Raw genomic sequence first — 71,535 nt, 5'->3', positions numbered from 1 at the left:
CCCTATTAGCTTAAGTCCTTTTCAGATGTTGTTGTGTAGTCGGCAAGTCGCCACCGAGTCTTTGCGACCCCGTGAACTGTCGCCCGCCAGGCTCCTTCTGTCCATGGTATTTCTCAGGCAAGAATGCTGGAGGGGGTGGCCGCGTCCTTCTCCAGGGCCATTTCAGATGGGTTTCGGTCATTTGGAACCAAAAGCCTCCTAGCTAACAGAGGAGAATGACCGCTTAAGGGTGCTTGGTCACGTTGAGCAGGAAGTTTCCTGCCCTGGGTTGCCATTACCTCTGATCGCTCTCAAAGCCAGTGTAACACAGTCGTCTTGGGTTTACGGGGAGATGTGGGGATGGAGAGAGAGAAACGGGGTCTCTGGGTGCCTGAGAAAGAGGGTCAGGCCCAGGGGCGCCCAGCTCCCGGAGAAGCGGGCTGCAGCTTGCTAAACCTGCAATTTGAGATGGGCGCCCCATATTGCCTTAGGTGGGGGCATCCCCACTTGTATGTTAAAAGGAGAAGAATGAGTCCAGAAGAGGAGCGCCCTGGGGGCCACTTCCGCTCCCCGGGAGAAGCGTGTGCACACGGCAGTTGGGGGATGGTTCGCAGGTTCCCGTTCTCTCGCCTCCTCCGCCCTCCCCTGGCAGCGGCGCTGGGGGCGGGGGGCGGAGGAGGTGAGGGGGCGGCGCTCCGTCTGCTCTGCGCCTGCAGCTGCGGTTCCGGCCCTGCGGTGGGTGGGTGTGGGGGCTGGACAACTTTGAGAGTGAGGATGCAGCGATGATTCCAGAGAGGAGGCGGCCCCAGCAGCTGCCTGCCCGCCTGCCCAGCCAAGCAGGACTCCCCGTTTCTCACCTCGTGGGAGTCTAGGTGGGAAAAAAAAAAAAAATCAAAGAACAACAGCACCAACAAAAATTCTCCCAAACCAAACAACAGGAGGGAGAATGTTCTCAGCTTCTTTTCTTGCACATGGGATGCCGAAATGTGGGAAAAGAGCCGAGCTCATCTGTTTTAGCTTCTGCATCACCGCCATTCCCCACCTTCGAGAAACTTCTGGTGCTCAAAATTAAGCAAGCATGGTGAAAGCGCGTCCACCTGGACCGGCCGAGTGAGGGATTTAGAGTTACTGGAAAGTGCGTGGAGATTTAGGAGGATCAACCCATCCAGTCGTTCTCAATCCAGACTGCAGGTTGAAATTATGGGGGTAGGGGCTTAAAAAATGACTGACGCCTGGGCTCCAGGCCCAACACATCTGGGTGTGTGATTTAATGTAGAGAAGAAAACCAACACAGACAAAAAAATCCTACTGAGCAAATGAAAACTTAAAGCCTGCAAGCATTCTATAAACCTGGATTTAAGTCCTGAGTTCATAGACTCTGGCTGTGGGCAAACTTCCTAACCTCCCTGATCTTTCATTCCCTGTAACACCAAGATGCTTGCTGCTTGAAAGGAAAGATATGACAAACCTAGACAATGTATTAAAAAGCAGAGACGTCACTTTGCCGACAAACGTCCGTAGAGTCAAAGATTTGATTTTTCCATTAGTCATGTATGAATGTGAGAGTTGGACCATAAAGAAGGCTGAGCACCAAAGGATTGATGCTTTCAAACTGTAGTGCTGGAGAAGACTTTTACAGAGTCCCTTGGACAGCAAGGAGATCCAACCAGTCAATCCTAAAGGAAACTAACTGAATATTCATTGGAAGGACTGATGCTGAAGCTGAAGCTCCAATACTTTGGCCACCTGATTGTGACGAGCCGACTCACTGGAAAAGGACCCTGAGTTGCTAAGAAAGATTGAAGGCAAAAGGAGAAGGTGGTGGCAGAGGATGAGATGTTTATATAGCATCACCGGCTCAACCGACATGAATTTGAGCAAACTCTGGGAGATAGGGACAGGGAAGCCTGGTATGCTGCAGTCCATGGGGTCACAAAGGGTCGGACACCAGTTAGCGACTAAACGGCAGCAACACAGGAGGGAGTGGGGCAGCAGCCTCCTTTCCAGACACTTCTATTGCTCTTAACTCTCCAGCCACCCTGGACTTCATTTCCCCCAAGGATGACATCTCTCAGGTCTCCATGGCTGTACCCTCTGAAGGGCTCACTAACGCCCAGCTCAAGTATCAGGTAGTCTGTTTTGTGTTTTGTTTTTGGCTGTGCTCCGTGGTTTGTGGGATCTTCAACCAGGGACTGAACCGGGCCCTCGGCAGTGAAAGCACAGAGTCCTAACTACTGGACCATCAGGGAATTCCAAACTCTGAAAGTCTTTGTGTCCTCAGACAGTTCTCTCTGCCTCCTCTTGCTTGGGGCAGAGACCACCTAATATTCATCCCTTTAGTATCAGATTCCATTGTTTGGCAAGACTTCTTCAGGCTGGTGTGTGCATTTCTGCTGGGAGGTACACAGTCTTAGGTTGCCTCTTTTTGTCAATTTGGAGGTCACTAACACTTGTTGCCTTAACTATTAATTTATTCAGAGTTGCTAAGTGGTAACGTTCTGATTCGATCTATTCTTTCTTCCTGTGTTAGGTGGACTCGTCGCTAAATCAATTGTTCGGTTATCTTGAGGTTCTATTTGAAGAAGGAAGGCAAAACAAATGCTTGTTTCTTTCCCCTTGTTTGCCAGATTTCAAAACAGAATGAGCTGGTTCATTCATATCCTGTAAGGTGAGGTGTTTTTTTTTTTAAGTATGATTACGTGTTTATGGATTTAAATGTATTTATTTCAACCCATTTCGTTATCCTTGTTGTTTTAGTCACTAAATTGTATCTGACGTTTTTACGACCCCATGGACTGTAGTCCACCAGGCTTCTCTGTCCATGGGATTCTCCAAGCAAGAATACTGCAGTGGCTTGTCATTTCTTTCTCCAGGGGATCTTCCCAGCCCAGGGAGCAAACCCATGTCTCCTGCATTGGCAGGTGTGTTGCAGGAAGGGGGACACCTTCCAGGGCCTGAAACTGGGCTCTTGTCTAACATTCGGAAATGAATTGTCCGAGGAGACACATGTAGTGACAAAGCAAGAGATTTTATTGGGAAAGGGCACCCGGGTGGAGAGCAGTAGGGTAAGGGAACCCAGGAGAACAGCTTTGCCGCGTGGCTCGCAGTCTCGGGTTTTATGGTGATGGGATTAGTTTCCAGGTGGTCTTTGGCCACTCATTCTAATTCAGAGTCTTTCCTGGTGGCGCACGCATAGTTCAGCCAAGATGGATGCTAGCGAGAGGGATTCTGGGAAGTGGACAGACACGCGGTGTCTCCGTTTGACCTTTCCCGAACTCTTCCAGTTGGTGGTGGTAGGTGGCTTATTAGTTCCGTGTTCCTTAGCAGAACCTCCTGTCGTAAAACAACTCATGCAGATAGTTACTATGGTGCCTGGCCAGGGTGGGCGGTTTCAATCAGTGTGCTTCCCCTGACAGGTGGATTCTTTACCACAGAGCCACCTGGAAAGCCCCTCAGTTATCCTTATTGATAGTCAAATTACCCCCTCTTTGGCCTGCAGGAGACTCTTGAACTTGACACCTGGATTTGAGAGGACCCTAGTAGTCTTCGCTCACCTCACACATTTCCTGCTCCAGATCTTAACTTGGCCATTTCTCCAAGAAGCCTCTTGGCACTAGAGTTACACAGCTTCCTTTCTTCCTTCCTTTTCCCCCAACGCAAACTTTAGCAAACGAATCAAGGCATACTGCATCTTCTTCACATCACAATTACTTCTTGGCTGTTATTCCACATAACGTGCTGTTGAGTTTTGAAAACAAAAGTCCCAAAGATTATTTCTACTCTATCCCCTGCTACGTCTCTCCCCTGAGGTCATGAGTACTAGGTTGACTTCAGTGTAAATCCAGGGAAGAGGAAGGGGGAGACCGGAGGAGAAAACGCGGAGTATGTAAAAGCACGTGGCACCTTAGGTAATCAGATAAATGATTGACGTCACCCTTCCTATTCGTTCTTCCTTGTATCTTTAAAAATATACCTTTCAATCCAATAATTCTTAGCAGCATTAACATAACAGATTCTTGTTGCAGAGGGGAAAATGCACGGAGTCAAATAGGCAGCTAGATTTTAATGCACATTGCTGAGAAATTCCTTCTCTGGTCTCATACAATTCGATTGCTTGCCGAGAATGCTGGCTGTCCGGGGGTTTGCAGAAAACAGCAGTTTGTCCATCTCCTGTTTTTCAGAGCCTCCCAGTCCTCTCTTTCATACTGTAACGATTGTAGCGATAAAGCGAAAGGAGTTCTAGAAGCGCCTGTGTTCTCCATACCCCGCCCCACCACACCCAGCCCCCTCCTTCCCAGGCTTGTCAGCTTCTGACAAGTGCTAGCAAGAATCTATAAAGTTCGAAAGGGTAAATTCATGCCACTAAATGCCAGGGAGCCTTGAGTAATCTTTCTTCACATAATACAGAACTTAGATTTACTTTTCAAATGCCATAAAGTCTTTTTTCTAACTTTAGAAATGGGTACTGAGAAAGATGGCTCTGCTAAAAGAAAACAGGAACTCAAATGCTGAAATGTTAAGTGTGTTTGGGTTTCAGCCTTAGTGCTGGAGGGCAATTGGGAGGACTAGGGACTGTGGCAAATGGGAATCCCAACACTTCCTTTTTTAAAGGGACAGCTACTACTGAATTCCAGCAGCTTGTTGCCAGGGGTACTGTGGGTACAGTGTTGCCATGCATATGTGCTAAGTTGCTTCAGTCATGTCCAACTCTTTGCGACTCCATGGACCGTAGCTCACTGGGTTTCTCTGTCCATGGATTTTTCAGGCAAGAATACTGGAGTGGGTTGCCATGGCCTCCTGCCGGGGATCTTCCTGACCCAGAAATCGAACTCAAGTCTCTAATCTCTCCTGCATCGACGGGTGGATTCTTTATCCATAGGGCCACCTGGGAAGCCCAGTGTTGCCATAGCTTAGGAATTTCCAAGAGAAAATGGAATGTGGAATTTGATGTTAAAATTTTTTTTTGAGTTTTATATAGTGGCTTGATTTTTTAATAAAGCATTTTTTTTACCACCCCAACAAAAACACGTTCCTGGGCTAAATTCTGGTTCCTGGCCACCAATTTGCAACCCTCTTTCTGTAAGTTTCCTGAGCAATCTCTCTAGACTTTGAGCAATAGCCTCTGTACTTTTCTCTCCTCAAGACATTCTGATGAGGAAATTCTCTCTGCTGCTGTCCCTGGGATCTCTGTCATTTTATAATCTCTGTGCATGTGTGTATATCATTTTTAGCATATTAATAAGCAGTTATATAAGGTACTATGCTAAGCCCTTACCATACATTATTAAATTTAATCTTGGACTTCCCTGGTGGCACAGTAGATAAGAACCCACCCGCCAATGCAGGGGACCTGGGTTTGATTCCTGGTCCAGGAAGATCTCACATGCAGCGGAGCAACTAAGCCTGTGCACCATGACTACTGAGCTCGCTCTAGGGCCCTGGAGCTGCAACTACTGAAGGCCTGGTGCCTAGAGCCCATGCTCTGCAACGAGAGGAGCCACCGCAATGAGAAGCCTGATCACCTCAATGAAGAGTAGCCCCTGCTCACTGCAACTGGAGAAAACCCATGCAAAGTAATAAAGGCCCACACAGCCAAAATTAAATTAAATTAAATTAAAGTTTTGCTGAGGGCAGACAAACCAGAATATGTGCGTTGCTCAGTCACTCTGTCCAACTCTTTGTAACCCCGTGGACTGTAGCCCACCAGGCTCCTCTGTCCATGGAATTTTTGAGGCAAGAATACTGGGGTGGGTTGCCATTTCCTCCAGGGGATCTTCCTCACCCAGAGATTGAACTCCAGTCTTCTGAGTCTTCTGCATTGGCAGGTGAATTCTTTACCACTAAGACTCATGGGAAGCCCAACCCAGATTGGGATTGCTTAAAAAAAAAAAAAAATCTTTACAAAACTAGGAGGTAGGTACATATGAGTTGTTTATTGCTCCATAACCAATAACCCCATTGCCCTATGATTATAAGAGATATTGCTGTTTTTCAGTCACTCAGTCATGTCCGACTCTGCCACCCCCATGGACTGCAGCACTCCAGGCTCCTCTGTCTTCCACTATCTCCCAGCGTTTGCTCAAACTCATGTCCATTGAGTCAGTGATGCCATCCAACCATCTCATCCTCTGTTGTCCCCTTCTCCTCCTGCCTTCAATCTTTCCCAGCATCAGGGTCTTAGAGGAACTATTTGGGCTTTTTATTTTTTGGGGGCTTTTTTTAAAAACAAATTTTCTATAAATCTAAAATAACCTCAAAATTAAAAGTTTAAAATATTGCTGATGCCTGGACCCTATCCAAATAGGGTTCTCACTCTTTTTTTTAACTTTGATAGCATTTATATACTATCCATGTAAATAAACAGTGTTAATATCTTTCATTTTATTTGTTTATTTAGGACACGCCAAGTGGCATATGAGATATTAGTTTCCCGACTAGGGATTGAATCGGCACCCCGTGCATTGGAAGCATGGAGTCTTAACCCCCAGACTGCCAAGGAAGTCCCAATGGGTTCTGATTTGATGGTATAAATTAGAGCCTGGACATAAGATTTTAAAAAGAATCTTTCTATTCTTGTGCTCCTAATCTGCAGTCAAGATTGCAATTCACAGTCTAGGTACTGACTCATTATTAAAATTATTTCATGAATTATTCTTATAATTCCTTTAAAAAAAGATACAGGAAAGGGTGTATGTCATGCCATCTCATGTGTTTTGGTTTCTAGTGTGAAGTCCTTTGATAAAGATAGCAAACTTTGATGAAACAGAGTTATAGGACTGAGCAGTGAATAGAAATTAAGCTACCTAATATGTGGAAACAATACTTCTGACTCTTAAGAAAAAGAATACCCAATAGATATAAAATAAAATAAAAATAAAAAAGATAATTTAAAGGATATTTGGAATCAAAGGAAATAAAAAAGGAAGTGTCCTGTCATTTTCCCCCATCCTGCTTTGTATAATCTATACAATGATGCACTGTGAATACTTACCAAAGGGCACACAACTACTTGCATAGCAGTAAAGCACGTAGTTGTTAAACATGCTTGTAATGTTGTCATCATTTTGTATCCCAATTTCGGAAGTGGTTACAAGTATCTAGACACATGTAATAAAATTTCATAGTATTACACACACAACACCTGTAAAAACTGGGGAACATGAATGAAGTTTGAAGTTTAGTGAATAGCATTATACCAGTGTTAATTTCCTGGTTTTGATAATGGACTCTATTTATTTATAGAAGACGTTATTATTAGGGAAAGGCGGGTGAAGAGTGGATGAGAAATCTCTGTACTATGTTTTCAACCTCTTGTAACTCTAAAATTATGTCAAGGTGAAGGCTTTATTAAATACGGGGGAAATTTTGAAGAGCTGCTGTGGACATGGAAGATTTGAAATAAAACGAAGAACAAATAGCCACTGTTCAGTGGCTTCCTTTGCCTTCAGATTAAGTTCAAAGCCCTTAGGATGGCGTTCAAGGCTCTTCTTGACCTGGTTCTGACTACTGTGTCTAGATCCTCTAGGGTTTGGGACACACAATCAGAGTGTGTCATCAGGAGATGCCCTAGAAACCTCAGGTGGTGAAAAGATGGTTCAGTCCCTCCAAGCAACAGGAGAGTTGGGCTAGGCCAGGGCCTGGGTCTTGCAGACAACCCGTTATACCCAAAGCTCCTTTTTTTTTAAAAGTATTTGGCCATGCCAGGTCTTAGTTGCGGCACACAGGATTTTTGATCTTTGTTGCGGCCAGCGGGAATCTTTCGTTGTGCCATGCAAACCCTTAGTTGTGGCATGTGGAATCCAATTCCCTGACCACGGATGCTACCCAGGTCCCCTGCATTGGGAGCGTGGAGTCTTAGCCACTGGACTACCAGGGAAGTCCCTAAAGCTTCCTTTTAATACAAATATTTCATAATCTCACTTTACTCTCCTGAAAGAAAATTCATGGACAATGTAACCTCTTTCCAGGCATAATTTACAAAAATGAATACCATGACCCAACTGTATTTTTAAAAGGAAAAACATGAAAAATGTCATTTATAATAAAATAATATGCATTTCTACAAGTAAATGTGTAGGCACAAATACTCTGCGAGACTTAAAGGAGTGGGCAGATGCTGAAAATGCAAACTGATAAGGCTGTGCTGTGTCGCCATACAGACACCACAGTTGGAAATGTGAATTTCCCAGCTGGTAGATGGCTCCTGGTAAGATTCCAAACTAAACAAAGCATGGTCTTCCTAGGATTTACTGGGTAGCTAACTTCTTGGACTGTTCAGTGTACAACAAAATAGTCCAAAAGACACTTTGGGATCATACATAAACCAGAGAAGTAGGTTCAGAGCTTATAGATGTTTCTGTTTGCTTGTTCATTTGTTTTACCATCTTTGTGAATGTTCAGTGGAAGATTCAAAAGTCACAGGCGGGGCATGGGACCGTTCTTCATTTGGCAGCACTGTCCCATGCATTGCAGGAGCGGCATCGTGCCTGGCGCCTGCCCACTTTATGCCAACAGCTCCTCAATAATTGCGGGACAGGAACTTCCCTGGTGGTCCAGTGGCTAACACTCCATGCTTCCACTGCAGACGGCATGAGTTTGATCCCTGCCAACAAAGCTGTTGTACAGTCAAAGCTATGGTTTTTCCAGTAGTCATGTACAGATGTGAGGGTTGGACCATAAAGAAGGCTGAACACCAAAGAAGTGAGGCTTTCGAATTGTGGTGCTGGAGAAGGCTCTTGGACAGTAAGGAGATCAACCAGTCAATCCTAAAGGAAATCAACTAACCCTGAATATTCATTGGAAGGACTGATGCTGAAGCTGAAGCTCCACTACTCTGGCCACCTGATGCGAAGAACTAACTTATTGGAAAAGACCCTGATGCTGTGCAGCCAAAGGAAAAAAAAAAATGGAAACAAAAAGAGCGCCTAAAATTTCCCAAATGTTTCCCTAGTGAGATGGGGGTGGAGTGGGGCGGGGGTAACTTCCTGCTGAGAACGAGCATTATGGAGCAGTGCTATCCATATGGGAGCCGCCAGCCACATGTGGTTAATGTAGGGGTTGGAAATGGCAACCCACTCCAGTATTCTTGCCTGGAGAATCCCCATCGACAGAGGAGACTGGGGGGCTACAGTTCATGGGACTGCAACAGAGTCGGACACTACTGAACGACTAAGCACAAAATGTGTGGGGCCCCCAAATTGACAAGTTAGTGGTGAAAATATTCATAGGGTTTCCTGATTTGATATGAAAAAAGAACAAAAAATATCTCATTCAGTTCAGTTGCTCTGTCATATCCAACTCTGTGACCCCATGGACTGCAGCACGCCAGGCCTCCCTGTCCATCACCAATTCGCGGATTTTACTCAAACTCAAGTCCGTTGAGTCGGTGATGCCATCCAACCATCTCATCTTCTGTCATCCCCTTTTCTTCCTGCCTTCAATCTTTCCCAGCATCAGGGTCTTTTCCAGTGAGTCCGCTCTTCCTTTCTGGTGGCCAAAGTATTGGAGTTTCAGCTTCAGCATCAGTCCTTTGAATGAATATTCAGGACTGATTTCCTTTAGGATGGACTGGTTGTATTTCCTTGCAGTCCAAGGGACTCTCAAGAGTCTTCTCCAACACAACAGTTTAAAAGCATCAATTCTTCGGCACTCAGCTTTCTTTATGGTCCAACTCTCACATCCATACATGACTACTGGAAAAACCATAGCTTTGACTAGACCGACCTTTGTTGGCAAAGTAATGTCTCTGCTTTGTAATATGCTGTCTAGATTGGTCATAGCTTTTCTTCCAAGGAGCAAACGTCTTTTAATTTCATGGCTGCAGTCACCATCTGCAGTGATATTAGAGCCCAAGAAAATAAAGTCTGTCACTGTTTCCATTGTTTCCCCATCTATTTGCCATGAAGTGATGGGACTGGATGCCATGATCTTAGTTTTCTTTAATGTTGAGTTTTAAGCCAGCTTTTTCTCTCTCTTCTTTCACTTTCATCAAGAGGCTTTTAAGTTCCTCTTAGTTTTCTGTGGTGTCATTGGCATATCTGAGGTTATTGCTATTTCTCCCGGCAATCTTGATTCCAATTTGTGCTTCTTCCAGCCTGTCATTTCGCACGATGTACTCTGCATATAAGTTAAATAAGCAGGGTGACAATATACAGCCTTGACGTACTCCTTTCCCAATTTGGAACCAGTCTGTTGTTCCATGTCTGGTTCTAACTGTTGCTTCTTGACCTGCATATAGTTTCTCAGGAGGCAGGAAAGGTGGTCTAGTATTCCCATGTCTTTCAGAATTTTCCACAGTTTGTTGTGATCCACACAGTCAAAAGCTTTGGCATAATCAATAAAGCAGAAGTAGGTGTTTTTCTGGAACTCTCTTGCTTTTTCGATGATCCAACAGATGTTCGCAATTTGATCTCTGGTTCCTCTGCCTTTTCTAAATCCAGCTTGAACATCTGGAAGTTCTTGGTTCACATATTGTTGAAGCCTTGCTTGGAGAATTTTGAGCATTACTTTGCTAGTGTGTGAGATGAGTGCAATTGTCCGGTAGTTTCAACATTCTTTGGCATTGCCTTTCTTTGGGATTGGAATGAAAACTGACCTTTTCCAATCCTGGGGCCACTGCTGTGTTTTCCAAATTTGCTGGCATATCAAGTGCAACACTTTAACAGCATCATCTTTTAGGACTTGAAATAGCTCAACTGGACTTACATCACGTTCACTAGCTTTGTTCGTAGTGATGCTTCCTAAGGCCCACTTGACTTTGGACTCTGGGATGTCTGGGTCTAGGGGAGTGATCACATCATTGTGGTTATCTGGGTCATGAAGATCTTTTTTGTATAGTTCTTCTTTGTATTCTTGCCACCTCTTTTTAATATCTTCTGCTTCTGTTAGGTCCATACCATTTCTGTCTTTATTGTGGCCATTTTTGCATGAAATGTTCCCTTGGTATCTCTCATTTTCTTGAAGAGATCTCTAGTCTTTCCCAGTCTATTGTTTTCCTCTATTTCTTTGCATTGATTACTGAGGAAGGCTTTCTTATCTCTTCTTGCTATTCTTTGGAACTCTGTATTCAGATGGGTATATCTTTCCTTTTCTCCTTTGCTTTTCTCTTCTCTTTTCTCAGATATTTGTAAGGCCTCCTTAAACAATCATTTTGCCTTTTTGCATTTCTTTTTCTTGGGGATGGTCTTGATCCCTGCCTCCTGTACAATGTCAGGAACCTTTGTCCATAGTTCTTCATGCACTTTGTCTATCAGATCTAATCCCTTCAATCTATTTGTCACTTCCACTGTATAATCATAAGGGATTTGATTTAGGTCATATCTGAATGGCCTACTGGTTTTCACTGCCTTCTTCAATTTAAGTCTGAATTTCACAATTAGTAGTTCATGATCTGAGCCACAGTCAGCTCCTAGTCTTGTTTTTGCTGACTGTATAGAGCTTCTCCAATTTGGCTGCAAAGAATATAATCAATCTGATTTCGGTATTGACCATCTGGTGATGTCCATGTGTAGAGTCTTCTCTTGTGTTGTTGGACGAGGATGTTTGCTATGACAGTGCATTCTCTCGGCAAAACTCTGTTAGCCTTTGCCCTGCTTCATTCTGTACTCCAAGGCCAAATTTGCCTGTTATTACAGGTGGTTCTTGACTTCCTACTTTTGCATTCCAGGTATTTTAAAATATCTCATTAAAAGCTAAGAAAACCTGGAGTATATGTTGATATGATACAGTTTTTTATATACTGGGTTAGATAAAATATAAATACTAATTTCACCTCTTTTTTTTTGTTGTTACTTTTTAAAAATATGGGTGGGGGGACTTCCCTGACAATCCAGTGGCTAAGACTTCTTGCTCCCAAATGCAAAGGGCCCAGGTTCAATCCTGGTCAAGGAACTAGATCCCACATGCTGCAACTAAGAGTTTTCATTCCACAACTAAGATCCATCGAAGCCAAATAAATAAATTATTTTTTTTAAAAAAAAGGAAGGAAGGAAGAATTGATGGGAGACTGGGGTTTCCAGAGTCTCCCCCTCCCCTCTCCCACCTCCCAGCCCGCCAGTTCCTCCAGGGAACTGATTCAGCAGAGGAAATAAGGCTTGTTTCAGAGCCTCCTTGGGAATAATTTGTAGCTCTGGAAGGGCATCGCAGAGTAATGTCCTACCACCATTGATGGGGATGGTGATGATGACAAAAATATCCTTGGTGTGTTTGGCCAAGAGGCCTGCGGGGAGCCACAGCGACCGGACCTACTTCCTGTGGAGACCTCCTCCCTCTCCCCAGACAGGCTGACCCGAGGAGGGCGGGGTGCCCGCAGTTCCTTGGCGTGGCCGTGCTGCCAAGTTCATGTTATCGGAGCCAAACAAGGAGCTGGGGTGGTAAACGGCGCCTGCGTATGAAGAAGGGTCTGAAAGTCAGGCGGGGGTTGGGGGGTGGGATGGAGAAGGCAATGGCACCCCACTCCGGTACTCTTGCCTGGAAAATCCCGTGGATGGAGGAGCCTGGTGGGCTGCAGTCCATGGGGTCGCTAAGAGTCGGACACGACTGAGCGACTTCACTTTCACTTTTCACTTTCATGCATTGGAGAAGGAAATGGCAACCCTCTCCAGTGTTCTTGCCTGGAGAATCCCAGGGTCGGCGGAGCCTGGTGGGCTGCCGTCTGTGGGGTCGCACAGAGTCAGACACGACTGAGGTGACTTAGCAGTAGCAGCAGGGAGGTGGAAATGCGGTGTGCAGGTCAAAGGGCATTCACGGGCACCCCAAGAGCGGATGGGTTGCCATGAAGGGGCATCCAAGGAGGGGTCAGATATGCATTTTCTTGGAGTGGTGTATAATTTAGCATAGAAAAAAAAATTAAACTCAAGAGACTAAAGGAGTGCATATGAAGTATTAAATAGAAATAAAGAGCCAAGAAATTCAATAAATGGATATTACACATTCGAGAAACAAAGAACAGATAAGGAGACATATTTTTAGCAATAACTGGGGAATCATTTTTCTTATCTGAAAAAAAAAACAAACCCATAATTTCTATGAGCCAAACTCAATAGTTGAGGCGTCTATGAAACATTTATTACTGAATTATTTTAATTTCAAGATTAATAAAATAAATCCTAGGGACCTCCCTGGTGGTCCGATGTCTCTGGCTTCACGCTCCCCGATGCAGGGGAACCGAGTTCGATCCCTGATCTGGTAACTAGATTCCACATGCGGCAATTAAAGATCCTTCATGCCACAACAAAGACCCGGTGCAGTCAAATAAATAAATTAAGTTAAAAATAAATAAATAAATCCTACAAGTGCCAATAATAAGAAAAAAGGAATACAAGAAAACAAAGCAACAACAGTGCAAAATATTAAGAGTTCACATACTGACTTATTCAAGTGGAGGCTGGCTGCAGTATGGAAAGCAGACAGAAGGGGGCGAGAGAGAGACGCCCGAGGCCCTGTCTGGGAAGTAAACTGGCAAGCCCAGGGGACCCCTGGACAAATGCCTGCTCTAGATGCTTCCATAGATATAAAGACAATACAAGATATGGCTGTGGCGGTGTAGAGCATTACAGCTATGTCCCGCCGGCCAGGAGACACAAGTTTACTGTTCCTGCGTGGCTGTAAGGAGGTGACTGAGTTTTAGCAGCAGCTCCTTGTGAAATGAAAGCTGCTCAGTTGTGTCCGACTCTTTGCAACCCCATGGACTATACAGTCCATGGAATTCTTCAGGCCAGAATACTGGAGTGGGTAGCCGTTCCCTTCTCTAGGGGATCTTCCCAACCCAGGGACTGAACCCAGCTCTCCCGCATTGCAGGCGGATTCTTTACCTTCTGAGCCACCAGGGCAGCTCCTTATTACAGCATGAATAAATAAGAGCCCAACTGCAAGACACACCCTCTCTCAGCATGTACTTTAACCCCCAAGGCCAGTTAGCTGAATGTCCTACTGGGCCACAGGCTTTAGCCACCCAAATACCACATCTAGAGCTTTTCCCTGTGTGTTTGTAAGATCAACACTATTCACTCATGTCAATTCATCTTTCTGAGCTTCAGTTTCTTCATCTGTAAAACAGGATCCTTTTTATCTCCATCAGAGTGTGGTGAAGAAGATTAACTGAGATAATGCAAGCAACATGCTTAGCACAGGGTGCCCAGTGGATGTTCATGATCACTGTTGTTGTTCATGATCACTGTTGTTGTTCAGTCACCAAGTGTCCAACTCTTTGTGACCCCATGGACTGCAGCACACCAGGCTCCCCTGTCTTTTGCTATCTCCCGGAGTTTGCTCAGATGCATGTTCATTGAGTCGGTGATGCTATGTAACCATCTCTCCTCTGCTGCCCCCTTCTCCTCCTGCCCTCAATCTTTCCCAGCATCAGGGTCTTTTCCAGTGAGTCAGCTCTTTGCATCATGTGGCCAAAGTAGTGGAGCTTCAGCTTCAGCATCAGTCCTTCCAATGAATATCCAGGGTTGATTTCCTTTAGGATTGACTGGTTTGATCTCCTTGCAGTCCAAGAGACTCTCAAGAGTCTTCTCCATCACCAAAGTTTGAAAGCATCAGTTCTTCAGCACTCAGCCTTCTTTATGGGCCAACTCTCACATTTGTACATGACTACAGAAAAACCATAGCTTTGACTATATACTAAAAGAATAAAGATTTTTGTTGAGCATTATAAGATGCATTCAATAGCCTTTAGATAAACCACACCACAACTCATCTACAGTCAGTCAAACCCAACAGCAATTCATTCTTTCACAAACCATATGTCAGGACAAAACTTCCTTCAACTTACAGTAAGATCCTACTCGAGTCTTGTGGGCAGAGTTTGGGGAATTACATCTGTATTTCCTTGTAATGTCATTATTAAGCTATTATAGTGGCTCTGATGGTAAAGAATCTGCCTGGGATTTTCACAAATGCTGGTCGGGGTCCTTGGCTAAGAGAAGACTCTGCCTTGGGCCCGCCGATGTAATAAACTGTACTCTACTTAAAAAAAAAAAAAAAAGAATCTGCCTGAAGTGCAGGAGACCTGGGTTCCATCCCTGGGTTGGGAAGATCCCCTGGATAAGGGAATGGCAACCCACTCCAGTATTCTTGTCTGGAGAATTCCATGGACAGAGGAGCCTGGCGGCCTACAGTCCATGCGGTTGCAAAGAGTCGGACACAACTGAGCAACTAACACTTTTCACATTCCACCACAAAGCTGACCGTCCCACAAGGCTGTGAATTCCCTGAGGACAATGTCTATATCTTAGTCATCTTTGCATTGACCGTAAGCCTAAACACTTACTACCAGGGTTGGAGGGGTGAGCTGTGCCCCTGTCCACAGTGCTGAAGTTGCACAGACTGGGGATTCCTTGTGATGCTTCCTCTCCAGCCCATTCACACTGTCCTCTATAGAGATGCCCTCTGGAGTTGCTCTGACGTCAGCCCTTATCTGATCGCCCAGATACATTAGCTGAATACAGCAGGTAGTAAAAGGGGTCCTATCACATGAACTCACTGTTGAAAAACACACCCTGTACACGCATGCATTCATTTTTGTAGAACATATATTGTGGTGGTGGTGTTCAGTTGCTCAGGCGTGACCTGGTGGACTGCAGCATGTCAGGCTTCCCTGTCCTTCACTATCTCCCCTAGTTTTCTCAAATTCATGTCCATCGAGTCAGTGATGCAGTCCAACTATCTCATCCTGTGCCATCCCCTTCTCCTCCTGCCTTTAATCTTTCCTGGCATTAGGGTTTTTTCCAGTGAGTCAGTTCTTCATATTAGGTGGCCAAAGGATTGGAGCTTCAGCTTCAGCATCAGTCCTTCCAATGAATATTCAGGACTGATTTCCTTTAGGATTGACTGGTTTGATCTCCTTGCTATCCAAGGGACCGTCAAGTGACTTCTCAGTATGTAGAAGGATATATACCAAACTGTTAATGGTCTTTATCACCTTACAGTGGGATTGGTCACTGCAAGGGGATTGCTCTTTTTTTAACTTATACTCTTTTGTATTTTTGTTTGTTTTAAAAATAACCCATACATTATTTCTGTCAAATACATCTGAAAATAATGTTTAACCAAAAAACACGGTTAGGTGCTTGCTTCAGAATGTATACTAAAATTAGAACTATACAGAGAAGAGTAACATGGCTCCTGCATGAGTTATCATGAAAATTCATGAAGCATTCCATGTTTTTCAGACTTACAGTTATGGAAAACGAAATTATGGTTATCAAAGGGAAACATGGAGAGGGATAAATTAGGAGCATGGGATGAACAGACACACGCTACCACATATAAGATAGATAGCTAACAAGGACCTACTCAATATTCTGTGATAACCTGTATGAGAAAGAATCTGAAAAATAACGTGCATGATAAGTCACTTCAGTAGTGTTCGACTCTTGGCGACACCACAGACTGTAGCCCCCAGTCTCCTCTGTCCGTGGAATTCTCCAGGCAAGGATACTGGAGTGAATTGCCATGCCCTCCTCCAGGAGATCTTCCTGACCCAGGGATCAAACTCTCGTTTCCCGCGTCTCCTGCATTGGCAGGCAGATTCTTCACCAGGGAGCCACCAGGGAAGCCCCCTAGCTGATGTGTTCAGCCAGGCATCTGCAAGCTAAATAGATGGTTGCTTCATGGCACTGAGTTTGGGGGGTACTTTGTGTTGCTGTCATAGCAACTGGAGGAGCTGGTAAGTGAAGGAGTCAGAGTCTGACCTTGGGAGTCCCAAGCTTTCTTCTCTTTCCCTCCCTGCTTCTCCCGCTCTCACTATCTGGTGACCCGCCAGTGTTATCAGCAGCCAGCAGCCTCCTCTTTCCCAGCCTGGGGACCTCTGACTAATCTCAAGAGCAGTCCACTTTATTTGGAAAATAAAAATTAGAATTCAAAGACAATTGTTCACCAAATGTGTAAAAGCCTCTCTCGGTAACAGCTGTGGTTCTTTCCACAAAGGAGAGCCCCCAGCCTCCAGCCCATGCAAGAAAACCGCAGAGCCAAACATAAAGTAATGAGTCCGTCTGTTCATTCCTGCTGCCCAGGCTTTTGCTCAGATCACAAAAGCTCTTCCTCCTTCTCTTCTTCTTTTTTTAAATAAAATCTCCAAGGATCTGAGGGCCAGGCATCGTTTTTTCTGTGCCTACCTGCTTCCCTCCAAAACAGGGAGGCTCAGGCTTTCCACATCATTTAGCATTAAAAATAAAATTGTACTTAATTCCTTCTGGGTAGGTCTAGCAGCATATCTATGAGCCTTCAGGCTGGAGAGCCAAGTTTGGCTGAATATAGTTCTGTGTTTTCTTCCTTCTGGGCATGGGGATCAATTAAGGCTCACTACAAGGGGACAAATGAAAAAACTCAAAAGCAAAAACCCAAAAATCTCAACCTAAGTGGTTAAAAAATAAATAATCATTAAAATAATAATATTATATAATAATAGTGAGCTTCCCTGGTGGCTCTGATGGTAAAGAAGCTGCTTGCAATGCAGGAGACGTGGGTTCAATCCCTGGGTCCGAAAGATCCTGCCCTGGAGAAAGGAATGGCAACTCACTCCAGTATTCTTGCCTGGAGAATCCCATGGACAGGGGAGCCTTGAGGGCTACAGTCCATGGGTGGCAAAGAGTCAGACACGACTAAGCAGCTTTGACTACTACTACTAAGAAAAAGAAGAAGAAATTCATTCCCTTTGTAATGGGGAATTTCAGGCATGGTTTGACTTTGGATGAAGCTGGATCCAGAGACTCAGGTAATAATATCATCCAGACCCAGAATCTCTGCCATCCTTGGCTTTGCCTTCTCTGTGGCCACTTCAGTTTCTGGCTTGTCTTGGGGTTCCCTGGCAACTTCACATTCCCCATATCACTGAAATGCAGAGGGAGACAGTTTCTCTGTCCAAGAGCTGGAAAAGAAGTCAAGGAAGGTTGGAGCCTTGTTTTCTCCAGATGGCCCTTCTGAGGTCATGGGCTCTGCCATGAACCAATCACCACGACCTTGGGATGGACCTGTTGGCTCCCCTTGGGCCAAAGGCTGCGAATTTGACCACATAGGAGATTGATGAGAAGGGGACCAGAGGGACTGTTAGCACAGGGAAGAGGAGAGGATTTGGATGGCCAGGACATAAACGGCCGCTGCAGTGGAGCTGGGATGTGCTGAGAAAGCAACGTGAAACATCCACAGCACTATCAGCACTCTCAGGGAATTCACAGGAGGTAATACAGAAACGGTCATTATATACCTTTGAAAAGATGCTGAAAACAACGAGGTCCTACTCTATAGCACAGGGAACTATATCCAATCTCCTGAGATAAACCATATGGAAAAGAATATATATATGTTGCGTGTGTGCCAAGTCACTTTAGTCATGTCTGACTCTTTGCGACCCTGTGGACTAGCCCACCAGGCTCCTCTGTCCATGGGGATTCTCCAGGCAAGAAACTATAGTGGGTTGCCATTCCCTCCTCCAGGGGATTTCCCCGACCCAGGGATCAAACCTATATCTCTTATGTCTCCTGCACTTGGAGGTGGGTCCTTTACCAGTAACACCACCTGGGAAGCCCACGTATATATCAAAAAAGAATGTATGTATCTGTATAACTGAGTCATTTTGCTGTATAGCAGAAATTAGCACAACATTGTAAGTCAACTATACTTCAATCAAAGAAAAGAAAGAAAGGACTTTCCTGGTGGCTCAGTGAATAAGAGTCCACCTGCCAATTCAGGGGACGTGGATTCGAACCCTGGTCAAGGAAGACTCCACATGCCTCGGAACAACTAAGCCCATGTGCCACAACTACTGAGTTCTTTCTCTGGAGCCCTTCAGCTGCAACCAGTGAAGCCTGAGCACCCTAGAGCCCATGCTCCACAACAAGAGAAGCCACCGAAATGAGAAGCCTGTGCGCTGCAACTAGAGAGTAGCGCCCGCTCGCCGCAACTAGAGAAAGCCCTCTTGCACCAAGGAAAACCCAGAACAGCCATAAATAAATAAACAACTTTTTTTTTCAAAGTCCTGTTCCATCCTCTTGCCCACACTTGGAAACAGATACTGTTATTATCTCGTTTTCCAGATGAGAAAATAGGAGAACTGAGTGGTCAAGTAAGGAACCCTAGGTCACACAGTTAATAAAAGGCAGATCTGGCCCTTCAAACCCATCTCTCTCGCAGGTTAAGGCTTTTTTTTCTCATTTAAACATTACACTAAAGGAGTGTTTTAGGTAAGTCAGGTATGGATGGGGTTACAGCTGCTGTCCTATTCAAGAAAACCTCAGAGCAGGAATGTCTTCAAGGTCTCACCACTGCCAGCATTTAGAGCTTGCCATAGGTGTGTGGTGGGCTTCCCAGGTGATGTTAGTGGTAAAGAACTCCCTGCCAATGCAGGAGACATAAGAGACATGGGTTTGCTCCCTGAGTCGGGAAGATCCCCTGGAGGAGGGCATAGCAACCCACTCCAGTATTCTTGCCTGGAGAATCCCATGGACAGAGGAGCCTGGTGGGGTACAGTCCATAGGATCACAAAGAGTCGGACATGGCTGAAGCGACCTAGCCCGCACGCACAGCTGTATGGGGACTGCTGGTCTGGGCCCACGTCTGTGGCTTCACCTGGGTCACACAGTCCCAGCTGAGAAGACAGAGGCAGGATGAGAATGGAGGCCCAAACTGTGTGGAGCCCCTGGCTTCCTCCCCTCAAAGAGCTCAGGGAGGCCAAGAACTGGAGGTATGAGCAAGTCAGCACAGAGGAGAACGGAAATGGTGACTCAGCCCCGGGTCACGATTCCCGGCTCCTCAGCCTGAGGGATGAGTCATCACCTTGACGCCTTCAATTTTCACACTTCTAACTAGCCTCACTTAGGACGCTGACGAAGGAAAGCTCCCTGCCACCTGGGCTGTGCCCCCAGATGACCTTGAGTTCAAATTCGGTCTTTGCTACTTACCAGTCAAGGGACCTTGAAAGGACTTCCCTGGTGGTCCAGTGGTTAAGAATCTACCTGCCAACACAGGGGACACGGTTTCAATCCCTGGTCGGGGAACTAAGGTTCCACATTGTTGTTCAGTCACCAAGTCATGTCAGATTCTTTGAGACCCCGTGGACTGCAGCACGCCAGCTTTCCCTGTCCATCACCAGCTCCTGGAGTTTGCCCAAGTTCATGTCCACAGACATTGGGGCATTTATGCCTGAGTGCCACAACTGCTGAAGCCCAAAGGCCCTAGAGCCCCTGCTTCACAACAAGAGAAGCCTGCACACCACAACTAGGGAAAGCCTGTGCTTAGAAATGAAGACCCAGTGCAGTCAAAACAAAACAAAATTCAGGCTCTGCTATTTGTCAGTTAAGTGTCGCTCACTCAGTTGTGTCCGACTCTTTGCCACCCTATGGACTGTGTCCTGCCAGGCTCCTCTGTCCATGGGATTATTCCAGCAAGAATACTGGAGTTGGTTGCGATTTCCTCCTCCAGGGGAGCTTCCCGACCCAGGGATCAAACCCAGGTCTATTTACCAGCCAAGGAACTTTGACAAATCACTGAGCGCACATTTTCCCATCTGTAAACTGGACATGATAATGTCTGTCTCGCTAGGCTCCTTTACCTGATTGGTATTTATTGAGCACCTACTATGTGCCAGGCATGGGGGATATGATAATAAACAAAACAGACAGACTTCCTGCCCTGGTGAAGCTTACCTCCTACTGGGAAAAAAATAACAAATTATGTATGTGTAATGTAATATCAGTTGGTTATGAATACAATGAAGAAAAATCAAATGGATGAGGCAAGAGAGGGGCAAAAGGGTTGAAGAAGACAGTTTCAGCACGGGGCCTCCACATAGTAGGGCCTCAGTGAAGAAATATGAATTCCCCCTCTTGTAGCTTCAGGAAGGAAGGACCACAGGGTTTTCAGCACGGAAGGGGCTTCCCCTCCCTGGAGGCGATGCCAGGTGACAGTTCCCAAGCAGGGTCCCAGGATTGGGCTGAGGACTCCCAGCCCTCACTCAGTGTATGCCTGTATGTGCATGTGTGCGTATGTGTGCATGCCTGTAATGTATGTGTATGTGTGTGTGTGTGTGCATGCCTATAATGTATTTTGTAAAAATATTTATTTATTTGGCTGTGCGGAGTCTTAGTTTCGGCATGCGGGACTTTCAGTTGCGACATGGGGGATCCAGTTCCCTGACGAGGGATCGAACTCCAGACCCCTGCACTAAGCACAGAGTCTTAGCCACTGGACCATAAGAGAAGCCCCTAATGTGTTTTTTCAATTGAGGTGAAGTTCATACAACAGAAAATTAACGTTAACCATTTAAAAGTGAACAATTCAGTGGCTTTTAATACATTCACAGTGTTGTACAGCCATCATCTCTATTTAGTTCCAAGACATTTTTCAGCACCCCAAAGAAACTTTGTACCCACTAAGCATTCACCCTCCATTCCTCCTCCTCCCAAACTCTTAAAAACCATTAGATTTACCACTTCAGGACATTTCACGTAAATGGAAGCTTACCATATGTGACCTTTCGTGTCTGGTTTCTTTCACTTGTGATGTTTCTGAGGTCCATCCACATTGTGGCATGCACCAGAACTTCATTGCTTTTTATGGCAGAATATGGCTCAGATGGTAAAGAATCTGCGTGCAGTGAGGGAGACCTGGATTCGATTCCTGGGTTGGAATGATCCCCTGGAGGAGGAAATGGCAACCCACTCCAGTGTTCTTGCCTGGAGAGTCCCACGGACAGAGGAGCCTGGTGGGCTACAGCCATGGGGTCACGAAGAGTCAGACAGGACTGAGCAACTAAGTACAGCACAGCACATTACTTCATCATAGGGACAGACCACATGTTTATCCCTTTATCAGTTTAAGTGCATCCTTACGTTTTATACTCTAGACACATGTGTGCCCCATCCCAGCCCTGAGAGCTGATTCCAGGAAGCTCTAAGAGGTAGGGAAGTGAGACGTGGAAGGGAGAAGAATGAATACAGGGTGCATTCATGGGCAGGGTACCATGTTGGACTATGGGCACTCTTTCCCTGGGTCTCCCCTGAGAGACTGTATGGGGTGGGCAACCCAGCCTGTTTGCCACAACTACTGAGCCTGTGCACCACCGAGGCTGTGCTCTGCAAAAGAGGAAGCCACCGCAATGAGAAGCCTGTGCACCGCAGTGAAGAGCAGCCCCTGGTCGCTGCAGCAAGAGAAAGTGTTTGTGCAGCAACTAAGACCCAGAGCAGTCCAAAAATAAAATAAACACATAAATCTTAAAAAAAAGTGGGTGCCTCCTACTGCCATCTGTGGCAGAATTCTATTAGCTTTCTTCATAGCACTTAACAGTTTGTGATTATTGTATTTATTGCTTCACTGATCTATCATCTGTCTCAACCACTAGACTCTCAGTTGCATGAGGACAGGGGTTCATCTTTCTTGTTCACTACTGCACTCCTAGTTCCTACTTCATGGCTTGGCTCAGAATAGGAGCTTAATAAATATTAAGTACCCCTGAAGCATGGCTGAGTAATTAAATAAATGAACCCACCATACAAAACATACTGATGTCATATTTCTATAGTCCCAACGTATACAAATTACACTGTTTCCAAATATTAATTAACAAAGCCTTAGGAATTTCCCTGACGGGTTGGCCGAGGGTGCTTCCAAGTGGATGATCCAAGACGCAAATAGAGCGAAATGATTTCTTCTGGGTCACTGATGACTCAATGTCTGGGAATAGAAACATACTCCAAAACCTTTGCTCTAATTAGTCAAGGTAATTATTAGGCACGATAATTAGGCCCAAGTGTCACCAGCCAGGCTGTTTTGTAACCTCTTGAATGTAAGACCTGCAGTCGTTTTGCTCTAACGAGAAGATCCGTTGTGGTTTGCCACCCCCAAACTAGTTTTGCTTTTTCTGGGTGATCAAAATGTTTCTCTCAAAATACAATCTTTTCAATAACACATGCTTTGACTCAGTCACTGTCACGTTCTGGGATCGTCCCTCAAATTATTTCCCTCTGATAGAGTTTTTCTTTCTCTGGGTTTCTTTTTACTTTTGGTGTTGGGGTTTGAGATTTTTTTTAATGAATTTTTCAATATTTTTAATTTATTTATGGCTGTGCTGGATCTTCGTTGCTGAGGGCTTTCTCTAGTTGCGGGGTGAAAGCTCATTTCGGTGGCTGCTCTTGTTGCAGAGCACGGGCCCTAGAGTGAGTGCTCAGTAGTTGTGGCTCTTGGGCTTAGTTGCCCCAAGACAGATGGAATCTTCCCAGACTAGGGATCAAACCTGCCTCCCCTTGCAATGGAAGGCAGATTCTTAAACGCTGGACCACAGGGGAATCCTAAAAATTTTTTTAAAGAATTGAAATATCGTTTATTTGTCATGTTTCAGGGGTACAGCAAAGTGATTCAATTAAACACACATATTTTTTCAGATTATTCTTCATTATAAGTTATTACAAGATATTGAATGTAGTGCCATTTGGGGGGGGCTATTTTTAGAGGTCAATTCTGATCTCCTTACAAACTCTTCTGGCTCATTTATTGATTGAATCAGTATTTATGGCGCCTCCTACCAGGAGCTTCCCAGGTGGCGCTAGTGGTAAAGGAACGGCCTGCTAATGTAGGAGACAAGAGACGCAGGTGCCATCCCTGGCTGGGGAAGATCCCCTGGAGGAGGGCATAACAACTCACTCCAGTATTCTAGCCTGGAGAATCCCATGGACAGAGGAGTCTGGTGGGCTGCAGTTTATGGGGTCGCAAAGAGTCGGACACGACCGAAGCGACTTAGTACTACCAGAAGTGACTTAGTACTACCAGAAGCAGGGCTCTGTGACCACACCTCAGAAAGGAAACACAGTTCTCACCCCAAAAGAAAAGCCTTCGTATTTCTGTCAGTGTGAGGAGGGATTGCAGCATTTAACTTATTACTTTATCTTCCTCTTGACCTGTTCTCATAGCCAGCGTTTCCTGAGGTCTTATTCTCTGTGAAGTACAGCCTTGGCTGCTGCTGCTGCTAAGTCACCTCAGTCGTGTCTGACTCTGTGCGACCCCATAGACGGCAGCCCACCAGGCTCCGCCGTCCCTGGGATTCTCCAGGCAAGAACACTGGAGTGGGTTGCCATTTCCTTGTCCAGTGCATGAAAGTGAAAAGTGAAAGTGAAGTCGCTCAGTCGTGTCCAACTCTTAGCGACCCCACGGACTGCAGCCTATACCAGGCTCCTCCATCCATGGGATTTTCCAGGCAAGAGTACTGGAGTGGGGTGCCATTGCCTTCTCCGACAGCCTTGGCATTGCTCAGTTAAACCTCAAAACAGACTTCTGAGGAAAGTACTATTGGTAGTACTATTTTTTATCATCCCCATTTTACAGATGAGGAAATTGAGGCACAGGGCTTCGGTAACTGGTCCCACATCGCCGGTGGGTAAATGATGGTTGCCAGATCCGAACCCAGGGAATTGATATCAGAACCTGTGCTCTTAACCCACCACCAGACTTCATGTACTAGAATTTTCGATTGTCCAGAAAAACTTTCAAGTTCTCTGACATTGCATGTTCTGCATATTGACTTAATAAACATTTGCTAGTGACTCTCTGTTGGCAAGGTCTGACGGAGGCGATGAGCAGGGTGTTGAGATGAACCGGAGCAAATTCTTGCCCTAGAAGCAGGGTAGTCTTGGGGAAGGATCAGGATTTTGGAGCAAGATCCTGGACTCAAATCCTGGCTTGGTCAGTAATTAAGGTTGCCAGCTTTAGCAAATAAAAATATAGGTCACCCAGTTAAATTTCAGATACACAATGAATAATTTTTTTAGTGTTACTGTGTTACATGCCAGGTTTTGTTGTATTTTATTTGGCAACCTTATGGGTGATTGCTGTGTGACAATGGGTACATGACTCAACCTCTCTGATCTCAGATTGCCTGTTTTCGAAATGAAAATACTGATCCCCATTTCACACAATGGCTTGAGGAGTAAAAGCACATGTTTATATAAAGTACGCGGAATGCTTCAGCTTCTCATAACTCATCCATTTTTACAGACAGCCCACTCAAAACTGCTCCATGCAGTAGCTGGGATCAAAGGACTTTTAAAATCGGCTCAGGCCAAGGCCTATTGAAGACCCTTTGAGGTTCCCATGGCTCCTAGACTAAAGCCCACAGGCATCTGGATGTTTCTAAAGTCCTTCAGGCTATAGATGGTGTTCAGGGCAAAGACCCTTCTCAGGAACCCACCCTAGAGACTAACCCCATCCATATTGTTTTTCTCGAAACCCATCTTCTCTTCCCAAAGTCTAGTGCCCAGGACAGTAAGCTCTCGATGTGAAGGAGGAGGGAAAATGCATGGGATTTAGGTTATGAGATGTTGCAGTAATCCAGTGCAATCCCACCAGATATATTTTGAATCCAAATGCCTTTCTCCAGCCTCTTCCCTCCTCTCCATAATGGCTCCCCTAGTCCAAGTACCACCACCTCTTCCCTGCATAATCTAAATAAACTTCTTTTTAAATCTTAATTTAATTAAAAAAGGTTTTTTTTGCTTCACCACACAGCATGTGGGATCTTAGTTCCCAGACCAGGGATCGAACCCAAGCCCCCTGCAATGGAAGCACTCAGTCTTAACTGCTGGACTGCCAGGGAAGTCTTTCCTCTTTTTCATTTTTAATTAATTTTTTTGGCTTAAAAATTTTTACATTTTATTTTGGAGTACAGTTGATTGACAGTGTTGTGTTAGATTCAAGTGTTTCAATAAACTTCTTACTGGTCTCCCTACTTCCACACTAAAAAGTCACAAGAGCAAAATTTTTCTTACAAAAAGTGTTTTTTAAATAGGCAAAAGTAGAGGAAAAAAAATGAACACAATTTCAACAACAATCAGCTCATCAGCTCATGACCAATCCGGTTTTATCCGCTCCCCAAACCTCTGGGAGTTTTAATTTCTCCTCCCCGGGATTTTTTTTTTTTTAATTTCAGCCTCAAGGACAGGAAAATGTGAGTTTTCATCAGTTCCCCTGCAAAATGTTTTGCTTATTATGGCATCAGCTTTATTCGAAAATTTCTTCAGGGATTTGCTTTTGAATCCAAAGTTTTGATACTCAACACCAAAGTTTAGAGATCTTTTTTTTTTTTTTAAAGTCTCTCTTCTGCAAATCTTGCAAATCAAAATACTTGGCTTTCAAGATTATTGTCTCCACCATGAATTTCAAAAGCCTGCTTAGGAACTCATAAAAGCCAAGAATTTGGCTCTTTGGAGCTTTCTTTTTTAAAAAATTGGTTTGGGTCAAGCTTCTCCTCCAAGGAATGTATCCAGGATGATTCAGGACTCAGCCTCAATACTTGGTTTTGTGGGAAGTCACAGGATTGCTTTTAAAAAGGGAACAAACATAGCATTGCTGTCTGTGCAGAAAATGTTACCCAGGGCTATTTTTATTGTCGTTAGAATAATGATTTCAGTGAATTTAAATGATTTCTCAGAATACTCACAGATGTGAGGCTCATTACCCTGTTTTTCCAAATAGTTAAGCTCTTCAAGTACCATGTCTCCTACTAAAAACTTTCACAAGACCCTAACTTCCACGCTTGGGGTGGTCATTTTCTTTTTAATACGTCAATATCCTGGGTGTTTCTACAAGACAAGCTTGCTTCTCAGGACTGTGCACCAGTGCCCCCTTGCAAACCAGTGTTCCGGATATCGTCTAGCATCCCTTGTCTTTTGAAAATTCTGCTTAGCTTTGTGTCATCTGATTTCCTTGGTCATAAGCATTGGCATTAATGTTGAAGTTAGTCATATGTTTACACACACACAAAAAAGTCAGAATTTTCTTTTTACGCAAATCTACTGAAGTCTCCCAATATTTTTCAAGCCAAAAATCGCCCAGAATCAGATCTTATCCCGAAAGGATAATTCAGGCCCGGACATGATACAGACAAACCAAAGGGGAAGGAAGGAGGGTTAGTGGTGAAAACCACTTACTGAGAATAGAATCGCGGGTGTTTATCCTGAGCTCAGCCAACAGCTTCCCTGGTGACCCGATGTGCCAACGCTAGGTTCAGTTACCAAGTGGGCAGTTTTCCTAAAGACAAAATCAGAATACACTGGGTCCTTAAAGCCAGAGGCAAGAACACTTGTGTTTTCTTAAAGTGGCCCAAATTTTCACCATTGGGTATGCCTTGATCGTTTTTTTCTTAAAAGTTTTTTTAAAACTTTTTATTTTGTATTGGGGTATAGCCGGTTAACGATGTTGTGTAGTTTCAGGTGAACAGTGAAGGGATTCAGCTGTATATATATACATGTATCCATTCTCCCTTCCCATCCAGGCTGCCACATAACACTGAGCAGTCTCACGTGCTATACAGCAGGTCTTTGTTGATTATCCATTTTAAACTCAGCAGTGTATACATGTCCATTCCCAAACTCCCCAACTTTTAATTTTGCAGCTCTTAGATTTACAGCAAAGTTGCAAAGATAGTATAGATTCCCCATCTGCCCCCCACCCACTTCCCCCTATGATTTTCCTGCATTATAAACATCTCACAATGTCCCCACATAAATGTTACAATGAATAAACCAACAGTGACGCATTTTTCACTAACCACTGTACTGTGTTCAGGTTTCCTTAGTTTTTACCAAATGCACTTTTCCTGGCCCAGAATCCCATCCAGGATACCACATGATCCCATGGACTCACCATGACTCCGTAGACACCTCTTGGTTGTGACAGTTTCTCAGACTTTCTTTTTTTTTTTTTTCCAATTGAGTTGTAATTCACATACTACAATATCCATTCTTTCAAAGTGTACACTTCAGTTTTAATATTCAAAAATTGGGCAGTCATCCCTACTAATTCCTGAATGTTTTCTTCACCTCTGGAAGAAACCACATACTCAGGGGACTTCCCTGATGGCCCAGTGGTTAAGACTCCGAATTTCCACCACAGGGGTTGCAGGTTGGATCCCTGGTCACGGAACTAAGATTCTACAAGCTGCACTGCATGGCCAAAACAAACAAACAAACATAACAGTAATGAGTAAATGAGGCTGTATTTGTGGGAAAAATTGTAAAGAAAAAAAGGTGCTATATTTAAAAAAGAAACCACACACCCACGTAGCACTCGCTCCCCACAACCACAACCCCCAGCTCCCAGCAACTGCTGATCTACTTTCTGTCTTTACGGTTTTGCCTATTCCGGAAATTTTGTATAAATAGAATCATACAACAGGTGGCCTTTTGTGTCTATCTTCTTTCACTAAGCACAGTGTCTCCAAGGTTTATCCATGTGGTAGCAGGCATCAGCCCTTTGTTCCTTTTTCATGACTGAATATTATTCCACTGAGTGGCTATAGCTTATTTTGTTTATCGATTTATCAGTGACGGACATACTCACTTACGGCTACTGACTTCCCTTAATCATTTTAAGGAGTACTGCTTAGGTATTTTGTAGAATGTCCATGTGTTTCTCATGAAGAGGAAAATCATGAAGGAAAAGTACCTACTCATGGCCCATATTGAAGATATATGCTACCAGTAGGATTTTTCACTCATTTTTTAAAACAGTTTTAAATTTTTTGGTTGCCCAGCTCAGCATGTGGGGTGGTAGTTTCCTGATCAGGGATCAAACCCATGTTCCCTGCAGTGGAATCTCAGAGTCTTAACCACTGGACTGCCAGGGAAGTCCCTATGATTTTTCAATCTTGATGTGAACTTGCTCATCTGATGATGGCGACTGTCAGATTTCCACACTGTCAAGTGCTCTAATTTTAATAGACTGTTGCATTGATTTCCTCTTCACTCTGGCTGTGGGGTTGTAATTCTAACATTAATTTTTGCTGCATAGATCTATTCAAAGAAAGGCTAGTTTTAATTTATTTGATTTAAATTCATGCTTTAAAGATAGCTGTTTTATTTTTTTCAGATTGAAGACATTGAATTACATTAAAACATTACACTGAAAACATATAGATCACATTGAAGTGATTTGCAGAGATTTTCAAGCAAATATTTAATATCCAGTGTTGCAGGGGATGTAGAGAAGTAGACATTTCATAGGCTGTCCAGAGTAAGAGCAGAAATGGGGAAGAAATTTGGCATTTCATACCCGAAGAATTAAAATGTGCCTCCTGAATACATCAGTTCTATGTTTAGAAATTTACATGAAGAAAGTAAATATGTATGCAAAGATTTGACCAGTATAACCAAAAACCCTCAACTTAACTCAGTATGGTATTATTTGGAGGAACCAAAAATTGAAAACAACCTAAGTGCCCCAGATAGGAAAGTGAAAGTCACTCTTTGTGACCCCATGGACTATCTAGTCCAGGGAATTCTCTAGATCAGAATACTGGAGTTGGTAGCCTTTCCCTTCCTCAGGAGATCTTTCCAACCCAGGGATAAAACCCAGGTCTGCTGCATTGCAGGTGGATTCTTTACCAGCTGAGCCACCAGGGAAGCCCAAGAACACTGGAGTGGGTAGCCTATCTCTTCTCCAGCGGACCTTCCCGACCCAGGAATCGAACCGGGGTCTCCTGAATTGCAGGCAGATTCTGGAAATTAGCTTTAAAATCAATGATGTAATGCCACAATCCAACACCAACCAAACATTTAAAAGGATATAGGGACTTCTCTGGTGGTCCAGTGGTTAAAACTCTAAGCTTCCACTGCAAGCGACGCAGGTTCAATCCCTGGTCAGGAAACTAAGATCCCACGCACTGAATAGTGTAGCTAAAATAAATAAATACGTATGTACTTAAAATTTTTAAAAAGGATATAACAGTGTGAGAAGTTAATCACAATTTATGTTGAGTGGATGAAAATAGGAAAATTTTAATTTTTTAAAACCAATGTATATATGTCTATGCATAGAAAAAATAATGGAAGGATATATATGAAGATATTACATTCATTTTTCAAGTTGTGGGCCAAGAGTATGATTTCTTTCCATTTATTTTTATTTTTATATCTCCCTACAATGAATATGTTTTATTTTTTGATAAGAAAATTAGTTTAATTTTAAAAGTTATTTTTTATTTACTCCATTAAATGATGTAATTTCTGTGTATTTAGTCATTAAAGCATGGCTTCCCTCGTAGCTCAGTGGTAAAGAATCTGCCTGCAAAGCAGGAGACACAGGAGACGTGGGTTCAATCCCTGGGTCGGGAAGATCCCCTGGAGAAGGAAATAGCTACCTGCTCCAGTATTTTTTTTTTTTTTAATCCATACAAATAAGTTACACCTACATGTCCCACAATTAGAGGTAAAATTATATAAGAAATGTCTGTGTCTAGAAAGAACACATATTTTTAACTGCATACACAGCATTCTAAAAGTCACTCAAGAACAGTGAGACTTAATGTACCATTCCGTTTCTACAAGCATAAAGCTTATATGCTATGAATTTTAGGTAAATATATATTCAAAACTATGACAGAAATTTCTGAACATCTCACGTTATATGGTATAAAAAACAAAAATCTGATCACAGACACACAACCACCTAATAATACTGCCCCCCCATACAGACTAAGTATAAACATATAATGGTCATGCAACACTTCTATTCATAATACATATTTTTCACCATTAGTTTAACATTAATATATTGATTCCTTGTGTGTGCACGCGTGCACAGTTTCAGAACACCTGGGAACTTGTTAAAGAAGAGCCTTCCTGTTAGACAAGTGTGGAATGTGTCCTTGCTCTGTTCTAATATTTAAAACTCAAAATTTAGATGGAAAGAGAAAATATACACGTCTATGTCTTTAAAAATATGAGTGACGATTTCTACACTCTAACAAATAATGTCTAGTGAAAAAAACCTCAAGAACAGAATAATATACATGTTTCAATGCTATATTATCATATGTGAAACAGAACACCATTCCAGGTTCGATGCATGAGACAAATGCTCAGGGCTGGGGCAATGGAATGACCCAGAGGGATGGGATGGGGAGGGAGGTGGGAGGGGGGTTCAGGATGGGGAACACATGCAAACTCATGGCCGATTCATGTCAATGCATGGCAAAAACCACCACAATATTGTAATTAGCCCCAACTAAAATAAAAAAAAAAAATCATTTATAAAAAAAAAAGAACACAATAATAAACAAAAAACCATCAACATTCAAGCCTAATTCATGAAGATGCTCACTCTACTATATCTAAGATCAAACAATGACCATAAATTTAACGTTTCAATGAAAAGGTATTTCAAAATTATTGACAGAAATTAAAAATATTCTATGAAATAGCATGTATTTTCAGTATAGAAAGTAAAGTAACAAATCAATCCCTAGCAACCAAATATATCCCAAATACAAGTACTTTAGCAATTCAGTTTGTCAAAATAGTGTTTTCACTATTGTGTATCAGTTTGGTACTCACAAAATACATGAAAGTGAAAGTGAAGTCGCTTAGTCGTGTCCGACTCTTTGCGACCCCAAGGACTGTAGCCCACCAGACTTCTCTGACCATGGGATTTTCCAGGCAAGAATATTGGAGTGGGTTGCCATTTCCTTCTCCATGCTCCAGTATTTTTGCCTGAGAAATCCTATGGACAGAAGGAGCCTGGCGGGCTAAAATCTATAGGGTCGCAAAAAGGCAGACAAGACTGAGCAACTAAGCGCGAGAGAGCCATTCAAGGGAACTTTAGAAAGACATCTGATACATAATCGTATCATCACACCAGACCAATCCCAGGCTACTGCTTATTTTCTGTATCAGCCAGGGTCCCTGCACCAGAGAGGTGACCTCTCAAATTGGATAATTTGAGGCGAGAGCAGCACAGGGGATCATGTACTCTGGGGCCAAGGCCAGCTAAGCTCTCTCTCCTGTGCTGGAAAAGGCGAGCAGAGGGAGTGGTTACCAAAAGTCAGACTGGGTAGCCCTAGGGAGAAAGCTTGGGTCCAGGCAGGTCAGCCTGCTGCAATCCCGCAGGTTAGGAGCTGGGAGACTAAGAACCGGGGCACATGTCCCGCTCTCTGCTCTCTTGGGTTCACATTGGCTAACCTGTTGGAGATGCGCAGCACCCATCAGTGTGCGCACAAGCGCTCAACTTGTCGAACTTCCAGGGGCTGGGAGCTGAGAGAAGCGGCAGAGTGGACCAGGAGGGGTGGCCAGAGGACAGCCACATGAGCTTGGATGAGTTGTTTAACCTCTACCGAATGATACGAAAATATCTGGTCTTCGTCCCTGCTTCCAAGCACAGGGCTTCTAAAACCCTTGGAATTTCCTGAGTGACGGGGCGGAGGGGGCGGTCTTCTGCTATTCACAAGAAAGTGTTAGTTGCTCTGCTGCTGCTGCTACTGTATAGCCCTCCAGGCTCCTCTGTCCATGGGATTTCCCAGGCAAGAATACTGGAGTGGGTTGTCATCCCCTCCTCCAGGGGATCTTCTCCACCCAGGGATTGAACCTGCTTCTCCTCTATTGCAGGCGGATTCTTTACCGTCTGAGCCAGGGAATTCACAAGAAGCCCCTTTCAGTCACACCTGAGTTTATGTTGATGAGCAGCATAAAGCGTTGCTTCAGTGTGGGGCCCCCTGGACAGCCTGGGTATGGGGCTGGTCACCAGAAGATCACGTACAGGAGGGTTAGCACTCAGCTTCAACCACCGACCGCTAAAAAGGGGTGGGGGGAGGGGACTGAAGACTTCAGCTCTATCAAAAGTCTTGAATGGTACCCTTTTTCTCTCCCTCCGCTGAAAGAAACCAGCTGTCAGGTTGCGAGCCACCTCACGGAGGGAGGGCGGGCGGGGGGGGGGTAGTTAATTAACATAATTATCACCCAAACTGCTTCCTTTCCCAAAGGGGATTACATTGGGATACTCTTTGTAATTCCTCCCTTCATATCCCTCCCCACCCTCCCCCACATTCCCAGCAAACTTTGATCTGTTTTCTATGACTATAGATTAGCTTGCATTTTTTTTTTTTATAACTTTATGTCAAGGAAATGAATCATAAAACACGTACTCTTTGTGTCTGGTTTCTTTCACTCAGCACAATTACTCTGAGATTCATCTGCGTCATATTGTGCAACAATAGTCCACCCTTATCGCCGTCAACCACTGGGTCCATGGTATGAATATACCCCAGTCCGTTTATCTTTCACCTGTTGATGGACATTCAGGTTGCCTCCAATTTTTGTCTGTTACAAATAGAGTTGGTATGAACATTCGTGTATAAATGTGCACACAGGCTTTCTTTTCTGATAAATATCAGGGAGTACAGTGGCTGAGTACTTAATCCTAAGTGTATGCTGAGTTTTAGAGGAAACTCTTGAATTGTTTTTTAAAGGGACTGCACCAGTTTACATTCTCATGCATGCCAAGTTGCTTCAGTAGTGTCAGACTCTTTGCAACCCCATGGACTGTAGCCCCCTGGCTCCTCTGTCCATGGGATTTCCCAGGCAAGAATACTGGATTGGGTTGCCATGCCCTCCTCAGTTTACAGCCCTGTGAGCACTCTAACAGGATGGTTAACAACCAGCGCACGCAAATACACTCAATGCCAAAGGTCCTTATCATTGTGATAATGCAGCCCCCAGCCCCCTTTACAAATGCCCCCTGGGATGGGGCAGTGCTGTCACCATTGAGACCCACTGGACCAGAGGCTCTTTGGTTCCAGGGGAAGGCAAGGATCTGCCACCATTTAGCAGCCAGGAAAGGAAAATCTTGAACCCCCATACTTCTGAACTGAACTCATGGGAGCTGAGGTCCAAGATGATAACAAGAAGGAGAGGTAATTGCCAGCAGCACATCTTGGCTTGGTCTCACCTTCTGTGGTTCTTCAGTACCTGAAAAGACTGAGATGCTCTTTGTTTAAAGAACTAAGGTTGACATGCAGTGGAGAAGCCCAGGTGGTGATTAAAGCTTAAAGTCAGCTGACCCGTTTGTTTTCTATTCTTAATTTTTGTCTTTGGCCCTGGAGCCTCTAAGAACTTCCCTGGGGTAAAAATAAATGGTGTTTGGTAATCCTGAGCTGAAAGGTGGTATTTAAGTCAAAAGTACACCAGAACTCAGCTAATTTTCACTAATCGCCTACACCAGCCACGGATCAGCCAGAAGGGAAAAACATTAGATGATGCAACCACAAACACGCATTGCTCCCACCTCAAACACTATTTTCATTTCTGAAACCTTCACCCCCGGCCCCCCTACCACACTGGAGAGGGCCTCAGAATCCCCTGAAGGCTCGTTAAGACATAGATTGGCCTGGTCCCACCCCTTGCAGGTCTGATTTCTTATGTCTGAAGAGGTGCCTGAGAGTTTTCATTTCTGACAAGTTCTCAGGTAGTGCTGCTGCTGCTGCTGCAGGGGTCACGCTCAGAGACCCACCTCCCGACTGAAACCCTTTTTTGTGAATGGGAAGTCCAGCCATGGCAGTGATTTTCAACCAAAGTGATTTTTTTCTACCCCAGGAGACAAAATCCAGAGAGATTTTTGGTTGTCATAACTAACTGGGGTGCGGCAGTGGGGTGGTGCTTGACATCTAGTGTGTAGAAGCCAAGCTCAATATCCTACAACACATAGCACAGCCCCAAACTATTAGAAATCAATTACAAATAATGATTTGACCCCCAATGTTAATAGTGCCACGGCTGAGAAACCCTGAACTGTATAGGAGAATGCTCAAATAAATTAGAAAATACCCACAAGGGATAAATATTATGCAGCCATTAAGAATCCTACTAAGCTCCCATGCACCACAACTACGGACTGTACTCGTGTGCTTGGTCACTCAGTTGTGTCCGACTCTTTGCAACCCCATGGACTCCTCTGTCAAGAATACTGGAGTGAGTTGCCTTGCCCTCCTCCAGGGGATCTTACCAACCCAGGGATCGAACTTACTTAGAACTGCTAAAAAAAAAGTCATTTGAGGACACCTCCAGCAGTCCAGTGGTTAAGAGTCCACACTTCCACTGCAGGGGGCGTGGGTCCAAACCCTAGTCAGGGAACTAAGATCCCATGTGCCATGTGGTGGTCATACAGGCGCCCCCCCCCACCCCGCCCAAATAATTTAACACGAGACACTCAATAGAATTGAAAACAAATGTTCACACAAAAACTTGTACACAAATATTCATAGCAGCAGCATTATTCATAATAACCAAAAAGTGGAAACAATCCAAATGTCCACCAATGAATGAAAGGATAAACAAAATGTGGTCTCTCCAAACAAGGGAATATTATTCAGCCATAAAAATCTGAAGTAGTGATATATGTTATAACATGGATGAACCTTGGAAACATTGTGTGCTAAGTCGATTCAGTTGTGTCTGACTCTTTGTGACCCTATGCACTGCAGCCCACCAGGCTCCTCTGTTCATGGGATTCTTCAGGCAAGAATACTGGAGTGGGTTGCCGTGCCCTCCTCCAGGGCATCTTTCCGACCCAGGGATCAAACCCCAGTCTCTTGTGTCTCCTGCATTGGCAGGCGGGTTCTTTACCACTAGCACCACCTGGGGAGCCACTGGAAACTTTAAGGTAAAGAAAGAAACCAGACACAAAATGTCACATGTTGTATGATGATCCTTTTTCTATGAAATGTTCAGAATAGGCAAATCCAGAGACAGAAAATAGATTGGTAGTTGCCAGGGGCTCTGGAGGGAGGGAGTGAATTGGAAGTGAGTGCTCATGAGCACGGGGTTTCTTATAAGGGTCATGAAAATGTTCTGGAATTAGATGGTGGTGATGGTTGTACAATATAGTTAATATCCTAGAACCCCTGAACTGTACACATTGGTGGATTTAATGGTCCGTGAATTAGATCTCAATAAAAAATTAATTTTCAGAAGGTGCCCTTTTTCCTAGTGTGCCTATAGGCTGGAAATGTATGGGCTGGCCGAGGTCTGCAAAACAAAGCTTTGTAGGGTTTCATCTTGGTGACCTAGAGTTGGGGTGGGGGGCAGGTGGTTCCCGGAAAAGACCAGAAGTTTCTACACAGGATACACACTCGAGTGGCAGACCCCACTGGCACCTACCTCTATCTCCTTGACTTTCACTTTGCCAGTGACACCACCTCTCTGCTAGGACCCGTGATTCTCTGGTGAGCCCTTGTTCTTGTGGAAGTGGGCTTGACGCAGTGGATGACATGACTGCTACCCACTCAACCTCAACCAACATCGGGGACCCCAGCTTCCTCACTCCCGGAGGCCCCCAAGGGACTCACAGCAGTAACCGATTCATTAATGCACCCCAAATTGGCTCCTCCCTATCTCTGCCTTCCTTTCCTGTTCTGGGTTCATCTCCTGGATCAACAGCTTGCTCTCTCATCCTCATGTCAGTTTCTGCTTCTGGGAGAACCCAACGGAGTAATTCTCTTCTCTTTTATTTAAAAAATTATTTTTGGATGACAATATTTTCCTCATCAGAAAAAAAATAAGTATTTTAAAATTAATGTTTAATAAGTAAAGCATATTTTAAAATCAGCAGCAGCACCACCTGGGAGCTTGTTAGAAATGCAGACTTGGACTTCCCTTGTGGTACAGTGGATAAGAATCCGCCTGCCAGCGTAGAGGACACAGGTTCATTCCCTGGTCCAGGAAGACCCCACTTGCCACAGAACAATTAAGCCTGGCGCCACAACTACTGAAGTCCTTGCACCCTGGAGTCTGTGTTCCACCAGAAGAGAAGCCACTGCAACGAGAAGCTCATCTACAGAAATTAAGAGTAGCCCCTGCTTGCTACAACTTGAGAAGGCCCGAGTGCAGCAACAAAGAGCCAGCACAACCAAAAATAAAAATACATTAAAAAAAGAGAAAAGAAAGAAATGATGCAGATTCTCAGTGACCCACCCTCCCTGTCCCCTAGCCCAGCTCCCCAGAACAGGACTCTGGATTTGAATGCGACTGCCAGGTGATGTGTGTGGAGTGGTGGATTGCATAAGTGGACGTTTCAGGATGCAAACTGTGGTCAGACAGTGCGCCTGATGTGTAAACATCTTGTCTCAGCGAGAAGCTGGTTCTCTGGTGAGACCCACATTGGCAAAGAGACCTAAGCCTTTGTTTCTGTTTTTGAGAACAGTGTCACAGTTTTTGGGACAATCAAGGAATCATTTAGCAGTCAGAAGCAAGAGAGACCTGATCTGAGAAACACAGTCTATTAGGAGGTACTTTATAAGGTATCACCATTGTGCTGAAGTGTGCCTCCAATGCAGGCCTGGGTACTGCCTGCAAAGTTGTGGCTAGTTGGGAAGGCCACAGGCTGACTTTCTGAAAATGCGTTTAATTGCCTGTGATTCTCCTCTCGGATAGCAGTCAGAATGAGGGATCACATTCTTAACCTGACTACTTACTATCTCATAACCAGCAGCAACTTGCAGCTACACATCTAGGCTGAGGACTAGCCATGTTAGGGGATGCATACTGATTGAAACCGCCCACCCTGGCCAGGCACCATAGTAACAATTTGCATGAGTTGTTTTACAACAGGAGGTCCTAGTAAGGAACCCGGAACTAATAAGCCACCACCAACCGGAAGAGTTCAGGGAAGGTCATAAGGAGATCACCTCCCAGAATCCTTCCCTCTGGCATCCATCTTGGCTGAACAAGGCGTGCACCACCAGGAAGGACTCTGAGTCAGAATGATTGGCTAAAGACAACCCGGAAACTAATCCCATCACCATAAAACCTGAGACTGTGAGCCACGTGGCAGAGGAGTCCTCCTGGGTTCCCTGACCCTCCTGCTCTCCGCCCAGGGCACCCTTTCCCAGTAAAGTCTCTTGCTTTGTCAGCACATGTGTCTCCTCGGACAGTTCATTTCTGAGTGTTTGAAAAGAGCCCAGTTTCAGGCCCTGGAAGGGGTCCCCTTTCCTGCAACAGCCATAGAAGACACATGCTCCTGTAATGGGGAAAAGTGGCATAAAAAGTGGCTAAAAGGAAAGCAAAGCAAAAATATCCTCAAAGATCATTTATTTAGCACTGTGCAAATTACCATGAGCTTAACATACTCTAGTGAGTTATGGATTCTGTTTAGCTGTTAGTACAGAGACCTGACTACAGTTGCTTATACCAACTACAGTGTTGTTGTTTTTTTTTTTACTTAGATAAAAAGTCTAGTGGTAGCCCAGGGACGTCCACAAATTAATCAGTGACTTCCTCCTTTCTGCTCTACCATCCTTGGCATATAGCTTCCTTCCTTAAGATTACCTCATGGTCAAAGATGGCTGCTGCTACTCTTGCAATCTTGTTTGTGTTCCAGATAGAAGGAAGGAGGAAGTGGCAAGAGGGCAAGCTAAGTCAGTTCTCTCTAAATAGCTTTCCTGGAAGCCCCACCCAATGACTTCCTCTTATTTCATCATCCTCTTAGTTGCAAGGGATGCTGGGAAATGTAGTTCTTAAGATGGGCACATTGACTTCCCAAAGCTGCCAACCTTTCCTTTCCTCAAGGTCAAGTGGACACCTTCTGTTTCCCACTGGTATGATCATTTGGATGCTATCTTTTTTCCATGGGCCTGGAGGACATGCTAGTCCTTGCTAAATTCACCCCAAAAGGCTTCAGTGATGGCCAATAAAGCCTGTTCTTCTTGAACATGGTATGTCTCTAATAAAAAAAGTTCTCCTCCAAAATAAAATGGCCTTATTGTTGTGCCTCAAAAGAAGCCATTTGAGCCATTATCCCAATAAAATGTTGTGTGTTCATATCTAAGGGAAAAAAAAAGTCACCTTGCCCACTTGAATAAAATTTAGGCTCTGTTAGCAAATAATAACTGTGAAATGGTAATTGGGAAGAGAGCTAGCAGACTGTGTTATGTATGCATTATCCCATTCTATATTCAGTTTTGAGAGATCCTTAGTAAAACCATCAGTTCCCCCATGAGGTCTGACAATGGTCCTAAACTTTATTCTGTGTTAAAAGACAGAAAATCATTGCTTTTATTTAAATATGCTTGCTGATTTGTATGCTGTTAAATGTTAAATAAAAGATACCTCATTTTATCTTGCTATTAGTATTCTCTTTTTGTGCTTAGAATATTATTTGACTTTTCATATGTCTTTTGACTCATGTCCTAGAGTCTAACTTTGACCTTTCTGGCAGTAATTAATCCATGAGACCACTTTTGCTGCTCACTGTGATGAATGCAGGCATTATATAGTGTAAGAAGCTATTAGTATCCTTCATTCTCTTGACATTTCTGATTGTTCTGCAGTCAAAACAGGTGAGGAAAGAGATGGACTGCTGTTGCAGTTTTAATTCAACGATGTTAACAATCTTGGAATGTAGAAAGCCTTATGCAAAACACGGAAGCTTTATTCTATTTTTAATTTTTTTGGCCATGCAGTGAGGCTTTGGGATCTTAGTTTCCCAACCAGGCATTGAACCGAAGTCCTTATCGGTGAAAGCATGGAGTCCTAACCACTGGACTGCCAGGGAATTCCCAAAACTCAGAAGATTTAAAAGATTTGCCTATTTAAAAATATTTGCAACACATGAAAAGTAGAAGAGCACAGACAAAATTAAAAAAAAAAGCCACTAACAAACTGGGAAACTGGGCTAACAAAGTACAACTACAAAGGGACACCCTTTTTGCATTTATTTGATGAGCAAAGTGAAACTTTTTTTTTTTTTTTACTATAGATAGTACTCGGAGAAGGCAATGGCACCCCACTCCAGTACTCTTGCCTGGAAAATCCCATGGATGGAGGAGCCTGGTAGGCTGTAGTCCGTGGGGTCGCTAAGAGTCGGACACGACTGAGCGGCTTCACTTTCACTTTTCCCTTTCATGCACTGGAGAAGGAAATGGCAACCCACTCCAGTATTCTTGCCTGGAGAATCCCAGGGATGGCGGAGCCTGGTGGGCTGCCGTCTATGGGGTCGCACAGAGTCGGACACGACTGAAGCGACTTAGCAGTAGCAGCATAGATAGTACTATCTCTAATACTATAGATAGAAACACAGCACACATATACTATGGAAGGCAGTGCCAACTACTCTGCTTTTTTAAAGGGCATTTTGAAGTTTCTTATAAAGTTTTTAATTCATACACCTTTGACCCCAAAATGTTATTTCTGAAGATACATATTTACACAGACATACGTATACACACATGGAAGGATGTTTGCTGCAGCACTGTTTACAATAGCTAAAGACTGGGCACAATCTCAATCTCCAACATTGGGAAACCTGTTAAAAATTGTAATTGTAATAACAAAACCAGTGAATACAGAAAAATACACTGCTTTCACCAAGTGATCCTATTTTAGGAAATTTATACAAAGAAAGTGATTGAATGAGTGTGCTGAGTAAATGTTACTGTTTGAAAACACCAAAAAACTTACATGTCCTTTGCAGAGAACTGTTACATGTATTACCATGTGATGCCATGCAAATGTCAATAAGAGGCATGAGGTGACTGTATGGAGAGAAGAGGTCCAAGATACAAAATGGGAAACAAAAGATTGGTTTCGCAAGTTGCAAAATACGAACTTTTATATCAAAAAGTTTCTATATCCATACTTCAAGGTCTGGATGTTAAAAATGAAAGTATACATTAATCCACATTTTCTTGAGTCATCCAGTTCTAAATACTTTTTTTTGTCCTTGCCATGTGCCTCGGGTGGATCTTAGTTCCCCAAGGAAGGATGGAACCCAGGGCCCTGGCAGTGAAAGCGCCAAGTCTTAACTACTGAGCCACCAGGGAGTTCCTTGTAGGTATTAATTCATTAAATGTATGTGAAGTTACCGGATCTTAGTTGAAAGATGTCACATTCTTTGTGGCTCATACAGCCTCTTAATACCAAGGATTGAGGCTAATCCAGGAGCATTCTCCCAGGCCCCTTGAGTACTAGTTTTTGTTGAGTAATTTCATGTGTTGGGATCATGGACTCAGTACTTTCTTCACTTACTATCCTTTAATCCTGAGACTTTCTTACCTAACCCTTTTTTCTTAACCCTACAACTTTCTGAGATCATTGCCATTTATCATGCTCAGAGAGACTTAATTCTCCCAAGGATACTCAGCTAGGAAGTGCCTGTACAATTATTTAGAAAGCCAAATGAGTTGGCACCATCTCACCATCATCAGACAAAGTGGTTCAAGTTAAACCAGATCATTCCTGGTTCCTGGAGCCCTTTCCACCTCTGTGCCTCTGAAGCTAAGGGTCCCCCCCACTCTGAGGGGCCTCTCTCTTCCGAGACTTGTCTGTGCTACATGGCTTAGCTAAAAATGCTCCACCCCCCAACTCCAGGAAGCCCTCCCTGATTCTCATCACTGGCAAACAGTATTTGGCACATGCTGTTTTTCACAGTGGCCTTTTCTGAGCCTCGCCCCACAGCTTTTGTAGATTGACTAGAAGCGCCCACCAAGTAGTGTGAGCATGCTCAGTGGGGTCTGACTCTTCAACTCCATGGAATGTGTAGCCTGCCAGACTCCTCTGTCCATGTGATTATCTAGGTAAGAATACTGGAAAAGTTAGCCACACAGTTGTGTCCAACTCTGTGGGATCCCATGGACTGTAGCCCGCTAGGCTCCTCTGTCCAAGGAATTCTTCAGGCAAAAGTACTGGAGTGGGTTGCCATTTACTTCCCCAGGGTACCCATTTCCCTCTCCAGGGTACTTCCCGACACAGGGATCGACCGTCACCTCCTGCATTGCAGGCAGATTCTTGCCCAACCGTGCTACTCAGAAGTACAAGAATATTGGAATGGATTGCCATTTCCTACTCCAAGGGATCTTCCCTACCCAGGGATCTTACCAAGTCTCCTGCATCAGAAGGCAGATTCTTTACCACTGAGCCACCTGGGAAGCCTGTACCCCACCAGGTGTTGATGCATAATTATGTTGCTTAGGTTTTTAAAAAGACAGTTTAGACCGAAAAGAATCATTGGCCAGTAGCCTGGTCTCCAGGGTTAGAGAGATACACCTAAGATCTTGGTAGGTCCCAGAAAAATCTCAATTATCCCAGAAAACACTACAGTGCTTTCAGATGATGATAATGACAATGATGATTTGCTGTAGATATAGCCGAAGATTCTTCCTATTGCATTAAACATTTTAATACTATAGAATCAAATTCTATAGTAAATTGTTTTTGTAGTGCTTGTACAAAACAGACCCTAGGCTGTGTGCCTCTAATACTGAGCGGACAAAGTGCCCTAGCTGCTGCTCCCTCCCCTTCTGGTTGACCTAAAGAAACCTGGGATTCCTCTATAATCCTCACTTTTGCAGGGAGTGTCCTTTCCGCTCTGACCTCCATCCCTCCCTCTTTCTGAACTCTACTTATCTTTTAAGATTCAATCAGGAACAAGACTGCCAAGATCCCTGCCCGCTAAGAACTTACTTTTCGGTGAAAAGAGACACATACATAAGTCATTTCAGATACTGATACAAGCTATGAAAAAACAAAACCAGGCAATAGGAGAGTGAAGAGGATGGTACTTTAACGAGTCTGGTCTGTCCAGAGCTTTCTGCTTCCAGGCCATTTGCGAGGAGCCTTGAGGAATGACGACCAGGAGGAAGAGATCCCAGAGAGACAGGGAACTTGGAGGGCAAAGACAGTTTCCGAGGAAACGGAAAGAAGGTCAGTGTGGCTGGGCGGCCCAAGCCAAGAGGAGAGGAGGCGGGGCCCGATCCTGCAGGGACTTGTAGCCCACAGTGAGGAGGTCAGATTTTATTCCCAAGGTGATGGCTTTACAGCCAAATTGGCTTTGTAGAAGGTCGCTCTGGCAGCTCGTGGGACTTCTCCAAGCCCCAGTGGCTCATGCTCCTGCGCCGCCAGCGTGTGACGGCCAGCTTTGCCTCTGTGCCGTCATCGCCCCTTGATAGCGTTGCTTCTCCCCTAAATCCTGAGCCACCCGTGGATCCCCCCACGGGGACTCCGCCCCCCCACCCCGCCCCGGTGACCGCAGCGCGCAGCCTCGCAGGTGGGGCGCGCAGCCTGGCTCGGCGGAGGGTGCCTGGGGCGATGGCGCACGGCTGAACCAGAAGCCTGAGCAGAACTTTACCCCTGGAAGCGGGGCCTCCCACTCGGCGCACCCACACGGATTCCGGCCGGGGGCGGCGGGGGTCTGGCGCGTGACGCAGGCGGCCGCACGTGGCCCAGGAGTGTGCCGCTCGGGACAGGTGTGGGGGCCGCCAGCTCGGCACCCAGGCTCCCGCCTGGGCTTCTTCTCGGCTTCGCGGCCGCTGCGGTCTGGTCTTGGGACAGTGTTCCCGGGGGTGGGGGTTGGGGGCTGGCGCCTTCGGGGGGGGGCGCCCCTTGGTTGGGGGCGGCCCGGAGGGTCCCCCAGGCGCTACGCAGAGCGAGCCGCAGGCCTCCTGGATGCCCGGCAGGCTGGTGGGAGGGCCCGCGGGCCTCGCGACTCTGGAAGTTTCTTTTTTTGGACGCGGAGACTCAGCTTGTCTATCTAAGAAATGGGTGTTTGAAATAAACAGCTGGCAAAGCACTTTGCAAATCTGGCCTCGAGCTGGGCGTCTAATTCACTTTCATTTCCCTCCTCCGTCTGGAAGCCCAAGGAGCTGGAGTAGCGGGCCACTACCCCATCAAACCCCTTCGGACCCGCGGCGCGATCACTAGACTTGATTTTGCGTCCCCTGGGGCCTGGAAGCGCCGGAAAAGCCCCCGCGGGGTGCGGTCGCAGAGCCGGGTCACGTGACTCCTGCTAGCTGGCTCTGGGCAGCAGGCCTGTGCGCATGCGCACTTGTCCCCTCTTTTTTTTTGGGTAGGCTCGGACGCAACCACTGTCAGCTCCTCCCCCTCCTTCATCCTTGCTGACATTCACTCCCTTTCCCCCGCCCTTTGGTTACGTCAGGCGGACAGGCCGACTAGCCAATCACGGCGCTGCATTCATAGGCTGGCACGCGGAACCCGTCGGATCGGACCAATGGGAGCCCTTGGAGCGGGCACGCCCTAACCCAGCAGGGGAGCCGGGGGCCGAGTGGGCGGTGCTTCCCCCAGTCAGCGTGTGGGCGGGGGAGGGCGGAGACCAGCAGCCGCAGAGGCGTCGACGACGACGGCGGCGGCGACGACGACGTTCCTCAGTCTTCGGGGTGGGCTCGGCGGCGCAAGCCGGGCTGCGCGCAGGGTTAGGCGGTTTGCGGCGGCAGCGGCCCTAGGAAGGCCGTGGTGCCATGGCGGGGCGGTAGACGTGCTCGGGCCGGCGAGGCAAGGGGAAGCGGCGTTGATCCGGTCCGCGGCGACCTTCGGCAGGGCCTGGGGGTGGGGAAGCCCGGGGCGGGGGTCGTCCCGGGCAGCGCGGGGCCGCGGGGCGGGGCTCGTAGGCCGTCGGGGTGTAGGAGGCCTGGGCCGCCGCGAGGAGCCGCCGGTCGCTGGGCCCCGCCGCCAGGCCGCTCGACGACGACGCTCCCGCGGGGGCCTCGCCTGAGGAGGACGCGGCCGCGGCGGCGGCGAGGCCGCGGGAGGCCGCGGAGGATGGAGGAGCGGAAGGAGGAGGGCGAGGCCGAGATCCAGGAGCACGGGCCCGAGCACTGGTTCTCCAAGTGGGAGCGGCAGTGCCTGGCCGAGGCCGAGCAGGACGAGCAGCTGCCCCCGGAGCTGCAGGAGGAGGCGGCGGCCGCCGCGCAGCCAGAGCACAAGCAACAGAAGCTGTGGCACCTCTTCCAGAACTCGGCCACCGCTGTGGCCCAGCTCTACAAAGGTGAGGGCAGCCGCCGCCGCCATCTTGCGCCCCCGCGGGGCTGGCCGGCCGTCGGCGGGGGGACAGCCCCCGGGTCGGCGGCTCCGGCCGTCGCGCCGCGTCCCCGCCGCCCCCTCCCCGCAAGATGGCGCCGCGGGAGGCGGGCCCTCGGGAGGGGCTCGGGGGGGGGCGGCCGGGGCCCGGCTCGGGGCGGAGTTGGGGGGCGTCCTGGCTTGGGGGCCGTTCCCTCGGCGGGGCTTGGGGAAGGGGGCCCCCCGTCCGCTTCTGAGGCCCGTTCGCCGGCGCCCTCCCCACCTCGGGACCGGGGAGGGCGAGGGAGGAGCCCCCGGTCACAAAATGGCGAAGGGAGGAGGCCCTGGGGCCCTTTTGTGCCGCAGCCGGCCTCGGGGCGGGGACTGCGAGGGGCCGCCTCCCTCCGCCGCGCCTCGGCCCCGTGCTGCGCCCCCCTCGCCCCCCGCCCCGAGCTCCGGCGGCTCCCCGGGCGGCCCCGCCGCCGACCCCCCCTTTCTCGTCGGGCCCACCACCCCGCGCGGGATCCCGAAACTTGAACAAAATGGCGAAACCTAATATGGCCGTTCTCGAGTGATTGACGCCCAAGTTTCATCGCTTGTAATCTTTCTCTTTCTCTTTGTGTGTTTGTGTTTCTTTTTTTTTTTCTCCGTCTTCTTTTCGTCGTTTTTCAGACCGGGTGTGTCAGCAGCCAGGACTTTCTCTGTGGGTTCCCTTCCAAAACGCAGCCACCGCCGTCACGAACCTCTACAAAGGTAAAGAACCTGCGGCCTTGCCGCTGGCTGGGGGGGGGCGGGAGGAGGGCAGCCAGCGTCCGGATTTCAGTTGGGTGTTCTGAGTGCAAGGGCCGACTCGACCTCGATCGCTGGAGTGTTTCCTGCTCCCGGAATCCAGCCACTTAAGTCTCAGTAGCTTGCAACTGGAGGATTCCGCTCGTGTGATGTCATCTCCAGATAACGGGGTCTCATCTGGGGTCATTTGGCCCCCTCGCCCCTCGGCAGCATTTGGCGGTGTCTAGGATACTCTAGGGGGCTTCCGCGATGGCTCAGTGGTCAGATGCAGGAGACATAGGAGACTCGGCTTCAATTCCTGGGTCAGAAAGATCTGGAGAAGGAAATGGCAAGCCACTCCAGTATTCTTGCCTGGAAAATCCTCATGCACAGAAGACCCTGGCGCGAGCCATAGAGCCGCAGAGAGTCGGACACGACTGAGCACGTCTGCAAGGGGCACGTTAATGTCATCACTGGCAGGAGGCTTGCTGCGCATGAGACCGCCTACCAATCCCTACCCCAGGTCCCAAATGGCAGTAGTGCCCAAGTTGGGAGGCCCAGCACTCCAGCCGTCCAGACATGCTGTTTGGGCAGCCGGGGAAGAAGAGTTTGTCTCAAGGACAGAGGTGGGAGGGAAACTTGTTTTTGGAAAAGGCTCTCGTGGAAAGCAGTTTCCTGCAGGCACTACATTTAAGTGCATTGGAAATTAGCTAGTTGGAATAATCTGTGCTCACACGAACATGCTGCTGTTCCCTAGCAACTGCATCAAATACTTGCTTTCAGAGCTACCTTCTATTTGATATCTCATTGTAGGTAGGAAATCGGATCAGTTTGAGTTGATTTGTGTTTTTTGGTAGTGCCTTTATGCAGTTAATCCCCCCCCCCCGCCCCATACGTGCGTGAATATTTTTGCCCATTGCACACTCAGTAACGGGTTTAGATTTTGTGTATTATTCGATTTTTGAAGATTTGGAAATTTGGGTTTGTTTTTTGGCAAGGTTTCTGTGGAAAAAGAAATTGAATTTGAGTGTTAGTAAAAATGCAATTAAATGCTTTTAAACGGCTAGAAACTGATAATTGCAGTAAGCTTTGTGCATTTCAGAATTATCAAAATGGGTTGAAACAGGCTGTGGAGCCGACTTGATTCTCAGATTTTCATTCTTGTGTAAGAAGGAGCAAATTAAGATAATATTCTTAGGGGAAAAAAATCCTTTATTTTGGATTTCCGGGGTAGATCTTGCAGTTTTTTGGGATGGTAATTTGAGAATGTAAGATTAAACTGGTGAATGAAATGTTAATTTCAGGGAATGAGGAGATAACAGTCCAGGCTTACTGAGAAAAGGGAAACAATTATAAATGGTGTCCCAGTGGTCAACTTTGATTTTATATAGCTGATATGCTTAAATTTTGACTCTTAGGATCCATTACTATTTGAGGGTTTTGAACATTCTCTGGAGTTGCTCTAGGTTTCACCCAGACAGGAAATTTTGAAATAATACTTGGAGCTCATTTCTTGGAAAATTCCAGTTTCTGGGAGTATAGTTTACATACAGTAAAGATCATTCTTTGAAGATGTGTAAGTTGAATTTGACAAACACTTTGTTAGTGAACAATATATCTATCCCCTCACTCTTCCTCCTGGCAAGTACTGATTTGATTGTTGTATGTATGGTTTTTGTGTTTCTTTAATTTAGCAAATAGAACCCTATATCGTGGAGCCTTCTGTGACTGGCTTTTTCCATTTTCCATAATGTTTCTGAGATACTCCATTGAGTTCCCATTGCTGGTATTAACAGACAGTTCAGTGCTTCCCCCCCCCCTTTCTGATTAGTGTTCTGTTGGGTGGAGGTGTCACAGTGTATCCACTCAGTTTTAGCAGTTATTTTTTTAGTTTAAGTCCTTTTTATGTGCCAGGTTCTTTGACGAGGCCATACACAAATTTGAATGTTCTATGATTTTAATGCTGTTGGTGTGCTCCTGGAATTTATCTCCTTAGGACTATAGCTGGCAGTTTTCTTTAGTGTTAATTCTTTATATAAAAAATATGGACTTAGAAGCTGAACTCTGAAATAATCCCTAATTTACTTGATTTGCAAATGCTTCTTACAGTGTACTAGTTTGTTTCTTTGTTCAGGAAACTTGATGAAAGACACTGAATTTCTTTTTAAACACACATGGAATTCTTGCATTATTGCAAATGCTAGATTGTCAGTCCAGCCTTAGTTTTATTTTTTACCCTATTTCTGTAAAATGAAATATATCCCCTTTTACCTGAGGAGTGGTTAATTGTGGTTTGTGGAATTTGGTTGTGTAGCAGCATTATTGTTTGTTTAGTTGATTCAAGGAAAGTGTGGATGAGCTCTGCAGATCGTCACATTCTTCCTCCTTTTCAGGGTGTGGTCTTCAGAGAACAAGAATGCAGCTGTATTAATAATTGAGCACTTTAAATAGAATCAATAAAATTAGCAAGGTAGTGTCACAGTACATGCAGCTGTAAGTAGTGGTAAATTTAGTCACAGTTCTGATTCAATATCTAAATGTAATTTCCGGGGGGGGGGGTGGAGACAGTCACAGTTCTGATTCAATATCTAAATGTAATTACCAGGAGGAGGGGAGTGGGTGGGTGGGGAGACGGTTTTGAGGGATCCCTGTAAATGGACAGTGCTCTTGTACTTTGTATGATTAAGCGCTTATCTTACAAGCTAAAAATGGCTCATTTTGCCTCACCCAGCCTGGGGAGAGGTTGGCACTTTTACTAGCTTCTTGATAACAGCTACAGTGAGTGCTTAGGAAGGTCAGAATGAGGTAAAAGTCTAGCAGAGGGCCTCTTTTGATTGCCTGTGGGGTTTTGAAACATCTAACATTCAGTTGGTTTGGTTACATGTGGCTGGAGACTTCGAGGAGAGTGAGTTGGGGCGTCCTCAGTGTGGACAGAACTCAATGTGATGGAGTATATGCTTCCTTCCACTTCACATACTAAGTTGGATCAGACATGGGCATCCTTGGAAGGATGAAAAGGGAAGAACATTATGATGACTGGTGGTTATTTTTACTTTGACTTGGTAAATTTAAAGGAAGTGCTGTTTGTTAAATATTCAGTGGGGTTGTGTCCCTGGCTTAGTACATTTTTTTGATATCTACAACTAAAAGGGAGTGAAGTTACTAAGGTAGTTTTTAACTTAGTCCAGGCTGATGCTTACCTGAGAACTGCTTGGTCAAGCCTGTTGTGCTTCTTGAGCCCACCTCCTGTTTCCGTGGCTGACTGGTTTGTATCTCTCCTGACTCATTAATGGGCAGGTGCTTCTCCTGTCAGTAGAGGCTGATGCTGGTGGCCGTCTCCTCGAGGACAGAGCTGTCTCGTGGAGCCTGGTGGTGGGCACTGGGCTCTGCTGGCTCTGCAGCAGCTGCCTGGGAGCCAGTGCTCGCCTGCACCGCCTCTCACCTTTCCCTGTTTGTTACTGCTCTCAGCTCAGCTTTATCACGTCTTTTCTGACTTGTTTTATGTTAAGCTCTTCCACATTTTAAAACTGTGTCTGAAACTTGAGTTGCATACTGACTTCTACCATATGTGTTGAGATTTTATGGTATTGTTTATATTAAATGTTTGTGGTTTTCTCCTCAAAGTGTGCATCTAGCAGTACTTGCAGAAGGCCAGGAGCATCATTATCATGGAGTCTTCTCCATGATGGTTCTAGTTCAGATTTTAGACTGTTCTTTCTACTTAGTTGTATGACCCTGGAGACAGATAATGGAACAAAAACTATTTCACTGTAATGTGCCTTAATTTTCTCAACTGTAAATAGGTTTAAGTACCCACACCTTGGCAACCAAGCTCTTAGTATGGCATGTAGTGAGTCTTCAAGCGAGGACTGTGTTGGTGGTCACAGACTATGTGTTGGTCCTGTTTTTCACGTGATGTTTCTGGCTGTGGGCTGTGCTTAACATGAAGGGAAGAAATTTCCTTCTGTTGGAATAACTTTTGTGGTGTGTCTTCATCTTTCCCTAAAAGGGCTAAATGTAAATAGAATTGGCAGGGGAGAAAAACGGTAGGATGCCCTTTAAAGTCCTTATTTTTGAGACATTTTGATGCCAGATCCTCTATAATATGTTGTTCTCACTTCAGTGTGACCCTCTTGGGTCTGCGTGTGAACTAAAGTGAACAGAACATACTGAAAATTTGTGAACAAGGGGTGTTTAAATAGGTCAGAGAAAGTATAATCTACCTGCAGGCAGATACTGAAGTTTGAGCTTATGTTTTGACTTTGGAGTAGGTTTGTAACTCTCCTGCTACAAAAAACTATTGAGTTTTTAGACTGTTGGGGATTCTCTGGTGGCTCAGAGGGTAAAGAGTGCCTGCAGTGCGGGAGACCTGGGTTTGATCCCTGGGTCAGGAAGATCCCCTGGAGAAGGAAATGGCAACCCACTCCAATATTCTTGCCTGGAAAATCCCATTGATGGAGGAGCCTCCCGGGCTACAGTCCATGGGATTGCAAAGAATCTGACAGGACTGAGTGACTTCACTTTACTTTCAAAGTGTTCAAAACATCTTAGTATGGGTTATGATTGAATACCCAGAATCTTGTTAAGCAGCAGCCTCAGTCATTACTATTATTGTTTATCTGTGACGTTTTACAGAAGACAAGTAGGTTTCTTACGTGTAACTTCTCTGTAAAAGAAGGTTTTGGCTGCAGAGACCAGAAGATAAAAGTCAGCCTGGACACGGATTGGCTGCTCTCTAGCTTGAAGCCTGAGGGTGGGATTGACTGGACCCAGCGGCTCAAGCCTCCCTCCTCCGTAGCGCTCTACTCCCATGTGTGAGCCTGCCCCTCTGGGCTTTGTCATCAGGCTAGTTTCAGTATGTCAGCCCCTGGCGAGGGAAATGGCACCCCACTCCAGTATCCTGGCCTGAAAAATCACACGGACAAAGGAGCCTGGTGGGCTACAGTCCAAAGGGTTGCAAAGAGTTGGACACGGCTAAGCACAAGCACCTCCTGGTATGTTAGCAGCTCACACCTCACATCTTAGGGTCACTCATGGAAGCTTAGAGCCCAGAAGCTTCTTTCCCAGGAGCTGCCCGTAAATGAATTCTGTCTCTTGGCCAGAATTGGGTCACATGGTTTCTCAGAACCAGTAGAATAGCCATAGTTTTGGGGTTGTACAGATTTGTTTGAGATTAAACCAAATGTTTCATCACTTGAGCAAATGTGGAGGAAGCTTTCCCCAGAGCTAGCCAGAGACTTGGAATACCTTTAGGAGAAGGAGGACACAGGCTGGATGGCAGGAGTGGGGCCACTCTCACCCTCCTCCCTGAGTCCTGTCGTTCTTGCTAGGTGAGGATTTCAGTCAGTATATTAGTTACCTAGAAGTTGGTATTTATTTTGGATACTAGGTTACAGAATGGATAGAAATTATTTCCTTAAAACAATTGAAAAAGTTTTATTTTGACATGACTCACAGTTTATTTCTAATGAAACATGTAATATATATTATTTTCTTAGAGCAGAGTAGTTGGTTAGTGCAGGTTTAATTCTAAGTTCAAATGTTTTGTAGTTGTTAGTATTCTTTGGAAATGTGCTTTGGTCTGTCTGATTTCTGGTTTGTAGCTCCTCTAAGGAAATGGAAGATGGTTTCTCTGTTGTTGAGGTAGAAATCTATTGTATAAAGAACTTTTGCTGTCTAACTTTGGGCAAGGCCCTTTGAGCCTCAGTTCCAATTCCTTGTTTATGAAATGGGGATATCTGCTTTAGTTAACTCATGAAATCTGATTATGTCTGTTTCATGCAACAAAGTTTTGCATTTGGTCTCCATCTCAGAAATCATTGATCCTTTGCCTGTTACCCTTGCCAGTGGTGGAAAAATGAGACTAATAAAAATTCTTTGAGTTCAATGTCTGCTACTTTGTTCAGTCGGTAAGTCGTGTCCGACTCTTTTCGACCCCATAGACAGTAGCATGCCAGGCTTCCCTGTCTTCCACTATCACTTTAGCTATTCAGCTATTTAATATAAAAGCTTTTCTTAAATATGAACCAAAGATATCTACTGTTTCCTGTAGGAATCAGTTTGTTTCTTGAATAAGGAAATGAATGTGTTGTGATTAAAGGTTAGATTGACATTTTGATGCCCTTGGGCTTTTCCTAACCTTCACACTTATGGCTGTTTCCTACAGTGGCTTTGGCATCAGTAAAATAGTGTTGGACACAAGACTCCCACAGCTTTCTGTGCTCTGCACTTCTAGAATTTGGTGGTCTAGTTGACAAAGTTCAGATGTATTCAAAGCAGTCTTTGGCTGAGAGCTTTTAGAGGCCATCTTTGAGTGTTTATTATTCTACTAGACTCTAAAGTAACCTGTGATTAAAAATCTAGTCTAGTTATTCCTAAGATTCTCCAATAAGCATTTTATCTTTTCTGCTTAGTTCAGAATGTGATAGAGTTTTATTTTCAACCAAGTAACTCTTCACAACATTTGTTCAGTCGCTTAGTCGTGTCTGACTGTTCCATCCCATGGACACTCCAGGCTCATCTCTCCTCCCACTATTTCCTGGGGTTTGTGCAGATTCATGTTCATTGAGTCAGTGATGCCATTCAACCATCTCATCTTCTGCCCTCTTCTTACCTTTTGCTTTCAATCTTGCCTAGCATCAGGGTCTTTTCCAGTGAGTCGGCTCTTCGCATTAGGTGACCAAAGTATTGGAGCGTCAACATCAGTCCTTCCAATCAATATTCAAGGTTGATTTCCTTTAGTATTGACTAATTTGATCTTGCAGTCCATGGGACTCTCAAGTGTCTTCTCCAGAACCACAGTTTGAATTCTTTAGCGCTCAGCCTTCTTTATGGTGTTAAAGAACTATAGTGTCAACATGATATTTTTGGTTTAAGGAAATGACTGAGATTGGATTAATTTGTGTGGCAGTGTTTGGTTTTGGCTTTCAGGATATGCTGTAATGGTATAAGACCAAATTATGCCCAGACAGTGCAAAAGCATGTACCTGAAGACATTAATGTTGAGTCTGCTTTTCTCCTCCTGTCCCTCTTAGTCTGTAAGAGTCTGTTTACAAAATGCTTAGTGTGTTCTTGGTTGGTTCTGTTGTTGAGACTTGTGCAGAACTTTTGGAGATGAAATGATTGGTCAGTATTTTAAGAGGTTCACAGCTTGTTACATAACTGCTTTCAAAACTATGAATATTGAGTTTTTCAACTTTGTTCAGCTCTGATTAAAGCATCAGCCCTTTGCAGATCTGACTTTTGGGATTTGCTCATGTCCTCAATCAAAACAAATCACAGCTCTTTATTCCCAGGATTGTCAGGTTTTGTTTTCTTTTTTTTTAAACCACCTCGCGTGATTCCTTCCTTTGGCTCTTGAGTTTTGTATCAAGTTCAGCCTTTCTTATTTGCTGTTTTGTCAGGTGTACATTTACATGCCTGGTTCATCTTACTTTGTGCTATCCATGCTTGCTTCACTTGTTTCTTGTACCCCTTTCATGCTTTCAACTTTTTCCCTCTGTACTTCCAATTCTGGGCTACCCCTGTTTGGTTCTTGAAAAATAAGATTTCTTGGGTCATTTTTTGTGGAAACAGAAACTTCTCTGGTTAAGAGCTTGATTACAACAACACTTTTAGGTAGGGCAGGTTTGTAGAAACCTGGTTTCTTGTAGATGCATCACACTGGACAGCTACCCTCACTTTTGTGGTCGCATGGGGTGGGATTAGTTTACTCAATAACTTAATTTCTCTTGAAAGTGCTTCCAGTTCTTTCAGAATCACTTAGGGTCTACATGCAGCCTTACAAGGTCATCTTAGAGATGATCCACCCTTTATCTAAGGTTAGCTTCATCTAAGTCTTTAAGAGATGGGAAGGCACTTATCCTCTTAAATGCTATTCACTTTTAAAATGGGGTTCATGCTTTGTTTTGTTTATGATAAAATGAGAAATCAGAAGATACTGATTCACACTGTAACTTGGGCATACCAGTAGTGAGACACTGGAGAAATCATTCAAAAGTAGCTTTTATATCTGTAAAATTAGAAAGTTGTGATGGAATCTATTACTACTCCCATGACCATTTGTTCCATTTTTCTTTTTAGCAACAAGAACTGATCATCTGCTAAGGAATAGGCCTTATTATAAAGTTCTGTTTGTGCTACCCTGTTGCTTTTTTTTTTAATATTATTTGGCTCTGCAGGGTCTTAGTTTGGCTTATTATTTGGCTGTGGGCTCTATCTAGTTCTCCAACCAGGGATTGAACCCCAGGCCCCTTGCATTGGGAACCCAGAGGATTAACCCCCTGGACCACCAGGGAAGTCCCCATCTTTTTTAATAAAGCAAATTCATGCAGCTTGGGAACCTCTGTAATGTCTGGATTGTTGCCTTTCTGAGACACAGCTCTTTATTCACTGGTCTGCTTATCCTTTCAGCATCTACTTTAGATGTAGCAGATAAAATTAAAATCAAAGCCAGGAAAAGTAATAGAGGAATGATTCTGTGTGTTAAATGAGAATTTGTACTTGGGGAAAGGAACCATCGTCTCTAATGTCATTCAAGATATATTAGTGATTTTCCTGCTAACATAACAGCTCAACTAAAAATAAATTGCAGTAACATAAATTCCCAGGTATTTTTCTTTCAACTGTAAAGCCACTAAGGGGCAGGCATTGTGGTTTTTCTTTTTTTTTGGCCTAGGGACAGGCCTCATCTTACTGAAGTTTTGGGTTTAGTGTGTACAGGGGGCAGTATCTACAGGGAGGTGAGGAGACCAGTCTGAGAGGTTTTAGGACAGGGTCTTTGGGGTATGGTTAGAAGTTACAGAAAACTGTTGGGAACTGGAAGCATAATGAAAACATTCCTGGGAAAATGAGTGTGGCTTTTTGTTTCCACAGTGCTATTTGGTTTTGGTGACTAGTCAGTCAGTATTAGTTTTCCCTTAAATTTTTAAAATATCTGCCACGGCTTTTGTGTGTTGAGTCATGTCCGGCTCTTTGTGACCCCTGTCCTCTGTCAACGTGGGATTTCCTCTGGCTCTATCCATGGGAGTTCCCAGGCAAGAATGCTGGAGCGGGTTGCCATTTCCTCCTCCAGGGGATCTTCTCACTCAGGGATTGAACCCCCGTCTTTTGCATCTCCTGCATTGGCAGGTGGATTCTTGACCACTGTGCCCCCTGGAAGCCCTGCTCTTGCTTTTAGTGTTTCCAGTTCTTGGTGCTGAACCGATCAGTAGGAGCACATATCTCAAGTGACACAGTACTTGCAAGGAGAGCACAACCTGAGTGGTTTGTGGCAGTGTTCATTCATTGGTTGAAGGATGCGAATGCTCCTGGATAGAACTGCTGAGAATCCGTTTTTCTGAGAGATGAGCGTATAGCTTGGTGGTTGGGACCCACGGACTCGACCAAACGTCTCAGCTCTGGAACTCTGCGGCCACCTGGTGCCTGTTTCCCTAGCTGCAGTGAGGGGACAGGAGTGCAGGGTATTCATGTGGGGACAGCAGTGCAGGGTATTCGTGCACCTTTCCTGTCAGATGAAGCTGCACAAAGCACCAATAAACATGTTGTGATTTACCCCTTGTTAGCATTATTAAATAAGCTAGGTTGCTTAGATTAAGTAAGCTTTTCAAGGAAACATTATTAAAATGGTAATAATTTGGCTAACAATAAGTAGTCTCTCTTTTTATCTGATTTTTTTTTTTTTTTTTTTTTTTAAGAACAAGACAGAAGTTCCAGGATTGTGTGATGTGTTTACTGAATTTAGGGCTTTGTGATTAGGTGTTTATATAACATTTTAAACATGAGTGAAGTTCAGTGGAATAAATTACTGATAGACTAAAGAGCCCCCTACTTAATGATACTCATTTTGGTGAACTTGTTAAATGCTTTTCTGTAGGAGGGAAGGCACCTTGGCTCTACTGATAATCATGTATCTTTTTTTTCTTTTTTTCTAACAGAAAGCGTGGATACTCATCAGCGAAGTTTTGATATTGGAATTCAGATTGGCTATCAACGACGCAATAAGGATGTGTTGGCTTGGGTTAAAAAGCGCAGAAGAACTATTCGTAGAGAAGATTTGATCAGCTTCCTGTGTGGAAAGGTTCCTCCACCACGAAACTCTAGAGCTCCCCCAAGACTGACTGTAGTGTCCCCTAACCGAGCTACTTCAACGGAAACTAGCTCATCTGTAGAGACTGATTTGCAACCCTTCCGGGAAGCCATAGCTCTGCATGGTAAAGCCGTTTAAACATATTTCTTTGGAAAAATGGTTAAGAGTGTGTCTGTGGACCCAATTTCACATTTAGGTTTAGATCCAGATATACTGTCTGCTTTTTGTCTATGATAGTAACTACTTGCTCTAGAAATGTTTAAATAGAATGTAAGCTAAGAACTTACATGGGCAGTTTTTGAATGTTAGCCAGCCTATCCTAAAAACTGTTTTTAGAAAGTTAGTTTGAGCTGATTGGTGTTATAATAACTGCATCTTTTGCAACATTAATTAGAACTCATTGCTTTACACTTCTGTTGTACATACTCTCTTACTGTTCTGAGTCAAAGAGGAAGTTCTTGTGTCTTAAGAATTCTGTCACATTTATAACTGCCTGGAGAACCTAGTCAGTGACAGGCAAGTAAGGCAGGTAACTGGCGGGGTGGTCCTCATGGGAACTCCCTTTGTTACCTTAGGTTATTGAGTGCCTGCAGAGGGTGAGTGCTGATGGACCTGAGAAGGAGAGAACAGATGTGAAATAGTTATGTTGACTTTCCTTAACATCTGTTGTCCTGAGAGCCTTGCTTGATAGTCAGGACTGTCAGAGGGCAAGTCTATCTCCATCTCCCCAGGTCAGACCTGCTGTCAGATGGCCTTCTTGGCTGAAAGGTTTAAGTTTGGAGAAGCCTGGGGAATGTAGTCAGTAAGTCTGTTGTTGCTTGTTCTCTAATCCAGGCTTCCAGATAGAAATGGGAGAAGTATTCTATAGGTCATTCAATACTGCTGTAAAAATATAACAACAGAATAACGAGGCTTGGTGTTGAAGCCAAGATGAAAACATGGATTGTGCAAGTGACTACGCAGATAGCAGTAATTAGTGAGTTAGGTCATGAGTCTTGTTAAAAGTTAACATTTCTGGGCCACAGTGTAGGTCATCTAAAATAAAGTAACCTGGTAATAAGAAGTGGGATACATACAAAGAGCTTTTATATTATCGAAGCGTTAATGCTTACAGAGATTCTTTTTCTCTTTGGCAAGCATTGATTCTTCATACCTAAAACCCCATTCAGAACATGGACTTGGGGAAAGTGTTGTTATTTTTCCCCCCTCCTGATTGTGAGTTTATGATCAGTTAAAAACACAAAAACATTTTATTGCAAGAAAGTCCATGATGTATGGAGGCAGTACTTAAGACTGCTTGCTGTTCCTAACATAGTGGAATTTTTGAAACTCAGGCAAAATAGATTGATCTGTTCTATTCGAATTAAGAGTTTCACATCTTTTACCATTAAGTTTGGAAAAAATGACTAGATATGTACAGTTTGTCAGATTAATTGTAGTGCATGTTAGTATTTGATGTAGTTGTGTTTCCTTAAGCATTGATTTTCTTTGTCATCCAGTGGATTTATGATTCATTCCATATTTCTCTTTTAAGAGTCTTTTTTTTCCTGTATTATACTCTTATAGAAGACAGTTTTGAGAAACATAAATGCCACTCTTGCTATAAAATCTTTACTGCAGTTGTACACATTGTAAAAAGGACAAGCAGCAGCCCACCTCCCACAACTACTATATTCTCCAACTCCCATTGCATTTTCTTAAATTGAGTTTGTTCAACTTTGTGGTTTATTATTTTACTGAACTTTGGGAGTTTTAGTAATGATGTTATTTTAGGAAGGTACCATTTATAATTATGATTTGTGTTTAAATTGTGAGGGTTTTAAAAAGTTCAATTTTAAAGTTATCTAAAAAAATAACCTTCCACTTTTATAGATTTATGAAGTAGTGCCGATACAGAATATATTGGATTCCTAGGGTTCATGCACTGAATTCACATAGTTAAAACATGAAGTTGCAGTGCAGTAATAGAGCAACTTGTAAAGATTATAAAGAAATTACGGAGTTTTGTGCTCTTTTGGTTTTAAAGGACATCCATGAATTGAGAATGCTAGACTGAATTGAGTATTTTGAGCCATTTAAATGATTTCTAATAATAGGGCATTGTTAACTAAATTGCAAATTGGATTAATGGCTAACTTTGTAACCTGGTGTCCTAATGATCTGATTTATTGAATAGTTTGTAAATTGAAGTCACAACTATTCAGATATTTGGAAATACGTTTGGAAGTATCCTAATTAGGGTGCATGCTTGTCAGAATTTGGTTTTGCATATTATTTTCATTGCTTGATCTATGAAGTGTGAGGTCAGATTGAAGTTCTTGGGGATCTTTGGAGGGAGAGGCTACATTTATGAAGTTTTGGGGTCCCGGGGGAAGTAGGAAAAGAATTGAGTCTGACTTTAAGTTTCTAATCAAAGCAAACATTTGTGTATGAGGTCATGTTTGTTTATTCTTATCCACAGACAACCTCAAGTCCTCACAAGAGAGGACAGTTTTACTCTTGTATATATATATTTTTTAATCAGCTTCTAAATTCTCACTTCCACCCATGCTCCCATATATGCTTAAAATATGTTCTTTATTTGAAGAAAAATGGCCAAGACATAATTGTAGAGTATTTCATGTTAGACAGTGAGGGTCTAATGATAAGGTCCTTTGATAAATACCCCTTATAACTTTAGACTTAAATATGCAATTGCAATTAAAAGTGTTGGGTTGGCCATAGATTCTTTAAATGAACCTTTTGGCCAACCCAGTACATCAGTTAATAGCTATCAAACAATTTCAGTCAAAACTGTCAGCTAATGCTTATTGAGGTTTAAGGAATATAATTTTGTGCTTTATTTTGGCACTTGTTTGCAGCATTATGTTGTTCATTTTCTCTGTATATGATTTGTCCTCATCTGGATACTAAACTCACAGAAATCAGAGAAATGCATATGCACTTGCTATGTTGATTTCTCCTGTTCTTAATCATCCTTGTCTTAAAGAATATTATCTAAAATTTACTGGGAACTGAATTCATAGCTGACACCTTGTTTTTACGTAAACAGATTGCAGATAGACCAAAGATCATCTGGACCATTTTGTGGTTCCCTGCCTGTCTTATGATTCTTAGCTATCCTTTCTCTTCTAGAAATTTTCTTTTTCTGGTCTTCTCATTAGGCTACTTTGACCTCTGACCTTTCAGTGACTTAGGGGAATAGGTTACATTCCCCTGGATTTAGCTGTTAGCTACCTCCTGCAATCCCTTTAAGGGATTTTTAGTCTTAATTTCTAAAATTTGTCCTTACAGTTTAGATCCTCTCTCCAGACTGCTTAAACATGTATACCCTGTTGTGCCCTGGCCTACATCTCCACCAGGGTATCCCCAGCTACAGCAAAAACATGTTTTTTCTCTCATTTCTGCACTCAGCAGATGTGTATGTGGCAGATACTGTGCAGTCTCTAGGGAATATACGATTGAATAGGGTGCTTTGTTTTCTGTTGAGGCCAGTGCACACTTGGATAATTCATTTTAATGTCATATGTAAGGTGTTCTGGGGTCAGAAAAGAATGTTCCACAGTGTGGTGTAGCGATAAGTTCAGAGAAGGCTCTTCTGGAGGAGGGGAGCCCTGGGCTCTTGGAATCATCTCCTGCCTGCTGTTGTTTCCCAGTCCTGAGTTGACCCATTCTCTAGTCCATCTTTCCTGGGACCACTGGAGTGATGATCTCTCTGATCTTGTTGCTTCACTGAAAAATAACATTTGTTTCCCTGTGGTCTGTAGGGTGAAGTTAGAACTCAGCATGGCATTGTAAGGCCCTTGTCAGTTGATTTGACCTTGGGTCAGATTTCTTAGCCGTATTGTGTCATTATCTGAATACCTTCATGGTTTTCTCTAAGCTTTCTCTTCTGCTTGTTGATCCCTTCAGACTGATGGAACGTCTCCTCCGGGAGGAAGCTTTCCTTCAGTCTCCCTGTTCTCTGGTCTTCCCTGAGCGGGGCATCTTCTCTCCTTGCCCATAGACTGGGGGTGTGGTGGGGCAGGGCTGTGTCTCAGAGCTGCTGGCTGCGACAGAACCTGTACGAGATGTATTCTGAGCCCTAACACGGGGTTCAGAGGTCTGTTAAGTCAACAGAGCAGAGAACTTTTACAGAGAGTTGAGGCTCACAGATTTCCTGGGTGACTGCAGTATGAGGGTGAGGAGAATGGAGAACAGAGCAGGTGTATCTTTGGACTGTTGCACAGTCAGCTCTTCACCCTGAACAGCTGAGACTTGGAGCGGGGCCTGAGGGTGATGAGATACCATTAGAGCGGTCCTTTCAATGTTAAGGTGATGTCAGCGTCCTGCTGGCGGGGGAGGGCTGTCCACATTTACCCAGGGTTATTGCAATCTGATGAAGAAAGGCTTATTTGACTAAAGTAGGCCAGGTCAGTAAATGTTTGAATAGATACTCCAGGTCTGTCGGTCTCCCAAATTCAGTTACCTCTATTTGTACATTTAGGGTTCTTCATGCCTTGCGGTGCCCCCCCCCCCCAGCAGGTTTCTAAGCTTATTTTACTTCCCTAAAGACATTAGAATATGTATGAGTTTGGTATTTCTTCCTGGGGGTTTTCCCCATAAGTGAATCTGGGTATGCAGGCTTGAAGATGAATGGCTTGTGACCTGTATTTCTGGTTCGTTTTAGCAGGAAGAGTATTCAGGCTTTGTACCTAGGCTACATTCCCAATATGACCTTGGGCAGGGTGGCCAACCTCTCCAGGGCAGTCACCTCTGAAAAGGTGACGTGTTTTGTTTGTAAGGCGATACATAGAGTGAGAAGCCAAGCACAGCACCTAGCCTTTACACAGGTAAAGTGTTCTTTACCTTGAGAGGGGAGGACTTCCCGGTTAGTTCCAAGTCCGATGAGCGCCCTGATGGCAATACTCCAAAAACAGGCCTTGGAGCTCAGGTGGCCTTTGAGGGTACTTTGCCTCTCCTTTTAAATGTGCAGTTATTCAAAAGGAAGGGATAATTTAAAATTTAGTGTTAACTACCTGTTTATATTATTACTAAGATCTTGAGCTTGTTTCATGTTTGTATAAACTGGGGAGGTTGGTGGTGGAAAGATTGTGAGCTGACTTGACTTGCCCAAGCTAGTGCTGTGTCTAGAAAGTCTAAGATTGAAGTATAGTTTCCTCAGAGGAGTTTGTTTGTCATCATGGGGATTAGATGAAAAAGGTCCAGAGTTAGAGTGGGGCCCAGGTATGAAAGAGACCTGGATGGGAGAGGATGCTGCAAGTCAGACCTCACTCATATGCTAACTCTATTAAAAACCTTGTTCTCGCTCAGATCATCTCAGAGGTGGTTTTTGTACGTTTCTAGCCCTGGTTCAGACTGTTCCATAGAAATCAGAGACACTTGGGTTTAGTTCCAAAAATCATTTTGATGACATTCTTAATTGCAGTACAGGGAACTAACCCCATTGGGCCTGGATTTGACTCTAAAGTTATTCAGTTCGCACAGGGTGTAGTGTTAAAGAGTAGGTACTGGTGGGGGAACCATTGCTGTCACTGGCATTTGGCTTTAAGATACCTCCCTGCTCAAGTTCAAGTTCCTTCCATGTTGTTCAAACAACATCAGTTTAAAAAAGACAGTGGGCTACTGTGTTTGTAAATACTGAAAGGGTCTTAGGCAAGTGCAGGCAATCTGGCCTTTGATACGATACTGGAGAAATTCCCCCCCTCCACCTTGCCAAAAGGGAAAGGTGTTTTTTTAATTTGATGTTCTTTTGTTTTGTTTTGAGATAATGTGTTGTGCGTTTAAGAAGACATAGTATTTTAATGAGGGTTGGAGTCAAGTAGTTTTAGTCAGGAAACCCTTGTGCGCGTGCGCGTGTGCATGTGTCTGTGTGTGTGTTTTGCTGGCTGACTGTGGTGTTATGAGTTCTCGTTTCTGCAATTAAAATCCTTTTGTGAAAGGTGTGGTCATTTAAAAATGTATATTGTCATTCTGTAGTCTTTCCGATTGCCCAGCATTTACTGAGCACAGTAAACAGCCAGGCATTCTGATTTTCACAGGCTAGTGATAGGAGCAGATGATATTAAAATGAATCACCTAGTCTCTCAAGGAGTTTCTAGCCTAATATAATTGTATTATTAGTCAGTTTGAGGCATGTAATCCCAGGCAATCAGATTGAGGCACAGTTCCATCACTTTAGGAGTTAATAGGCTCCATATCTGGCTTCTCTCTTATGTCTAACAAAGTCTTTTTCTGGCATATGTGGTGATCCTTAGTCTCTTAAATCATTAACGTGCTTGACAAGATTCTTGGATCTGGAGAGACTGAGTGTAGGGCCTTAGAAGAAAAAGGCATTCATTTGAACTGGTATTCAGGGATATAAGGTTAGGTAGACATCTTTACCTAGAAAAAAAATGTAAGGCAGATTCCTAATTTGTCATAAAATGGTTCCTTGCTTTCTCTGGTGGTTTGGAAAGCTGTGATTTTAGGCAGTATGGACCAGTAGGATTTTGTTTCTCCTTTGAGCGCAGGTTCTGTTGCTTTTGTTATTTTTGTCACAACATTTGGCCTGTGTCTTCCTGGTAATAGTGAGATCTGTACATTTAAGAAGAAATTTGAGGATTGATGCTTGGTTCGTGTCTCTCCTTTTCTATTACTTTTTGTTTCTTCCATTGATAAAGTTAAATACATAGAAACAAACGTTGACACTCACACAAATACTTAGGTTAAGTTCTTTTAAACTGATGGTACAGTATGAAAGAAGCTTCTGGCAGCTTTCAGTTGCACAGAATAGATTAGAACTGGCTTGTGGGGATTTATATCCAATTTTTCAGAATCCCTTTTCCACCTCTTGCCCACGGTAGATTCTTAATAAATGCTTGTTGAATGTTACATTCTGCATCTTCCTGAAATTACAGAACTGTCAATAGTTATTTCACAGTAAATGTTTGAAAAACTTATTTGGGAATTAAGATGTAAGAGATTAATGCACCAAAAGCAAATCTCATCTCTTAATTGCTTTAAATTGATTATTTAAAATAATCTTCTTTAATGGAAACTCTTCTGAAGGCTGGAATTTTTTAATTATAGCTTTTGTTCAGACCAGCCTCTGAGAAGAAAAACAAGGCAATTAAGATAACATTAAATTTTTGATGAAAAGTTGGTATTTTCTGTTTATTAAGATTAGATATTAGCTACTGAAGTTTCTTGGAGATAGGGCTTAACTAAAGCTTCCAGCGTTAATGATACAAAACTTACGAATTTGCAGTAAAATTTTCTTGGACACTTTTTTCATTGAGGTGAAAAAGGAGTCCATGTAGCCATGCCTTAAAGCCAGTTTACTCACCTAGTACTTCCTTAATAATCCTGGTAGTTGTGAAACAGTTTTAACATTTAATTTTTTTCACTAGTTTTCTGATTTAATAATACTGATTTCTTGAAAGATTTGAAAATTTCCAAAAAGTGAAAAATTCAGTATCTTGCTGTCCCACTTTACAGAGATAACTGCAGTTAAATGTTTGGTGCATTTTCTTCCAGTCTTTTTTTTTTCAATGTATAAATATTAAAATAATTTCATAGCTGAGATCATACTGCGTATATGATACTGTATCTTGCTTTTTTCATTTTAACGTCGTGAGCATTTTTCCCATGGCATTAAAACTGTCTGAAAAATTGAAAGCATTTTGGGCTGTCAGCATAACTGAAAATGTTTTCTTGGTGTGACACATGTATCTTTGTAATTGGTTTGATTTAGTGTGCTTTACTTCAATAAAAGTTCAGTATTACAATTCACAGATTGGGGTGGGGAGTGGTATCTACTTCAAATTACCCAAGTCTTCCTAGTAGAATGCACTTCTCCATGCTTGAACTTCTGCCCCCTGTGCACTTAAAACACGACATTTACACACATTGCTTACCTAAAACCTCAGAATACAACTTTGTGCAAAGGGAGTGTTTTCCATTTGAATAGTGCAAGTCATTTCAAATGCAAGAATGCCAGCTTCTTAGGGCTCACAGTCAGGATGTTAATCAGTTGGTCCAAGTCGTGGGGATTTCACATCCCCCTTCTGCCCGAGATGAGAGAGCTGGTGGCGCGCAGACCTGCCCGAGGGTCCTGGAGCTGCGCTGAGTGGATCCGCGGGTAAACAGTGAACGGTCGGGCGGCCAGCGGAAAGGGTAGAGGCCGCCTCGAGGCCACTTCCAGGGCTGCGGGTCGGAGGAAGGGAAGCTGACTGGGCTCTGCGTTTGCTCTTTGTGCCTCTGTGTGACCTAACTATGTGCTGGTAAACTGGAATTACATGTAATTAATTCTGAAAACAGGATTTTCTTATGACCCTGAGCATGACCTTGGTATGAAAATTATAGTTATGTGCTACTTTTAACAATTTGCCATGTAACCTAGATTCCTATAACCTGGACTGTAACTTTTGTTTTCGCTCCTGTGGGAGCTTTCAGAGTATGATTAAATCCTCCGAATTGTTTTTTTTTTTTTTACCCCCACTCCTGCACTAATCATTTAAAAGGAATGCAGACACTCTTTAAAACGATTAAGTTTATCTTGTATTAAGCAATGGAGACTTTTCTGTCTAATCATACTGCTTGTTCTACTGCTTTTTGTCAATTGATATTCCCATAGCCCTTTTGAAAAAGTATGTTTTTGATAGAAATTAAGTCGTATGCCCTTGGGCCATACAACTTAGTTTTTAGTTCTGAAGCATGTTTAGATTCTCTGTACTTGTATAGGCCTGTGATTGTTTATGTGGCTTAGCTAAGGTTTCCTAAAGCATCTCCTAGTAGCTGTCATTGGTTTATAAAATAAAATTTGGGTTGTTTAAAATACATATATTTTTGGTTGTTAATCTTAATTTTTTTGTTTGACCCTTGTGATGAAAAGTCTTCTTTTGGGGAAGATTAGTTAAGTTAAACCTTGAATTTTCACTGCTGAGGGTAGAAAATAAAATAGATAATGTTGCACATTGTGACTTCTGCTTTAGCTGTTGAACTAAGCCCAGGGTCATTCATATACCCAACAGAAAAAAAGATTGTGGTTTTCTGGAAGTTACTGGGGGAATTTTCAAAAGGACCGAATTGACGTTTTAAAATCTCTCTTCTTTTTTCATGGAGGATAGCAGTTGAAGCATTTGCTTGAGGTGACTCTTCACTTCTGATGGAGCGTTTTATGAGCCTTGAATGTTAAACATACAGCTACGTGGCTCCTACATTAACAGGAAGGTCATTAGAGCAGAGTTGGTTCTTTCTGGGGTCTCAAATGCTCAGGGGATCCCGAGTTTAATTACCGAAATAGCCCAGTTTATTGCTGAGGGCCTATGTTTTGCAGCAATAATTACCTTAGAATCTCCTGCGTTATGAAACAGGTATGAAAAGGTTGTCTCAAGTATGTGGACACTTGTCAGTAATATGTTACAGGCTGCGAGATTAGGAAAAAAGGCACAGCTGTCCCCCTCAAGGGGTTTAGTCTTGATGGAGAACTTAAAGACAAAAGACCAAACCCAGCAAATTGGAAATAATTGAGTGTTAACTTCATGACAAAGACATAAGAGATCCACGTGGGTGTGTTTCCTGACATTGGAGAGGTGAATAAACATCAACAGCTTTGGATTTCAGAGTGAGGGGTAAGGCCTTGAAGCATTCTGTTATGTGCCAGACACTATGTTCAGTAGATACAGATGAAAAGACACTGTCTATGGGACGAGATGAGCAGTGGTGCTGTGCTATGTGACATCAGCCCAGGGTGTTCCTTTCCTGTTTTACTTTATTCTAATAAAGTTGTGTGAGCTGGGGAAGAAGCAGTGCGGGTTTTTCTCTGAAGGTGTTAGATTTGAGAGGGCCAACAGGTAGTTAGAAATACCAATGGGCCCTTGAGCTCAGGAGAAAGGTCTGTTCCTGTGGCACCAATGTGGAAAATGATTCCTGTAGGTAAGCTTCAGGGGCCAAGGCTCTTAACTGGCTGACATCAGCCAGATGGATGGAAGAGAAGGCCACTGAAGAAGGAGCGGGCAGGCTGAGAACAGGAAAGAGGAGAGGTAGGAGAACCGGGCAAGTTACCCAGGACGGGAGGCAGAGGTGGGAGGGACCTGGGCTTCACGCAGTGGGGAGCAGATGTTGGAAGGCAGTTGCAGACCAGGCCGTTTTTAGGAACCGCAGATGAGTTGATGCTGGGAGGATGGGATTGAAGAGAGCAGAAGGGAGAGGAGCCACAGAGACAGACTACGAGGTAGGCCGGGACCCTAAGTTCCTGAGGCTACTTCCATGCTGAAAGAATTGAGACGTGAAGAGGTGGATAGAGTTTGGAATTTAGATTCTGCTTTCGTCTTGGGTCCTGGCTTTTGCTTGCTAGCTGTGTGACCTCTAGTAGCTTACTTATTAACCTTTTAACATTGGTTTTTCATCTGCAAAGGGAGAGGATACAGATCCCATAGGGTTATTCCAAGGATGAAATGAAAAAGTGCTCAATACAGTGCCTGACCCAGGAAGTACTCCAATATTAGTGTGTTTATTTATTTTTAATAGGCACTGGTCTTGGAAAGGCTTAGAGCCAATGAGAGATGAGGTCAGATTTCCCCTGGCCACCAGCGGAAGGGCAAGAGGGTGCTGCTTCTGCCCAGAGGGCAGTGAGAGGACTGGTTGGTTCCTGCAGGAGGGAGTTAAGAGCAGTTTAGAAAGGGAGGTGTGGGCAGCAAAGGGTACCTGGGAGGTGGTCGGGGCCTAGGAAAGATTGGAGGACGTTCACGGGCTATTTGTAGAGTGAGAACAGTGTCAAAGGGAATTTAAACGCTTTGGTGTGTGGTAAGTGGAAAAAGGATTCTCTGCTCCCTAATGATCAAATTTAAAGTACATTTATGGGGTAAATTATAATGGGTCCCTAGGAAATCAACCACTAAGCTGACTTGTTAAGATAGGAGTCCTGTTCTTTGCCAATGTTGATTATACTAGATCGTATCAGTTCAGTCTAGCAATGAAGAAATCCATTATGAGACTCAGATAGCCCAAGGGGGAGTTTGTAAGAAGGAAAATCCAGTGAAGTCAGGTTATTGAATTCAATGCTGTGTCATGTCTCCTGGCCCCTCTCATGCCTTTGACAGGTGTATCTCAAGCATTTAGAAGGAGAACATACATTTGCCTCCTTTAACTGTTGAGGGGTCTAAGGAATGAGTGGCCGACCATGCATGCTAAAATGCTCTGGATTTAGTAACTCTTAACCTTGAAGGCAAGGCAGCAGGAATTTTTGTACCACCCTTGCTTTCCCCCCTTCTCTGAAGGAGTAGAGATGATGTTGAGTTAGGCTGTCCCGAGTACAGTCCAGACCTTGGGGTGAGCATGTAGGTTGATTTGTCCAGGGCAGAATCACTTTGTATCTGATGTCCAAGGATCATTTTTAATAGTTAGGGACCGCTTTTAAGGCTCAATAGTTATTGTTTCAGATGCTCAATTATAAAGTCACTTTATAGAGATGACAGAGTTGAGTCCACCCAGGCCTGGAAAGGACTGCAGGCTCCCTTGTGCACGCGCACACAGCCGAGGGATCTGTTGGCACGAAGAGAAGACAAGGAAAATGTTCTGTTTAAAGCCAGCACCTCCTTCCTCAGCTCTTCAGTTACAGATAGCGCTTAGCTCGTAGAGTAGCTGGTGGGATTTCCTGATGGATTTGTACACCTAGCAGGGTGCCTGCCATATAGCATAAGCTTCCAATAATTGGTAGTTACCTGGATTGTAAATATTGGTTAGTATTACCAGATGATTCGTTCCTCTAGGAAAAAAACCGCTCCCCCGGTGAACCCCTTTGCGAGGAAAGTAGGCAGACCTCCTTTGACGCGATGACGACGTTGAAAGTAAAAGTGGGTTGCTTTCAAGAGGGTGGAATAATCGAGCAACTCTTAAAACCTTTTTTCTTCTTCCTAGGTCTTAGTGGTGCAATGGCTAGTATAAGCGTGCGTTCGAGTACCCCAGGCTCTCCTACACATGTAAGCAGTGGATCGAATGCTAGTCGAAGGAGAAATGGACTCCATGATGTCGATTTGAACACTTTCATATCAGAAGAAATGGCACTCCACTTGGACAATGGTGGAACTAGAAAGCGTACCTCAGCCCAGTGTGGCGATGTCATTACAGACTCACCAACCCATAAACGCAACAGAATGATCTAAACTGCAAACATTTTTCACACCCACCATGCTGCTTGAAAGCCACTTGATCCTCAACATATTACTATTATTGCAAAGGAAACATATGAGGCCATCTTCCATTGTTCACTGTTTAAGACAAGTGAATCCTATAGTGGTTGCCATAAAAAGAAAGTTCTAGGTATTTATAGTAGATGCCTCTTGTAACTATGGCTTTCTTAAAACTATAATCCTAGCAGAGGACATCAGATACCGTGTAGTAGGATCTCCTCATAGGCAAACATATATCCGTTTCAAGGCTAAAAGTGACCTTAACTGTATTTATTCTCAAAGGGAAAGGAAATATCAGATGTTTATTTGGTTATAGAATGGTTTTTTGGGGGTGGGGGGTGGGGTCCATTTCCTGCTGTGTTGAGTATTTTGCTTCAACAGTATTGCCAGGTTCCTAAAATTGTCTAAAACACTCGATTTGGCTTCCTCGTCAAATCTCCAGGCTTCCATTTTTGCAGCAGCACTATACCACACACCTGGTTTCTCTCTAGTAACAGTGTGCAACTTTGAATTATTATTGAACTGTGCCCTGTTTTTTTAGTTTTTGAAGCAGTCTAATTCTGGTGATTGTGTGATGTAAAGAGGTGCTATGATGGTCATGCAATTAATACTTAATACTGAATCAATACAGAGAACTTTATTGGATTCACTGTGTGTGTGTTAGTGCTCTAAAAGTAGCAATATTATTAAATTGCCCCCTCCCCCAATTAACCCTATAGTCTTAAAATAATTCATTTTTAAGACAAGTACTACTTCCCAAGCAGGGTACTATCCTTATGGTAAATGTAAACATGTTGACTGCATTCATGGTGACCTGAAGTAGAGAGGTCACAAACTCTTGAGAACGGGCTTCCTTTTTGGTTCAGTATTAGTGAGAGGGAGATGGGTGGTGGGGGAGGCTCGGCATTGTAGTCTTTCATATTCTGTTTTACGTTTTTCATGAATGTTCTGCTTTGTGCAGCTTCTGTTGGAATGGGTGAAAGAGAAAGGTCTTTTGTCTGCTAATAATGTGATCCCAATTTAAATAGCAAAACCCAACTCTCCAAATCCCTCTCCTAGAAAGTGCAGTTTGGAATCTCATTCTGGGAAAAGATGGAATCGCATGGAAGTCCTCTAGATGTTAGGTTAGACCTAAATAAAAGTTCTCAATAGATTCCTCTTTTGAGTAATTATAAGACCTCTTGTAGCTACAATGTTTTAGAGCATGTTTCATCTTTATTTTTAATATCTTGAACTGAATGGTAGTCTTTTTTTAGATGAAGAACTGATGTCAGCCTGCCAGGTACTGTAATTTATTCTACCATATTATTTTATAAATATATATATATATATATATCAAGTAGGACAGTGAAAATGTTTCCTTGCAAACTTATAGTTCAGTATCAGTTACTTCTGTTTTTTATCCTTTAAAGACTATTGCAAATCAGTGTAAGGGTTTTTCCAGTAATTACTTACAGCACTTTGTTAATGTTTGCAGTTTCTCCGGCCATTTAATAATCTTTGAAGAAATTTTGCTAAGTTCACCATAATAATTGACGGGTGGGATGTGAATGGAAATGTGTGAACTGGAGTTCTATATTCACTATAGATAGAACCCTTATTTAAAGAAAGTCAATTCCATGCTAAACCTGGGAATGAAAGTGAGGCATTTCTAAATTTTTGCAAAAGTGGATTTTTTTTTTTAATATGATGGGAAGAATTACAGCAGTTTATCATTATCCCGGAAATGGGCAAGCCTATGTATTCTCAATACTTATCACTTCCCTTTGGAATATACCAAGAAATGCATTTGGAGTTATCTTTGTTTTTCTAACTTTGTTAAATTTAGATTCTGGAATTGGGTTTGACGGTGTGAAGCGTTGCTCACAAGAGGTCAGAACTCCTTCCTAAAGGTTTTTGAGGCTGAGGAACACATATTTAATCTCCCCTTTATGCCTTGGTTCTAGTTCCTCTTTCCAAGTTAGTAATAAAAAAATTTTTTGGTGGTTTTTGTTTTAGTTGGTGCTCTGAATATCAGTACCCTTTACTCTGAATTGTCAAATTTTGATAAAACGTGCCATTTTCTTTGGTAAGAGAAAGCAGGTCTTCACATCTGCCAGAACACAATTTATATATTGGCTCCATTAAACTTTTGAAAAACTTTAACATTTGTTACTTTTTTCCATTGCATTCAATTCTAAATGCGCTTTGTCACCCAGCTGGTTAACTCCTTCCCCATCTCCACTCCATTGCTGAAGACCCAGGAGGTTGAAAGGGAAGTGATATCCTTAGGAAAACTTAGTCCTGACTGCTAGATTTTTTGCAGCCTTTCTTTGTGCCATTTCAGATGCAAAACAAATCATGGAAGAATGCATATTTGTGTGATACTTTTTTAATAACATTGGGTTTTTTTTTTTTTTTCCCTCCAGTCTCTTTGAGAACAGTGTAGGCAGAATTTTAAAACTTAACAGTTTATGTTGGGGGAACAGAACCTCTTTTCATCTTAAGCTAGGTTTTTGGATTCTCTAAGACGTCACAGCTCATGAATTCTGTTCCTGTCACCCTAACTTGGCATGAGTGGGTTGAGTTATCCTTCTGTAGTGTTCCGAGCATGGCTGAAGCATTAAAAACTTACATATAATGTTTAGTATTTTATAGAGCAAAGTTAATGGAAAGCATTTGGCTGAAACCTAAAGACCTGCAGTCAAATTCTTCAATGTGGTTTACCCAACTGGAGTAGTGGTACACACCTTAAATCATTCAATGAATAAATAATTTAAAAAACCCAAAAAACCATGGGGCTCGTCTGCAGTTGTGTTTTTGGTCATCACATCTGAGTAACTTTGACATAAAATGGAAGTTCAGGCTTACAAAATAACCAGCTGAAATATTTTTCCCAGGGGCTCTCGGAACTCATTAAACTTGAGTCACTTTGGCTCTTGGCCTTAAAGATTGCCATGCAACATTGAAAGCTGGGCTAAGTTCCCGATCTTGTTGAATAGTAAGGGGGTCACCAAGACCCGGACAAGAGGACGAGCCAGCCTCCATGCGGTGAAGGTGCGAGACGCCAAAGAGAGGTGGTTTGGAAATGGGCCTTTAGCTGGGGACACAGGCAGCACAGTTAATTTCAGAAAAGTATTGTGAGTGAATCATTAAGTTTTGGGCACCATTACTTACTACCGGAATGTTCTGCGAGGTAGTGACTATCAGCAGATGAATTTCATTGCACTTTATTTTGTATAGCCTGCCGCTTCATCCACTAGATTATCTGGGTGTGTTTCATTCAGAGTGAAAAGAAACTTCATGTGTTTAGTTAAATTTAGGAGGTTATTCTGAGCAGATGTTTTTATGATCCCTGCACCCTCCTCAAAAGCCGTTACAACTTTGAGCAGTTCAGGTGACCTTACACCGCCTTTGTCTAGCTTCCAAACCCCACACTGGAGTGGTGGTGAGGTATGTGATGTTTTAGTGGGGGTTGCTCTGTGTGTTGTATTAATGCATTTGACAGCGTTTTACTTCGTGTGACGGGACCTGCATGTTCTCTGTGGAGTCCAGCACACACCAGCCCATGACGCAAGAGGGTTTTGAGAGTCAAACACAAATTTTGTGGCCCTCAGTAAAACAGGCTTTTTGCTGGTTTTACTCCAAATTTCTGATGGCCTCTCATTTTATTTGTATTGAGTTAATGCTTAATTTTTTTCAAAAAGCTGCAAAAATCCAGCCGTACAACAGCTTATAGTGTATGCAGATCTTTCTGCATAAGATTTTATATATGTGGTGATATTTTATGACTAAATAGAATTCTTTACACATCTGGAACTTGATGGGGATTGTATGTTTTATTGGAGTTAACAGTGAACAGTCTATAGTTTTGGTTTTTTTTTAGGTTCCTCTGGGATAAATTTCTGCAGGTAAAATTGCTGGTTCAAAGGAATTCATACTTAAAATGTTGATGGGTTCTACCAAAGTAGGAACAGTTAATAACTTCCATCAACATGGTTGTAAGAGTGCC

The 71,535-nt window shown here is 43.9% G+C and overlaps 1 protein-coding gene, 1 long non-coding RNA gene and 1 other non-coding gene across 3 annotated transcripts; all 3 read left to right on the top strand.

The window, feature by feature from the left end:
- The first annotated feature begins 662 nt into the window (after positions 1-662).
- LOC145532992 (uncharacterized) lies at positions 663-6,358 on the top strand. Its single transcript, XR_014073745.1, has 3 exons — positions 663-2,108; positions 2,510-2,647; positions 4,745-6,358. It is a non-coding gene; the product is annotated as an uncharacterized LOC145532992 (long non-coding RNA).
- Positions 6,359-16,048: 9,690 nt separating this feature from the next.
- On the top strand, positions 16,049-16,151 carry LOC145533568 (U6 spliceosomal RNA). The gene has a single exon (XR_014074168.1). It is a non-coding gene; the product is annotated as a U6 spliceosomal RNA (small nuclear RNA).
- Positions 16,152-43,887: 27,736 nt separating this feature from the next.
- HAPSTR1 (HUWE1 associated protein modifying stress responses) lies at positions 43,888-68,189 on the top strand. The gene is made up of 4 exons (XM_081559285.1): positions 43,888-44,505; positions 45,189-45,269; positions 55,220-55,495; positions 67,273-68,189. The coding sequence occupies exons 1-4, from the start codon at positions 44,280-44,282 to the stop codon at positions 67,515-67,517; spliced, it is 828 nt and encodes a 275-aa protein (XP_081415411.1). The 5' UTR covers positions 43,888-44,279; the 3' UTR covers positions 67,518-68,189.
- Positions 68,190-71,535: the final 3,346 nt, after the last annotated feature.

Source organism: Giraffa tippelskirchi, chromosome 13, assembly GCF_054371585.1.
Source record: "Giraffa tippelskirchi isolate mGirTip1 chromosome 13, T2T-mGirTip1v1.2.pri, whole genome shotgun sequence".
Lineage (NCBI taxonomy): Eukaryota > Metazoa > Chordata > Mammalia > Artiodactyla > Giraffidae > Giraffa > Giraffa tippelskirchi.
Note: the sequence above shows the minus strand (reverse complement) of the source record. Positions and strands in the feature narration are given on the sequence as shown.

Bases quoted from the DNA above. Each gene is read 5' to 3' on its own strand.
- HAPSTR1 (XM_081559285.1), top strand. From the start codon at position 44,280: ATGGAGGAGCGGAAGGAGGAGGGCGAGGCCGAGATCCAGGAGCACGGG. The intron at 45,270-55,219 runs GTAAAGAACCTG...TTTTTCTAACAG, and splicing joins CGTCACGAACCTCTACAAAG to AAAGCGTGGATACTCATCAG. The intron at 55,496-67,272 runs GTAAAGCCGTTT...TCTTCTTCCTAG, and splicing joins GGAAGCCATAGCTCTGCATG to GTCTTAGTGGTGCAATGGCT.